The following is a 72,089-nucleotide window of genomic DNA, read 5'->3' as shown; positions in this document are numbered from 1 at the left end:
TATATAAAGGCCAGCAATCTTCACGCAGAAGGGGGCATACACACGGCCGCCAGGCTGCACAGAAGGCTGCACACGGGGAGACTCAAACACGGCTGGCCGTGAGGCTGTTACCACGCTAGATAATATACGTAGATCACATCAGGTCTTGCCTCAGTCCACCACCGGATGCATAGCATGCGCATGTTAGTTTCGACCGGTGGCCCGTTGACATGTCCAGATCATTGATGGGTTCACACCGATCGATTTTGTGCGAGTCCTCGGAATTGCAGACTGATTTGGCAATCAAAGTGGCCAGATGACTTGGGATTCGGATCGCTCTCGTAGTAGATTGTTTCCATTCAGGTTTTGGCTTGATGCATGCTTGCGCCTGGCAGAAGAAGCAAACAGTTTATATTCTTGCCCAAAGAACAAGCAAGTAGAAAATAGTTGTTGTGCTAAAGAAGATGAAATTTCGCATGCACGTGCATGATGTTTGAGACAGAAAATACAGGCAGCTTTTGTACATGATAGTTTTAATAATAGAAGCTCAGTCCGAGATTTATTCCGGACAGCAAGCATGCATGTAGCTTTCAGCTGCAAATTTCATGAGAGATAGAAGATATGCCAGGGGAGGACTTGTGAATGTTTTTAGCCCGTTTGGCGCACGGGAGGGCCCTCTGAAAATTTGAGATCCTCGTGATCCACGATAGCCGCGCCTGCCCGGATCGGCGTCGGCGGATGCGGCTGCGTATCCTCGGGAGAGGAGGAGCGGATCGGAGGGTGGCGGCAGCGAGATCACACGAGAGGACGGCGGCTCTGTGTCGTCGAGGAGATCGATAGGTATGGTTTTTTGCGGGTTGGTTTTTTGGCTGCGTAGGTGGGAGAAGGGGTGGTGGGAGGGGGACGAAAAAACCAGCGAAAAAAAACCGGACGAAAATAAACCCGGAACGGAGACTACCAACTCAGACATTAGGAGTAGAGATACGAAGCGACATGTTCCCACATGGGAACGAGTTGCTGTTGTTCTGCTCTTGTCCGCATATAAGAGAGACGAGGAACTGAGAGGAGGGGTTCTTTACGCATTCTTCTCCCTTGCATACGCCTTTTGAGATCTGGTTTGGATTGCATAAGGTTCTCGTGCCTTTTTCCCAAGGAGTGATCCTGAGTTATCGAATTCATGACATGATGTGCATTATGATAAGGTTCTCGTGCCTTTTCCCCAAAAAGTGTTTGCTAGCAACTTAAATTTCGGTTTTTTAACCGGAACTTTAACAACCTTTAAAAGTGAAAACACTAGGATTTAAATAGGTGTGGGTATGAGGTTTTACTCTCATAGCCTTATATTTGTGTGCGAAGTCTTATCTAGATAGTCAACATGGCTCTAGAAGACAACCGTTATGATGTGCTTATGACGTGATAGGAGGGGATGTGTCCAAAGTTGTCAATTGTCTTCTCCATGAAACTGTGCCATACAGTAGGTTTGTGCACTTCATGTCAAGAGAGAGACGCACATGGTGGTGAAAATTGACATTCTCCACACGCATGACATGGAACGCAAGGAACCAGGGGGCGCAATCTGAAGAGGAAGAAGCTGGTTGTTGGTGATTGGCAAGGAGGCCGGTGGAGAGGAAGAGACCAGAAGAGCGTAGGAGGCTGACGGAGAAGAAGGAGAGGTGCTTGCCAAGCATAGGAGTAGGATTAAGAATATGATACCATGCTGGAATGTAAACTAGGGATCAAAAATGCATTGTCATTGTATCAAAGACGTGAATCAGTGTTGGAATTTGCTAGTGGGCCTTTGGCCCAAAGCCCAACTAAAATTCTGAAATTCTCTTGGCCCATTCATCCACACATGTGAGTGGTGTGAGTGAGACTAAAATTTAGTCCCACATCAGAAGTTGAGTGAGATTTGCACCTCTTTATAAGGTGAGCTCTTCTACCACTTGTATGAGCATCAGAAGAGGAGACATACATGCGCGATCCTCCTCCTCGCTCGCCTCGCCACGCCACGCCTCGTCACGACGCGCCGCAGGTTGCGGGATTGAGCCGAGGATAGAGCTATGCACTTTGTCTATATTTTTGCTGCTCGGGAAAATTAATGAGATTAATAATTAACGGACGTGTTAATTAATAAACCGTTTCTGATTATTTTGGATCGCGACTCGGACGTGGGGTTTACTCCCACGACCTACCCGCCCCGCACTATATAGTCAGGCAGACGTCTACCCTAGTCGCCTCCGCATCGTATGGCTTCACACCACCGTTCCAGATCATTGCATCGCCACGCAAGTCTTCTCCATCCCTCCTTTCGGCGTGCACCGTAAGAAGGGACAGCAGGCCTCCGGTACATCGCCTCTCATGATCCTGTACGGGAGAGTGGCGATCAGGTTTTTGGGGAGCGCACCCGCGCGACTGCTGGCAGCGACGACTTCGTCAATGACGATTCTTCCCCGACCTTAGTAACCTCTTCCTCAACGACATGGGCAACAACATCAACGCCGGCGGTTCTACTCCTGCTGCACCGTATGTGATCTTGTCCTCATTATTCGAGATCGTGCTAGAATTCTTAGTTCCAGTCTATGCCCGGCATATGATCTGTTCTTCTACTATGCTAGTCCGCGTGATTAGTTTAATCTCTGTCTTCGTCATCATGATTTATTTACTGTTTACTCGGATTAAATCTTATAGTGATTTGCTCATATATTCAACAATCCAAAAACATGATTATAGGCAATTTGCTCCGATTGGTTTTGCTGCGCATATGAAGCCGCCTACCCTTAAGGGTGTGCAATATAAGAGGTGGCGCACGAGAGCAGTTTACTGGTTTTAGACCATGTACTGCTATGACGCCACCAAGGGAAAGCCTGAGGGCAATCTTGAACCTGCACATCAGGAAGCTTTTGAGAAGATCGATACCCTCTTTAAAGGTGCCCTTCTGAGTGTTCTGGATGATTCCATTGTGGATTCATATATGTAGGTTGACAACGGCAAGGACATGTGCGTTGCGCTCAAGGCCAAGTTTGGGGCCTCAGACGTTGGCAGCGAGTTGTATGTCATGGAGCAATTCTATGACTACAAGATCACTAATGAGCACTCTGTTGTCCAGCGGGCTCATGAGATACAGTCGCTCGCAAAAGAACTTGAGTAGTTCAAGTGTGTGTTGCCAGAAAAATTTATTGCCGGAGGCATCATTGCCAAGCTTCCACCTTCGTGGAACAACTTTGCTACTTCCCTGAAACACAAGAGATAGGAGTTTTCCGTTTCGGATCTCATTGGTACTCTTGATGTTGAAGAGAAGGCGAGAGCAAAGGACACACATGCTCGAGTTGCTGAGGGAGCTTCTAGTGCCCACATGGTACAGAAGATGAAGTTCCAGCCCAACAAGTTCAAAAATAAAAGAGCAAAACTCAGGGCAAAGGCAGGTTTGATACAAAGAACAAGCCATCACATTATACCAACTTCAAGAAGAATTCTCATAAGAAGGGGAAGGGACTTTGCCATGTCTGTGGTGATCCTAAGCACTGGGCTCCGAAATGTCCTAACCGCTTTGAGGAGCGCGAACATGAGAAGAGCGGCATGTCCGCTAATGTTGTCATCGGTGACACTGATATGAAGGAATCGGGGTATGGTATTTTTCCTACCATCTTTCAGTATTCCAATCTCCTGATTAGTTAATTGACACCGGTGCGAATGTACATGTTTGTGCTGACACCTCCATGTTTTCTTCTTACCAGGTCACAGGGACTTCTCCCGTGCTGATGGGGAACGGGTTACATGCCGTTGTTCGAGGTGTCGGTATGATCGATCTGATGTTTACTTCGGGGAAGATCGTGCGCCTAAAGAACGTTCATCATATGCCCTTCATCAATAAAAATCTCATTAGCGGTTCCCGGTTATGTCGAGATGGTTTTAAGTTGGTTTCTGAGTCCAATAAAGTAGAGGACGGAGGCTTGTTCCACCTGTCTTCGTTAGATATTTGCACTAAAGTTATTAATAATGTTTGCCACGATAGTGAGTCCAACATTTGGCCTTCACGACTTTGTCATATTAATTTTGGTTGCATGACGTGACTAGCAAACATGAGTTTAATTTCGAAATTCAATATTGTCAAAGGCTCCAAGTGCCAAGTGTGTGTGCAAGCTAAGCAACCTCGCAAGTCCCATAAGACTGCAGAGCCAAGAGATTTGGCACCACTAGAGCTTATACATTCTGATCTTTGTGAGATGAATGGCGTGTTGACAAAATGTGAAAAGAAATACTTCATGACGTTGATTGATGACTCCACTAGATATTGTTATGTGTATCTTCTGAAATCAAAAGATGAGGCTTTAAATTTCTTCAAAAACTATAAAGCTGAAGCAGAGAACCAACTTCATCGAAAAATTAAACGGCTTAGGTCTGATCGTGGTGGAGAGTATTTTTCCAATGAATTTGATTTTTTGTGCGGAACATGGCATAATCTATGAGAGGACTCCTCCCTACTCATCTCAGTCAAATGGGGTAGCCGAAAAAAAGAACCAAACTCTAACCGATATGGTTAACACCATGTTAGACACATCATCGGGTCTCTCCAAGGCATGGTGGGGGGAGGCACTAATGACGGCATGTCATGTCCTAAACCGAGTTCCCACAAAGCATAAGACCATCACTCCTTTTGAGGAATGGTAAAGGAAAAGATTGAAACTCTCCTACCTACGTACTTGGGGTTGTTTGGAGAATGTCAATATACCAATTCCCAAGAAGCGCAAGCTTGGACCAAAAACCGTGGATTGTGTTCTTCTAGGCTATGCTTTTCATAGCATTGGTTATAGATTTTTGATAATAAAATCTGAGGTATCCGACATGCATGTTGGTACAATTATGGAGTCAAATGATGCAACTTTCTTTGAGGATCAGCCAGATGGTTTTGTAATACCTGGTCCGGAAGGAAATGTGTGCAAGTTATTAAAGTCTTTATATGGCCTTAAACAAGCTCCTAAGGAGTGGCATGAGAAGTTCGAAAGAACATTAACTGCTGCAGGCTTTGTAGTAAACGATGGTGAGAAGTGTGTGTACTATCGCCATGGTGGGTGCGAAGGAGTTATTCTTTGTCTGTATGTTGATGACATACTGATGTTTGGAACCAAACCTGATTTAATCAAGGAGGTTAAGGATTTCTTATCCTGTTACTTTGAGATGAAGGATCTAGGAGTAACTGATGTTATCTTAAACATCAAGCTGTTGAGAGATGAGAATGGTGGGATTACACTGCTTCAGTTTCACTATGTGAAAAAGGTCTTGAGTCGTTTTAGGTATAGCGACTGCCAGCCTTCTCCAACTCCATATGATGCTAGTGTGTTGCTTCCAAAAAATCAATAGATTGCTAAGGATCAACTGAGGTATTCTCAGCTTATTGGCTCGCTTATGTATTTGGCGAGTGCCACGAGGCCTGACATCACTTTTGCTGTGAGCAAACTGAGTCGGTTTGTGTCAAAACCAGGAGATGATCATTGGCATGCGCTTGAGAGAGTTATGCGCTATTTGAGCATTGCGAGCTATGGGATTCACTACACCGGGTATCCAAGGGTACTAGAGGGCTATAGTGACTCAAACTGGATATCTGACGCTGATGAGATTAAGGCCACAAAGTGGCTATGTTTTTACACCTGGTGGTGGCGCTGTTTCCTGGAAGTCTTGCAAGCAGACCACCTTAACGAGGTCAACTATGGAAGCAGAACTCACAACATTAGACACTGCCACTGTTGAAGGAGAGTGGCTTCGTGAGCTTTTGATGGACTTACCTATGGTTGAAAAACCAATACCTCCTATCCCGATGAACTGTGATAACCAAACCGTGATCGTCAAGAAAACAGTTCGAAGGACAATATGAAGTCCTCAAGGCATGTGAAGAGGAGACTAAAATCTGTCAGAAAATTGAGGAATTCTGGAGTTATTACGTTGGATTATATCCAAACATCGAAAAACTTGGCACATCCCTTCACAAAGGGTCTATCACGTAATGTGATAGATAATGCATCGATGGAGATGGGTTTGAGACCCACCGCATGAGTTGTCCATAGTGGTAACCCACTCTATGTGATCGGAGATCCCGTGAAGTAGAAGTGGGAGACAAGATGTTGGTCAGCTGAGAAGAGAGTATCCCTATTCTTATTATCCCACTACGTGAAGATGCAATACTCTCCTGATCTGCATGGCAGGTTGATATTTATGTTAATGTGTTCCAAGTGGCTTATTTGAGTAAGCAGAGATGTTGTCCTGCAGAGCATCTCCTGAGTAACACATCTATATGAATTTGACTGTTAACGTCGCAGTCTATGAGAATTGGGTGTTCTCTAATAAATTCATGAAAGGCCCTAGAGTATGACGTATACGCTCCACCAGCGGGGAAGCCTTGCGACAGCCCAGTATCGGTCAAGAATTTGTGTGAAACTAGTCTCGCAGAAAACTTGTGTTCAAGGCATAGTCCACTATTCAAGTTGTGATCTAGTGTAGCATAAAACTCTAAGTGGAAGTTCAACTTCACAGTCTCCACTAAGCACCAGTATATAAACAATATTTTGGAACTAAATGATGAGATGTGCCAATGAGACTTTGTTGGGGATTGTTGGAATTTGCTAGTGGGCCTTTGGCCCAACACCAACTAAAATTCTGAAATTCTCTTGGCCCATTCATGCACACATGTGAGTGAGGCTAAAATTTAGTCCCACCCCAAAAGTTCAGTGAGATTTGCACCTTTTATAAGGTGAGCTCTTCTACCACTTGTATGAGCATGAGAAGAGGAGACCTACACGCGCGCTCCTCCTCCTCGCTCCCTTAGCCACGCCACGCCACGCCACGCCTCGTCACGATGCACCGCGCCGCGCTGCGGGTTGCGGGATTGAGCCGAGCCAAGGACAGAGCTATGCACGTTGTGTATATTACTGAACCGTGTCCAATTCTTTTGGATCGCGACTCGGACATGGAATTTACACCCACGACCTACCCTAGCCGTCACCGTATCGTATGGTTTCACACCACCATTCCAGATCATTGCGCCGCCATGCAAGTCTTCTCCATCCCTCCTTTTGGTGTGCACCGCAAGAAGGGACAGCAGGCCTCCGGAACCCCGCCTCTCGTGATCCTCTACGGGAGAGGGGCGATCAGGTTTTTGGGAGCGCACCCGCCGACTGCTGGCAGCGACGACTTCTTCCCCAACCTCGGCAACCTCTTCCTCAATGACATGGGTGACAACATGAATGCCGGCGGTTCTGTTCCCGCTGCACCGTATGTGATCCTGTCCTCTTTGTTCAAGGTCATGCTAGAATTCTTAGTTCTAGTCTATGCCCTAGATATGACCTGTCCTTCTACTATGCTAGTCCACATGATTAGTTTAATCTCTGTCTTCATCGTCATGATTTATTTACTGTTTACTCGGGTTAAATCTCGTAGTGATTTGCTCATATATTCAACAATCAGGAGAGAGAGTACACTTGACAGAAAGAGGAACACACGCATACACGCACGCACACAAGTACATAACACACAAAGAACCGTGAGTGGTGCGGCGCCATGCATGTGATCCTATGTCTCATGAGTGGTGCGGCGCCATGCATGTGCATGCACGCAGGAGCCTAAGAGCATCTCCAGCCGTTGGCCCCCTAGGACGCATAAAAATCGCCCCCTGGGGGCGAGCCGGCGATACAATCGGCGCTTGGGGCGGTTTTGCGCCCAGTCGTCGCCCCCAGCTCGCCCCCAGGCGTCGATATTGGCCCACTTTTCAGCCCTCTTTGGGCGAATAAAGGGCCCATATGGACGAGAATAGGCCCATATTCGGCGTGGTTCGCCGTGGCTCAGCGTTCAATTATCAAGATAAATATTTTTTTATCACATATTTCATCATAGAAAAATCAAATACTTCAACAAAATAGTACAGCAACAAATAGTTCAATACAAATTATATAGTTCAACAAATAAAAACTCATATTTCATCACACGTCGCGCCCGGCGTCGCCCTTGAGCCTCCATAGGTGCTCCACCAGATCATGCTGCAGCTGATGATGCACCTGTGGGTCTCGGATCTCCTGACGCATACTGAGGTAGGCAGTCCAGGTTGCCGGTAGCTGGTGATCAACTTCGGCTAGAGGACCCTGCCTGTAGTATGGTTCAGTGTCAAACACTGGGTCACTACAAGAGATCGGGCCTACCATGACGAGCTCAAAAATGTCACGTAATAGCTAAAAACGTCACAAATACTCATGTGTGACGTTTTTCGAGCGTCACCAGCATCGTCATAGAATCCCCGTCACAGATTATTCATAGTGACGCAGCGCGCAAGAAAACGTCACACTATATGGGACCTTCGGTGACGAAGCTGTCGTCACTAGATATTTGGTGGGCTAATCTGCACTGGATTTCCAAATGGACCAAACCCAATAGTTAATTTCATTTTCTAATTTTGGATCTAATTTTTGGTGGGCCATTGCCAATTTGCAACCCAATAGTTGTTGATCGAGCCCATTCCTTTTTATGGAGCATTTCCTGCTAGCCTTTTCAAGTATTATTTTCTTTGTACTTTTTCCTCAAAGTTTTGTTTACATGGTCAGAAAACGCATCGTGGGCTTGTCGTCTTTTTAAGACCATCTTTCCATTGACCAATTTTCACATAATATTACAAGCCAACAGTTTCTATACGGCGTTGATATTACACATCACACTTACATGCTCAATCCAAAATAACCCAAGCTACATAATCATTGAATACAACATCTTTTTTTAATTTTGGAGGTCATCAATAGAAACTTTGTTGGTGTGACTCTTAGCTCCCACCTTCATCAAAACTCGAAACCTTTGTTGGATACCTCTTCTTGCGACTTCTTGAAGTCAACTAGAGTTGGTCAAATCCTCCTTTCTCCATATCAACTTGAAAGATGACTTACGAATCAACCTATTAGAAACAAAGGCATAAATATAGCAGTATGAATGAGTTACAGAAAATGATCTACGAAAATGATCTACCATTGCAACAGAGAACAAAAAATGTTATTACTCGAAGCTCTAGGTTGGAATCTTAACAAAAAAAGACATGTTAGTACTTGTCCAATAAGTGATATGAAAAAAACATGTATGTGTGAGCATAAAAGGTCATCTGAAATATTATATTAGAATAAACACCTATTAATACATCAGAAAGTAAGCGAACTATTAGAATTAAGAAGACACACGTAAATAAGATCTCAACTCAAAGTTTCAAATCCCGAGAGGAACAAATTTGCATTTGTAGTAGTTACTCCTTCACAAATTAAAATGTTGCCAAAAAAATATCAACAAAGCCTCGGAGGATGAAACATTCAATCAGCCTAGAACAGTAAAGAAAGCATGAACATCTTCCACATAGCTTAGTTGTTGTCCTTGGCACACATTTGATTCGAAGTGTGATCAATAAGACAATTCCATCCGAAAATAAATCACTAACAATTACGCTATGGTCATAGGCCGAATAAAAAGCTTGTTTAGGATTTGATCATTAGTTGTAGTATCTGCTTGCTTCGACAGTAATGTGCATTAGCCAGTATCACTTCTGATTACCACAAACGAGTTCAATGAATTAGTTCTCCATTAGTAATTTTCCAAAATCATGTCGAATCGCTCATAAAACTCCCACTGCACTACAACAGCAATTCACTTGCAAATCTATTCGCACTCCCTCAAACAGAGTTGTCTCGAGTTCAGAACTACAAATTAACATAACAAAAATGGGGGAGCATCAGCATAATGAAAATATTTTATTGCAGCTACTACTTAATTACTAACCCATTTCACATGTACGATCTTGGTTCTCATAATAATTTCTCTTAAACCTGAACCGGTACAATTTAGTTTACAAATTTCAACTAAAGTGACATGTAAAAACTAACTTCCATACTATTTGAGCTAGCAAATACTTTGGGAGTACTATACAAGCATCTCACAGTTGACCAATAAGAACTCACTAACATGGAGGAACAGAACAAAACTAATATCTGAACCAATCCCGACATGTAAGCAGTTCATCTAAACTGAGAGCAGAGAGTTGAGCGTCGTACACATGTTAACCCAGGTTGATGGTCGAGCTTGAGATTTTTTGTCCAAAAAAACCATTTGATGAGTCAAATTGCCAAAAAAGACCACCTTTAAAACAAATTGACAAAATGGACCGGCTGCACCGTGGCGGCAGCCAACACGTGTCACCTGCCGCCACAGGAGCAGGCGGCATCCCGGACTCAACAGGTTTTTTCATCCGCGCCCATGCTACAACGGAACGGACGGAAGTGATGGGCCCTGCCACGACAGCTACTGCAGCTGCGTGCGCACCGCGACAGGCCAGGTGAGACCTGCCGCCACGGTTCAATACAGATGGCCGGATGGACGGATGCTGTAGTGCATCTGAGCTGACTCTTCCATCCGCCCATATGCGTGCATGCATGGCGCCCTCAAGGAATGAATCCCAAGGGAGAGGGAGGAGAGGGCAGCCGTCGTCACGCTTGGTAGCGTCCGATCTACCGCCGCCGCCACACGAGCGAAAGAAAACGAGATCGGATAGATAGGGTTTCCCTCCGGGAAGAGAAGGTGGACGTAGAAAAGTTAAAAGAAAGGGTGTTTGCTGGGCTTGACGGGCTATGGTCTATGCTGCGCCCGTCACATACCAAGTTAAGAATCCCTATAAAAAAAACATAGCAAGTTAAGAACAGCCGGAACCAAGACGTACAAATCGATCACATAGGCGCCGGGTAATAAATAACTAACCTAATTTTTTTAGGATCGGTAATAAACAAATAACCTGCTAAGTGTTACTAGTAGTATTTTTTTTGGGGTAAGTGTTACTAGTAGTATATGCGTGTATATATATAGTCCAGCACCATAATAAATATTTTTAGCACAAATTACATCAGTATCTTTTTTTTTTGCAGAAAAAACATTACATTTGTATCTCAACTCTAGCCTATTAGCAACGTCGTTAGTTCAGACCATAATGGTCCTGGGTTCAAACTCCCTGTACCAAAAAATTTCCCATTAACTTCTATTTCCATTCATTTTTGTGATAGAACCAAATAACATCACCCCACGAAAATGCATGGATTCAAGGTTTTTCTTTTTTGCCCGGACACTATCTATTTACATTATATGGAATAAAATAAGTTCTCCTCGGGCCATTATCTATCTATCTTAAATGGAACTAAAATAATTACAGCGCTCAGTAGACTGTGAAAAAACTATGGTTGGTCCTTATGCCAACACTCGTAATATTCGGTGACTCTAGTAGGCTTGTCATGGAAATTACCAAACCATCATAGAAATTGGTAGCCAGGTGCGCTCATAGGCTAAAGCGATCCAGTGACGTCTACGACACCGATTTGCGGTAATCGGTGACGCCACCTACGAAAACATCACACATTAGGTATTTGTCCATCTCCATCACGAGGATTTTCGTCACAGTATCTCAGTTTTCTTGTAGTTGGTCTTCTTGCTCGCTATCGATGATCATGTTGTGCAAGATGACACAGCAAGTCATGATCTCCCACATTTGATCTTTCGACCAGGTCTGAGCGAGGTACCGGACAATAACAAATCGAGATTGGAGCACACCAAACGCCCGCTCGACATCCTTCCTGCAAGCCTCCTGAATCTTCGCAAACCAGACGTTCTTGCCTCCTGGCACAGGGTTTGAGATCGTCTACATAAATGTCGACCATCTCAGATAGATGCCATCAGCTAGATAGTACCCCTTGTTGTAGTGCCGTCCATTGATCTCGAAGTTCACCGGAGGAGAATGACCTTCAACAAGCTTGGCAAAGACAGGAGAGCACTGCAGCACGTTGATGTCATTGTGAGTTCTTGGCATACCAAAGAAGGAGTGCCAAATCCAGAGGTCCTGTGTGGCCACTGCCTCAAGTACCATACTGCAACCGCCTTTGGCGCCTTTGTACATCCCCTGCCAAGCAAATGGGCAATTCTTCCATTTCCAATGCATGCAGTCGATGCTTCCAAGCATCCCAGGAAATCCTCTTGCTGCATTCTGTGCTAGGATCCGAGCAGTGTCTTCCGCATTGGGTGTTCTCAAGTATTGCGGTCCAAACACTGCCACCACTGCCCGACAGAACTTGTAGAAACACTCTATGCTGGTGGACTCGGCCATGCGCCCATAGTCATCCAGTGAATCACCGGGAGCTCCGTATGCAAGCATCCTCATCGCTGTCGTGCACTTCTGGATCGAGGTGAATCCATGTTTGCCGGTGCAATCCATCTTGCACTTGAAGTAGTTGTCGAACTTCCGGATGGAATTCACAATCTTGAGGAAGAGCTTTCGGCTCATCCGATAACGGCGCCGAAATGTTTTGTCGCCGTGAAGTGGAGCATCGGCGAAGTAGTCGGAGTAGAGCATGCAGTAGCCTTCGAGACGATGCCGGTTCTTTGCTTTCACCCGCCCCGGCGCCGAGCCACCTCGCCGCGGCTTTTCATTGCTCGCCAGCAGCTTGGCGAGGGCGGCGAGCACCATGAGATGCTCTTCTTCCTGGACGTCGGCCTCGGCTTCCTCCTCCAGCAGCGCGGCGAGCGCTTCCTCATCATCCGAGTCCATCGCCGACGCAGGCAAATCGCCGAACACTTTGCGCCCGATGGGCGTGCACCCGCCGCTAAACTGCCCCTCCGCGGCCAGAAATGGCCAGCTGCTGTTGGAGGGGTTGCCGCGGCGAACCTCTGCTATTTTTCTGGCGGGGAATGGCTATCTAGCGGTGAAGGAAGGCGGGCGGCGCCGGGATATAGCTAGTGGCGACCGAGGGCGCGGGGGGTGGGAGGCGAGTCGGGGACTTTTCACCTGATGGTGTGGGCCAGCCGCGCTTTTCCCTTGCGCCGGAGCCCCCGATCGCCCCCCAGTGCGCCGGGTTCGGCCTGCGACCGCCGGGCGGAAAAAGGGCCGAACCGGCGCTTTTCGTCGTCCTGGGGGCGTGACTGGGCGTTTTTTGGCGCCGACGCCGAAAAAGTGGCGTGGGGGCCTCACTAGTAGAATACAGGGTTTTGTTTCGGCCAGAAAAGAGCATTAATCCCGGTTGCATTACGAACCGGGACTAATGCACATTAGTCCCGGTTCGAGCGGCTAGGGCACCGTACAGGCATTAGTCCCGGTTCAAATGGGACCTTTAGTCCCGGTTGGTGCCACGAACCGGGACTAAAGGGTGCGATGCCCATTAGTATCGGTTCGTGGCATCAACCGGTACTAAAGGTTAGACCTTTAGTCCCGGTTCAAGCCACCAACCGGTACTAATGGGGTTTGAGGCATTAGTACCGGTTCGTGGCACGAACCGGTTGTTGGGAACGTAGTAATTTCAAAAATTTGCCTACGCACACGCAAGATCATGGTGATGCATAGCAACGAGAGGGGAGAGTGTTGTCCACGTACCCTCGTAGACCGACAGCGGAAGCGTTATCACAACGCGGTTGATGTAGTCGTACGTCTTCACGATCCGACCGATCAAATACCGAACGCACGGCACCTCCGAGTTCTACACACGTTCAGCTCGATGACGTCCCTCGAACTCCGATCCAGCCGAGTGTTGAGGGAGAGTTTCGTCAGCACGACAGCGTGGTGACGATGATGATGTTCCACCAACGCAGGGCTTCGCCTAAGCTCCGCAACGGTATTCTCGAGGTGTAATATGGTGGAGGGGGGCACCGCACACGGCTAAGAGATCTCAAGGATCAATTGTTGTGTCTATGGGGTGCCCCCCTGCCCCCGTATATAAAGGAGCAAGGGAGGAGGAGGCCGGCCCTAGGAGGGGGCGCACCAAGTGTGGAGTCCTACTAGGACTCCCTAGTCCTAGTAGGATTCCACCTCCCATATGGAATAAGAAAAGAGGAAGGGAAAAAGAGAAGGAAGGAAGGGGGCGCCCCCCTTCCCTAGTCCAATTCGGACCAGACCAAGGGGAGGGGTGCGGCCACCCTTGAGGCCCTTTTCCTTCTTTCCCGTATGGCCCAATAAGGCCCAATACGTATTCCCATAACTCTCCGGTACTCCGAAAAATACCCGAATCACTCGGAACCTTTCCGAAGTCCGAATATAGTCGTCCAATATATCGATCTTTACATCTCGACCATTTCGAGACTCCTCGTCATGTCCCCGATCTCATCCGGGACTCCGAACTCCTTCGGTACATCAACATACATAAACTCATAATAAAACTGTCATCGTAACTTTAAGCGTACGGACCCTACGGGTTCGAGAACTATGTAGACATGACCGAGACACGTCTCGGTCAATAACCAATAGCGGGACCTGGATGCCCATATCGGCTCCCACATATTCTACGAAGATCTTTATCGGTCAGACCGCATAACAACATACGTTGTTCCCTTTGTCACCGGTATGTTACTTGCCCGAGATTTGATCGTCGGTATCTCGATACCTAGTTCAATCTCGTTACCGGCAAGCCTCTTTACTCGTTCCGTAACACATCATCCCGCAACTAACTCATTAGTCACAATGCTTGCAAGGCTTATAGTGATGTGCATTACCGAGTGGGCCCAGAGATACCTCTCCGACAATCGGAGTGACAAATCCTAATCTCGAAATACGCCAACCCAACAAGTACCTTTGGAGACACCTGTAGAGCACCTTTATAATCACCCATTTACGTTGTGACGTTTGGTAGCACACAAAGTGTTCCTCCGGTAAACGGGAGTTGCATAATCTCATAGTCATAGGAACATGTATAAGTCATGAAGAAAGCAATAGCAACATACTAAACGATCGAGTGCTAAGCTAACGGATGGGTGAAGTCAATCACGTCATTCTCCTAATGAGGTGATCTCGTTAATCAAATGACAACTTATGTCTATGGCTAGGAAACATAACCATCTTTGATTAACGAGCTAGTCAAGTAGAGGCATACTAGTGACACTCTGTTTGTCTATGTATTCACACATGTATTATGTTTCCGGTTAATACAATTCTAGCATGAACAATAAACATTTATCATGATATAGGGAAATAAATAATAACTTTATTATTGCCTCTAGGGCATATTTCCTTCAGTCTCCCACTTGCACTAGAGTCAATAATCTAGTTCACATCGCCATGTGATTTAACATGAATAGTTCACATCACCATGTGATTAACACCCATGGTTCACATCGTCATGTGACCATCACCCAAAGGGTTTACTAGAGTCAGTAATCTAGTTCACATCGCTATGTGATTAACACCCAAAGAGTACTAAGGTGTGATCATGTTTTGCTTGTGAGATAATTTTAGTCAACGGGTCTGTCACATTCAGATCCGTAAGTATTTTGCAAATTTCTATGTCTACAATGCTCTGCATGGAGCTACTCTAGCTAATTGCTCCCACTTTCAATATGTATCTAGACCGAGACTTAGAGTCATCTAGATTAGTGTCAAAACTTGCATCGACGTAACCTTTTACGACGAGCCTTTTGTTACCTCCATAATCGAGAAACATATCCTTATTCCAGTAAGGATAATTTTGACCGCTGTCCAGTGATCTACTCCTAGATCAGTATTGTACTCCCTTGCCAAAATCAGTGTAGGGTATACAATAGATCTGGTACACAGCATGACATACTTTATAGAACCTATGGCCGAGGCATAGGGAATGACTTTCATTCTTTTTCTATCTTCTGCCGTGGTCGGGTTTTGAGTCTTACTCAATTTTACACCTTGTAACACAGGCAAGAAACTCTTTCTTTGACTGTTCCATTTTGAACCACTTCAAAATCTTGTTAAGGTATGTACTCATTGAAAAACTTATCAAGCGTCTTGATCTATCTCTATAGATCTTGATGCTCAATATGTAAGCAGCTTCACCGAGGTCTTTCTTTGAAAAACTCTTTTCAAACACTCCTTTATGCTTTGCAGAATAATTCTACATTATTTCCGATCAACAATATGTCATTCACATATACTTATCAGAAATGCTGTAGTGCTCCCACTCACTTTCTTGTAAATACAGGCTTCATCGCAAGTCTGTATAAAACTATATCCTTTGATCAACTTATCAAAGCGTATATTCCAACTCCGAGATGCTTGCACCAGTCCATAGATGGATCGCTGGAGCTTGCATATTTTGTTAGCACCTTTAGGATTGACAAAACCTTCTGGTTGCATCATATACAACTCTTCTTTAATAAATACATTAAGGAATGCAGTTTTGTTTATCCCTTTGCCATATTTCATAAAATGCGGCAATTGCTAACATGATTCGGACAGACTTAAGCATAGATACGAGTGAGAAACTCTCATCGTAGTCAACATCTTGAACTTGTCGAAAACCTTTTTCCGACAAGTCTAGCTTTGTAGATAGGAACACTACTATTAGCGTCCGTCTTCCTCTTGAAGATCCATTTATTTTCAATTGCTTGCCGATCATCAGGCAAGTCAACCAAAGTCCACACTTTGTTCTCATACATGGATCTCATCTCAGATTTCATGGCCTCAAGCCATTTTGCGGAATCTGGGCTCACCATCGCTTCTTCATAGTTCGTAGGTTCGTCATGGTCAAATAACATAACCTCCAGAACAGGATTACCGTACCACTCTGGTGCGGATCTTACTCTGGTTTACCTACGAGGTTTGGTAGTAACTTGATCTGAAGTTACATGATCATCATCATTAACTTCCTCACTAATTGGTGTAGGTGTCTCAGAAACAGGTTTCTGTGATGAACTACTTTCCAATAAGGGAGCTGGTATAGTTACCTCATCAAGTTCTACTTTCCTCCCACTCACTTCTTTCGGGAGAAACTCCTTCTCTAGAAAGGATCCATACTTAGCAACGAATGTCTTGCCTTCGGATCTGTGATAGAAGGTGTACCCAACTGTCTCCTTTGGGTATCCTATGAAGACACATTTCTCCGATTTGGGTTTGAGCTTATCAGGATGAAACTTTTTCACATAAGCATCGCAACCCCAAAATTTTAAGAAACGACAACTTTGGTTTCTTGCCAAACCACAGTTCATAAGGCGTCGTCTCAACGGATTTTGATGGTGCCCTATTTAACGTGAATGCAGCTATCTCTAATGCATAACCCCCAAAACGATTAGTGGTAAATTGGTAAGAGACATCATAGATTGCACTATATCCAATAAAGTACGGTTATGACGTTCGGACACACCATTATGCTGTGGTGTTCCAGGTGGCATGAATTTGTGAAACTATTCCACATTGTTTTAACTGAAGGCCAAACTCGTAACTTAAATACTCTTCTCCACGATCAGATCGTAGAAACTTTATTTTCTTGTTACGATGATTTTCTGCTTCACTCTGAAATTATATGAACTTTTCAAATGTTTCGGACTCTTGTTTCATTAAGTAGATATACCCATATATGCTCAAATCATCTGTGAAGGTCAGAAAATAATGATACCTGCTACGAGCCTCAATATTCATCGGGCCACATACATCTGTATGTATGATTTCCAACAAATCTGTTGCTCTCTCCATAGTACCGGAGAACGGCGTTTTAGTCATCTTGCCCCCATGAGGCACGGTTCGCAAGCATCAAGTGATTCATAATCAAGTGATTCCAAAATCCCATCAGTATGGAGTTTCTTCATGCGCTTTACACCAATATGACCTAAACTGCAGTGCCACAAATAAGTTGCACTATCATTATTAACTTTGCATCTTTTGGCTTCAATATTATGATTATGTGTATCACTACGATCGAGATCCAACAAACCATTTTCGTTGGTGTGTATGACCATAGAAGGTTTTATTCATGTAAACAGAACAACAATTGTTCTCTAATTTAAATGAATAACCGTAGTGCAATAAACATGATCAAATCATATTCATGCTCAACGCAAACACCAAATAACACTTATTTAGTTTCAACACTAATCCCGAAAGTACAGGGAGTGTGTGATGATGATCATATCAATCTTGGAACTACTTCCAACATACATCGTCACCTCGTCTTTTACTAGTCTCTGTTTATTCTGCAACTTCCGTTTCGAGTTACTACTCTTTAGCAACTGAACCAGTATCAATTACCGAGGGGTTGCTATAAACACTAGTAAAGTACACATCAATAATCTGTATATCAAATATACCTTTGTTCACTTTGCCATCCTTCTTATCCACCAAATAGTTGGGGTAGTTCCGCTTCCAGTGACCAGTCCTTTTGCAGTAGAAGCACTTAGTCTCAGGCTTAGGACCAGACTTAGGCTTCTTCACTTGAGCAGCAACTTGCTTGCCGTTCTTTTTGAAGTTCCCCTTCTTCCCTTTGCCCTTTTCTTGAAACTAGTGGTCTCGTCAACCATCAACACTTGATGTTTTTCTTGATTTCTACCTTCGTCGATTTCAGCATCACGAAGAGCTCAGGAATTACTTTCGTCATCCCTTGCATACTATAGTTCATCACGAAGTTCTACTAACTTGGTGATGGTGACTAGAGAATTCTGTCAATCACTATTTTATCTGGAAGATAAACTCCCACTTGATTCAAGCGATTGTAGTACCCAGACAATCTGAGCACATGCTCACTAGTTGAGCGATTCTCCTCCATCTTTTAGCTATAGAACTTGTAGGAGACTTCATATCTCTCAACTCGGGTATTTGCTTGAAATATTAACTTCAACTCCTGGAACATCTCATATGGTCCATGACGTTCAAAACGTCTTTGAAGTCCCGATTCTAAGCCATTAAGCATGGTGCACTAAACTATCAAGTAGTCATCATATTGAGCTAGCCAAACGTTCATAACGTCTGCATCTGCTCCTGCAATAGGTCTGTCACCTAGCGGTGCATCAAGGACATAATTTTTCTATGCAGCAATGAGGATAATCCTCAGATCACGGATCCAATCCGCATCTTTGCTACTAACATTTTTCAACATAATATTTCTCTAGGAACATATCAAAAATAAAACAGGGAAGCAACAACGCGAGCTATTGATCTACAACATAATTTGCAAAATACTATCAGGACTAAGTTCATGATAAATTTAAGTTCAATTAATCATATTACTTAAGAACTCCCACTTAGACATCCCTCTAATCCTCTAAGTGATCACGTGATCCATATCAACTAAACCATGTCCGATCATCACGTGAGATGGAGTAGTTTCAACGGTGAACATCACTATGTTGATCATATCTACTATATGATTCACGCTCGACCTTTCGGTCTCCGTGTTCCGAGGCCATATCTGTTATATGCTAGGCTCGTCAAGTTTAACCTGAGTATTCCGTGTGTGCAACTGTTTTGCACCCGTTGTATTTGAACGTAGAGCCTATCACACCCGATCATCACGTGGTGTCTCAGCACGAAGAACTTTCGCAACGGTGCATATTCAGGGAGAACACTTATACTTCGATAATTTAGTGAAGGATCATCTCATAATGCTACCGTCAAACAAAGCAAGATAAGATGCATAAAGGATTAACATCACATGCAATCAATATAAGTGATATGATATGGCCATCATCATCCTGTGCTTGTGATCTCCATCTCCGAAGCACCGTGCTCGTGATCTCCATCTCCGAAGCACCGTCATGATCACCATCGTCACCGGCGCGACACCTTGATCTCCATCGTAGTATCGTTGTCGTCTCGCCAAATAATTGCTTTTACGACTATCGCTACCGCTTAGTGATAAAGTAAAACTATTACATGGTGATAGCATCTCATACAATAAAGCGACAACCATATGGCTCCTGCCAGTTGCCGATAACTCAGTTACAAAACATGATCATCTCATACAACAAATTATATCACATCATGTCTTGACCATATCACATCACAACATGCCCTGCAAAAACAAGTTAGACGTCCTCTACTTTGTTGTTGCAAGTTTTACGTGGCTGCTACGGGCTTAGCAAGAACCGTTCTTACCTACGCATCAAAACCACAAGGATAGTTTGTCAAGTTGGTGCTGTTTTAACCTTCGCAAGGACCGGCGTAGCCACACTCGGTTCAACTAAAGTGAGAGAGACAGACACCCGCCAGTCACCTTTAAGCAACGAGTGCTTGCAACGGTGAAACCAGTCTCGCGTAAGCGTACGCGTAATGTCGGTCCGGGCCGCTTCATCTCACAATACCACTGAACCAAAGTATGACATGCTGGTAAGCAGTATGACTTATATCGCCCACAACTCACTTGTGTTCTACTCGTGCATAGCATCAACGCATAAAACCAGGCCCGGATGCCACTGTTGGGAACGTAGTAATTTCAAAAATTTGCCTACGCACACGCAAGATCATGGTGATGCATAGCAACGAGAGGGGAGAGTGTTGTCCACGTACCCTCGTAGACCGACAGCGGAAGCGTTATCACAACGCGGTTGATGTAGTCGTACGTCTTGACGATCCGACCGATCAAGTACCAAACGCACGGCACCTCCGAGTTCTACACACGTTCAGCTCGATGACGTCCCTCGAACTCCGATCCAGCCGAGTGTTGAGGGAGAGTTTCGTCAGCACGACGGCGTGGTGACGATGATGATGTTCCACCGACGCAGGGCTTCGCCTAAGCTCCGCAACGGTATTCTCGAGGTGTAATATGGTGGAGGGGGGCACCGCACACGGCTAAGAGATCTCAAGGATCAATTGTTGTGTCTGTGGGGTGCCCCCTGCTCCCGTATATAAAGGAGCAAGGGAGGAGGAGGCCGGCCCTAGGAGGGGGCGCACCAAGTGTGGAGTCCTACTAGGACTCCCTAGTCCTAGTAGGATTCCACCTCCCATATGGAATAGGAAAAGAGGAAGGGAAAAAGAGAAGGAAGGAAGGGGGGCCCCCTTCCCTAGTCCAATTCGGACCAGACCAAGGGGAGGGGTGCGGCCACCCTTGAGGCCCTTTTCCATCTTTCCCGTATGGCCCAATAAGGCCCAATATGTATTCCCGTAACTCTCCGGTACTCCGAAAAATACCCGAATCACTCGGAACCTTTCCGAAGTCCGAATATAGTCGTCCAATATATCGATCTTTACGTCTCGACCATTTCAAGACTCCTCGTCATGTCCCCGATCTCATCCGGGACTCCGAACTCCTTCGGTACATCAACATACATAAACTCATAATAAAACTGTCATCGTAACTTTAAGCGTACGGACCCTACGGGTTCGAGAACTATGTAGACATGACCGAGACACGTCTCGGTCAATAACCAATAGCGGGACCTGGATGCCCATATCGGCTCCCACATATTCTACGAAGATCTTTATCGGTCAGACCGCATAACAACATACGTTGTTCCCTTTGTCACCGGTATGTTACTTGCCCGAGATTTGATCGTCGGTATCTCGATACCTAGTTCAATCTCGTTACCGGCAAGCCTCTTTACTCGTTCCGTAACACATCATCCCGCAACTAACTCATTAGTCACAATGCTTGCAAGGCTTATAGTGATGTGCATTACCGAGTGGGCCCAGAGATACCTCTCCGACAATCAGAGTGACAAATCCTAATCTCGAAATACGCCAACCCAACAAGTACCTTTGGAGACACCTGTAGAGCACCTTTATAATCACCCATTTACGTTGTGACGTTTGGTAGCACACAAAGTGTTCCTCCGGTAAACGGGAGTTGCATAATCTCATAGTCATAGGAACATGTATAAGTCATGAAGAAAGCAATAACAACATACTAAACGATCGAGTGCTAAGCTAACGGATGGGTGAAGTCAATCACGTCATTCTCCTAATGAGGTGATCTCGTTAATCAAATGACAACTTATGTCTATGGCTAGGAAACATAACCATCTTTGATTAACGAGCTAGTCAAGTAGAGGCATACTAGTGACACTCTGTTTGTCTATGTATTCACACATGTATTATGTTTCCGGTTAATACAATTCTAGCATGAATAATAAACATTTATCATGATATAAGGAAATAAATAATAACTTTATTATTGCCTCTAGGGCATATTTCCTTCACCGGTACTAAAGGTCCCATTTTCAAACTCTACCCCCCCCGGTGGATCGCCTTTTCAGTTTTGTAAAAAGCAAAAGAAAATGATAAAAACTTCAAAAATTAAAATCTTTCCAGATGTACTTATGTTACTACATGTACTAGTTAGGAAAATTTAAAAACTTAAATTTGGACATGTTTTGCAAAAAGTGTAGGGAAAATGTAAAACGGCTATAACTTTTGCATACGATGTCAGAAAAAAACGTATAATATATCAAAATGTTCAGCACGAAAATCCGCATCCGATTTTAACAGCCTACGGCCTGTTTGCAAATTTTTAGAATCCTCAAATTCTAAAAGAAAAAAAGTTATGCTCAAATTTCAGTTTTTTTGAATTTTTGTTAAATCTGGTCAAACTATGGTCAAACTACTTATTCAAGAAGTATTAGTGTTACTAAATAATTATTCAAGAATATTAGTGTTGCTAAATAATTATTTCAGTTTTTTTGAATTATGGTCAAATTGTGGTCAAACTGTGGTCAAACAATGGTCAAACTAATTATTCAAGAAATATTAGTGTTACGAAATAATTATTTCAGTTTTTTGAATTTTGGTCAAATCTGGTCAAACTGTGGTCAAACTATGGTCAAACTATGGTCAAACTACTTATTCAAGAAATATTAGTGTTACTAAATAATTATTGTTTTTTAGAATAATAGTTTCAAACTCAAACAGTGAAATGTGTGACTTCATGCTCAAGCTAAATTCCTGAGGGTTAATAGGATTGACATCTTACTATTGGTAGGAAAACAACAAGTGCAGACTTGGAAACGAGGGAGAATAGAACCCGGAAGTTAAGAGTGCTCAGGTTGGAGTAGTGAGAGGATGGGTGACCGTCCGGGAAGTTAGATTATTCGGAATGATGAGGGGTGATTAGAGATTAGAGGTTAAAATAATTCAGAAAATTTGAAAATCAAAAAAAAATTCAAATTTTTTTTTCAAAAAAAAATCATAAAATTTTCTTTAGTACCGGTTCGTGTTACCAACCGGGAGTAAAGGTGGACCTCCAGGCAGCGGCCACGTGGAGGGCTTTTAGTCCCGGTTCATGTACCGAGACTAAAGGGGGAGGCTTTAGTAACGACCCTTTAGTCCCGGTTTCCCTTTTTCTACTAGTGCCTGTTGGGGCGTGGCTGGAGATGCTCTAACAGTATTACATGCATGTAACCTAGCTATTTGTATGCGCTGCTGTGTAGTTCACGTTAGACTCCAATATCATGGCACGTCAAATCTCACCTTACTCTTCTAGTCCTCGTCTATCGTAGCTAAATTTGAAGGTGAAGAGAAGGGACCATGCCACGGTCACCTGCATCTCACAGGAGCCAACCTTAAGCGTCCCCCGACTTGTACCTGCTTTCTGGGGTGTAAAAGCTACGGCATGTCTCCACACATCATTTTCCCTGTTGATACGCATAGCTTGTGCTGAAATCTTGAGCTTTGGCTTCTTAACCTTTGCCATCTTGGACCGACGGAGTTGGACACAGACGACACGGCGCGAAAGCTTGACCACATTGCTACGACCGTCCATCTTCAAACGCAAGCAACGTGACTTTCATGTGATCTATGCTGGCGGTGTTGGCGGTGAAAACTCCTCGAAATCCGCGTGGCCAATCCCCATGAACGACTTCCACACTGATCGTGGCCTCCACAGAGTTGACGATGTGGGCGAATGCTAGCTCTAGCTCCACAGAGTTACTTGATGGTACATCATGTATGATTTAGATGCACCCTGGTTTCTGTAACAGAGCGCTAGAGAGCTTAAAGCTTTGTCCTCGGGTTGGGTTGGACGACACCTTTCACCTTGAGATCAACCTCGACGGACGTATGTAGGATCGACAGATAGCAAAACAGCTCGAGTGGGGCCTGTTAGTGCAAGATATATATGGTTCCTGCATGCATGCATGCGCATGACATATACGTACTATATAAGGTTAGCTCGCGATTAAGCAGGCCAAATATATAGTATCGTCGCAGAACAAAGTAGGCGGCCAGGGAATGTGCGTACAAACCTGCTTCGTGATTCTTTGGCAGTTGTCTCTTTCGCGATGGAAGATGATATTACGCTTGTGATCCACCATACACGTCGAGTGGCCACTGTAGGCCCCCTGCTATTGCCTCGACTTTGATCGAAAAGATCTGCAGAGTATCCTGCTCGTGGACAAAGTCATGGTGGCTACCGTCGGTGAAACACATGGGAGGGATAGACGCTGCAAACGACGATCACAATGCACGTAACGTAGTCAGCGATTGGAGAGATTGATTAAAATTGCGGCACAGAAGAACCAGTAAAGCAGTAAAGGTAGAAGAAATTAAGGGATTAAAAAAAAAGGTTATGGTAGTAATAAGGAGAGGCATGAAACGATCCAAGGCTGCATGCATGCTGGCTTACTCGTGTCCTCGTAGGAGCCGCATTTCTTCAGCGAAAGAAAAAGAAAACAGATCTCGTATTTCCGTGTCCACCGTATCTCCTCTTTCCCAGCATGTATCTGCTTCTCTTCCTCATTCCCTTCAACATCAGAGACGACACTACGGCAGTGAACTGGGCTGCCACAGCCGCCCGTCTGTAGCACGAGGTCGCGGCATCGAGCATAGCCTCATGGACGTCGTCAGGCTGGGCGATGGTGACCGGCTGGCGGAAGAGGTGGACGAGGACGACCACGGCGAACGGAAGGTCGACCCGGCGCCGACCTTCGCCCATGCTGGAGTTAGATGCATGCCAGCTTCGGCGCTTCGCTGTCGCTGCACGCCAACATGGAGGAGCGCGGCGTGATTGAGGTCGACGCAGTTGTTGGGGCTCTGAGAGTACGATTTGAGATATGCCGCTCATCGCCTAGTTGTGAGGTAGCATCAATATCCAAAAGCTTAATCCAGGTTCCATTTACAGCACGCTTTGCAGTTATACGTCGCTTGCAAGACCTCACTGCCATTAGAAAAGGAACGGTATTAGCGATATCTGTACTTATAAAAGCTTTCATCTGACATCTGAGGACAACTTGCGAGTTCTTAATCCACCCATCTACACTGATTATTGCACCGTTGAGATATGCAAGTCTACCTAAAGGTTGTCAGGCTTCCCATCGGCATGAGGATACAATTCCTAATGATTTTAGTAAGGGGTTTGGTTCAGTAATTTTTCCTGATGCAAAGTAAGCCTAACCACACCTTGGTTCACACTTCATATAGGTTGTTTAACACTTTGGTTCACACTTCATATAGGTACATCCTAATGATATAGGATGTACTACTACAAATCACAATATTGGCCGAGATTGCAACTGAGATAACTTGAGGGCTATCTTGATTTTTCAACTTGTCTGGAGAGCAATTAAATGGCATCATACAATGGCGATGCCTCGGGGAGGTCGAGGCCGAGGTAGAGTAGCAGCGTGGCGCCTTGTAGGCACGCGCACAACGGCATGGACGAGTCCGACGGCTTCCTCTCGGCGGAGGTGGTCTTGCGGCGGGAGAGGCCCGGCGTCTGGACCTGGGTTGCGCCACCGCGCCGGTGCTGACGAACCAGCGGACTGAAGTTTCTCAACGCCGACGTCCCACTTGCTAGGCAACCTCCCGGTCCGGGCCATGACTCAGGGGACGAAAGGAAAAAGAGACGGGGCGGCCACAGGAAGAGAAGAGAAGCGGACGACACGGCCGCATGGGAGGAGATCGATTGAGAAGATGGGGTTGCTCGTGCATCTGCCTCCGCCGTCCGGACTCCGGTGTCGTCTCTGATGTTGAAGGGAATGAGGAAGAGAAGCAGATACATGCTGGGAAAGAGGAGATAAGGTGGACACGGAAATAAAAGATCTATTTTCTTTTTCTTTCGCTGAAGAAAGGAACGGAGGAGGATATGTGGCAACCGTTGGATAGAAAATGGTGTGAGGGAAGCACGGATGGGAGCACCGAACGGGAGGAGGCAAGCCCCATCCATTACTGGATCGACTCATCTCTCTCTACTACATTTTTTTTTCTTTTTTTGGAAAATGTTTGTTTTAAACCGGATGATAATAGCGAGACACAAGCCGCTTCCAGCGACTGACACGCGTCCCTGGCTGGCCCACGCACCGCTCCCATCTGTACCTTATCCCACGCAGGGAAGCCACAGCCACGCAATTTTCTCGCGCTCGCGTCGTCTTCCTCGTTCACATCCCTCTCTCTCTCCTGTCGCCACTACCATGGCCGCGCTTTGCTCTACTCCGTCCCTAGAGTTCCCCTCTCTTCCTTCCCTTTCTCACCCCTGGGGCAATGGAGTGCTGCTGCTGCACATGGCACCGCTTGGCTACGACTGGAGCTGCCATGAATGGACCGAAGCCTCGACACGCGACCACTGCCTGCCATGGCCCTCGGAGCTACTGCTGTTGCGATGAGGAGCATCCGCACATGGTCGTCGGAGCTTCGTTTTAAGCAACATGCGTGGCTTCCTGAGCTGCAACAATGAAGTGCGCACCGGCTGCGACGGTGACCGCGGAGAGTTGCCGACGGGGCCGGCGCTGCAACTCGATGTGGATTTGAAGCTGTTGGGAGCACGCGGAGTTGAAATGGAGCAACGCCATGCCGCCGGAAGCATAGCCGGGGCTGCAATGGAGCTTTGCCGGAGTTGTAATGGAGCTTTGCCGGACGCGGTCGGTGCTGCGTTGGAGCTGCAATGGAGCTTTGCCGGACGCCTGGCCATTGGTGCTCCGGTCGAGCTATGGTCGCGCTCGTACTATGCTGCAGTGGAGCTTTGTCGAGGAAAGCAGCGCTGCATTGAAGCTGGTAGCGCTGCTGCCGTGGCATGCTGCATCGGAGGACCACCAGCGCGCATATCCGACGTTTGTCCAGGCGGATGATTTCACCAGGAAATCATTCGGCTGATTCGTAGCAGCCACCTTTTATTTTTTTTCTTAGGTTTTGTTTTTATTTTATTCAAGTTCATGAACGTTTTCAAGCACACGAACATTTTCAAATTCCGGAACTTTTTCAAATTCACGACATTTAGTAGCACGTAGCAGCTCCTGCTCCGCCACTGGCTGTCTTGTTGCACGGACATACCTCAACACCGGCCCCTTCCTCCACGGCCTGCTCGCCGGCATCTTCATGTTAAGGTCCATAATGTGGGCAACGACGAGATCGCCGACATCGTTTACGTCAAGGCCTCCGTGAGACTTCCTGGAGAGCAACTAGTTAACGAGCATTTTTTCGGGAGCCTTGCAACGATCAGCGCCACTTGGCGTGCTCTCATCGATTCCCCACGTGTCGCGCTCTGGGCGCTCCCTTCGGATTTTTTTATTTGTCCGCACGCGTTTTTGGCTTTTTAAACGGTTTTTTTAACGTTTTGGTTTTCCACCGGTCTACCTTAGCTTTTGGATCAATTTTTTTTGAAAACGTTTTCTTTCACGAGAGTCACGGTTTTGCTTTCGCGAGAGGCACGGTTGTGCTTTCGCGAGAGTCACGGACGTGTCTCTCGGAAACGGAAATAAACGCGTTTTCTGTTTTTTTCCTTTCACGAGAGTCACGGTTTTGCTTCCGCGAGAGGCACGGTTGTGCTTTAGCGAGAGTCACGGCCGTGCCTCTCGAAAACGGGAAAAAACACATTTTCTATTTTTTTTCTTTCGCGAGAGTCACGGTTTTGCTTCCGCGAGAGGCACGGTTGTGCTTTCGCGAGAATCACAGTCGTGCCTCTCGGAAAGGGAAAAAACGTGTTTTCTATTTTTTTTCTTTCGCGAGAGTCATGATTTTACTTCGGCGAGAGGCACGGTTGTGCTTTCGCGAGAGTCACGGCCGTGCCTCCTCGGAAACGGAAAAAACGCGTTTTTTTCCTTCCGCGAGAGTCACGGTTTTGCTTCCGCGAGAGGCACGGTTGTGATTTCGTGAGAGGCACGGGCATGCCTCTTTCGGAAAGGAAAAAAACCCGTGCTCTCGGTTCGGTTTTTTTGCATGGTTATTTTCGTCCGGTTTTTTCGTGAAAAAAAGTTCGTCAAAAATCTATCAACATGGGATCTAGTTTTGAAGATCTCGACGCGAGGAATTCAACGATGAAAGCGGTTCGAGATTTGGACGCATGGTTTGGGAGATAAAACGTTTTGAATAAACAGATCTATGGAAAAAGAGAAAACTCCTAGGTTGCGACAAGTGGCGCGCTCCATGTGCGCCACTTGTCGCAACCTGGGAAGTTGGGGTGATCTTTACAACGGGGCAATGCTACACACACAGGCATCAATTTTACGGGGTTCACGGAGAGGCTGAGGTGGGGTTTTTTAATTGGGTGCAAATCAGGATTGGGGGGGGGGGGGGGGGGGGGAGGGGGGGGGGGGGGGGCCCAAGTTTAATTAGGAGGAAAGAGCCCATGTTAGCCTGTAAGAGTCCATGAGTACTCCACAACTAGTAATTTCGGACCTCATGTTGGTAAATTTGTCCAGGCGTATAGGCCGCATGGGCTTGCTTCCATGCAGTATAGGCCAAGCTGGGCCGTTGAAGGCCAGCGCCGATAAAAGGTCCCAGATCCGCATCTAATAGAGGAGATCGGGGCACGTACGGATCCAGACTTCGAGAGATGTCGACGGCGCGGGCGAATGCGGGCTACGGCAACACCAAGTCGTCGTCTCGGTCGGCGGCGGGATGGCACAACCTTCCCGACGACCTCATCGGCTTGGTTGGCCGCAGGATCTCCTCCCTGCGCGACCGCGCGCGCCTCGCCGCCGTCTGCAGGCCGTGGCACGACGCGGCGTCACGGCTCCCGGCGCAGCCCGCCGTGCTAGCTCTCACACTCTCGCCGTATGGACGTAGCAAGAAGAAGCACATGTGCGGCCCCTGCGGCAGTTGGGTCCTACGTGTCCTTGGCAAGGCTCGTCGCCACGGATGACCACCAGCTCGTGATTGTGAATCTCTTCTCCGGCGCCGAGGTGCCGCTCACCGCCAACCAGAAGATGATCGCTTCTATACCCACGGTCAAAGGCCCACACAACATCAAGAAAATCATCTTCTGCCAAGACCCAGCATCCTCGCTGCATCCTCCGATAGCTGCATCCTCGCTGCCATTACACACGAAGATAATAGTATTGCCGTGTGCAGAGTAGGTTGCCAGGACGGTGGATGGTCTGCACATCTTTGACGTGGGAACTCGTTTTGGGACATTGCCTTCTACAACGTGACCTCACCATGCAACTCCACGATGTAAGCGTCGTAGTACATGGGGTTGTAACAGCTCCAGTCACGCGACTGGATGGGTAAAGGGTGGGTAGCCATGATCTCGGGCATTTTGTCTTCCTTAATAATGATTTCAACCTTAATGAGTATTTCAGAGAGCATTGTGAGGCCATTGAGTTGTTGATTGCGGTGAGGGAACGATGGTTGAGCGACGATAAGTATTTCTTCTGGGTATTCAAGCTCGTCGATGCTGACAATGGCAAAGCTAACAAGCAGAAGTGGACACACGTGACGAATTTCGGCGAGTATGCATTATCCTTGGGGTTGTCAAAAGCAGTATATGTGCAGGTTGGTGGGCATCATGGTATAAAGAGAAAAAAACGTCTACTATTATAGCCCTAAAATTGAAGAAGAGTTGCCTGATGACAATGTGTACTCTATAAGGACAGGCGATGGTGATCAAGTGTACTGCAGGGAAGACCATAGTAATGACGATGGTGTAGGAATAACAGGATATTATTTAATGCACTAGGTAATTGCCCGTGCGTTGCAACGGGAGAACAATAGTCATTTATGCATTGGTGATGTATTTTAGGTCATGCTTTCAAAAATAAATCAACCAAGAGCTCTTTACCTTCCTATTGGTACAGTACAAAACATGTGCAATACATGTATTAGTTGATGAAATAGACATATATAGATTGTATATCGTTAAACCCACGCATGCTATGGAGAGAAAGAAATAGGATCACCAAAATGCAACTTTCTCATTTCCTAATTAATCTGGGGCACCTTGTTCCACCATCAACTATCTTTTCACTCAAGAACCAACAAAACCTAGTTTAGTGTTCCAATCAAATGGCATAAAATAGTCCTTCATATCTACTTTCGTATGCATTGTCGGTGGACAGATTATGATAAAAAAACCAGCACCTATTCAATTCCTTGCGCATATCTGAGTCAAAAGATGAAACCACGGTAATTATCCAATTCAAGGGCGAAGAAGATACATAATTTAGTTCATACCATATCTGAATGAAAAGAATAGTCATGGTTAAACTGAATAAAACATTGAATCGCTGCTTCTGCAGTTGTGTCCACTGTGATCTTTTCTCTAACCAAAAAAACATTAAATAGCAACTTTTCAGTAAAGTCTATGTAGGGGCACCATTCGCTCTCCAAGGTCACTGCTAATCAAAGTATATTCCATCGGCTTCCTTTCATCTTCACACAACTCATCAAATTCATCTCCATAGCTTACAAAAAGAATGAGCTTACCAATATTCTGACTTTGGTCTATAGTACATTTAGAATAGTTATTAAAAGAACATTTAGAATAGTTATTTTTGAACTACCAAAACAACAAAATATAGACGTGGCGTGTGACGTGATTTGTGACTAACATGCATTCAGAAGTTCTTTTGCATGCTCAAGGCGGCATGAAATGTTCAGCAAACAACTTACGGAAAGAACAAGAACTTGCTAAATTGCAAAATATGCATATAATAGATATGGGCCTGCCCTGATTACTGACATAAGTGCAGCACATCTCTCCCCTTGCAATCACTACAAACAAATGTCACAAATTAGGATTCGGCTATGGTACTGTACAAGATCACCTATGAACATAAATTACGAATATAGTTTACCACCTGTGAACTTGCTCTTGCGCGGCCAATATAGTGTGTTACCCATGCGTACGCGCACAGGTATGTGAAGCTCGCCATCCGACCAGTCGCAAATCAGCCGGCCGTGCTGTCACCGATGACCGAGCTCTGCTTCGACACAACCACTGACGCCCGAGCTCTCCACACAGAAGTATTTTGATTGGGAAAAAGGGCAGCATGTCCATGTTGTTTCCTATATAACAAAAATTAGCATGATCAATGGTAGATTGAATTAGCTAAACAGACAGCTCCCATCTTTCCGAATCAACAAAGATTGCATGGCGGGGAACGAAGTGCTCATGGAACCAGACTAAATTCGCACCATTAGACATGGATGCTCACCTTGGCCTATGGAAAATAGCCTCTACCGGCGGCGGCAGGGACAAGGCAGGGCTATTTCGTCCCGACGAGATAAAGCGCAACCGCGGCTGGATCGTCATCTGCACATCTAGAGTAGCTATTTTGCTGATAAGAGAGCCCCTGTGATCTAGGGTTGGACACAAGAAGACATGAACCTCTGTCACGATATCTTTTTCTCCGTCATCATTCACCAGAGCTTGGCTGAAAGACTACAGTGCAGTGATGAGGACAGAGGAAGCTTCTTCTGTGTCCATTGTATCATCATCTTCAGTTTCTGATTCATCCTGTGACAAAGAGGGATTTCAGTGCGAGCAAGGAATTGAAGTGTATGTATAGACAAAAAAACTGAGCCAGGCTACAGATTCTGATGATACAACATCAATTTACTTAAGCTCTTTCACGGGCAGTGAAGGTCAAGGTGAACCTAAGGAAATATCATAGTCACCAAAAATAAGATGGAAGAAGACGATCAAATTAAAATCATGTAACTAAATACACAGAAGAATTTTCTTATAAATAAATCAGGCAACAAATATTTTGTCCGATATTGAAAGAGCTTTGTTTGATTGACTCTTCTATATTATACGATGCTCTAAGGCAACAGATAAATGAGAGCCAAAAGAGTATTATTAAAATTGCATGCATGCCTTATATATACCAAGGGTCATTCTTGAGAAAATTTGTGGCTCATGCCTCATGACATTTAGAAGAAAAATTTGGATAATATGTAGGTGCTAGCACTTTGCATAAGGTACAAACCTTACAGGTTCACTCAAGCAAATACCACAAATCATATAATCGCACAACAATGGTTCACAGAATTACAGAAAAAATTGAGAGAGAGAAGCAGCAACAACGCTAGGAGAGATGGGACAGCCGCAGGTTGGAGTTCAGAGAAGAACTTAAGCAACGGGGTTGAGAAGAGCTTCAGAAGAAGTGCAGCAGCAGCGCTAGGAGAGATGGGACAGCCGCAGGCAGCAAGGAGCAGAGAGGAGAGGCAGCAGTTTGTCGTATTATTAGGCTGGGTCAGTATATTAGTAAATTTGTCACATATACACAGTTTGTCGAACCAATTCCAATAATAATCAATAGACGCCAAACAGTGGAAGTGTCTCGAGGGCCAAACTATTCTGGAAACTATCATAGCAGAAATCACCAAATTTGTTTCAGAGGTAGAGGGTAGAACAATTAGAAAGTGTACAAAGTGCTAGATGAATCTGATTGGAGAACAAAAGACAACAGAATATCTTGTGCATAATTTCCCAATTATATGTCCAATTAGTACTGTCCAGTTAAAGGTCGAAGCTAGAATCAAAGATCTTACAACTGTACTTCAGAAAAGAACCATCCAATGTCAGAGTTTTATTATTGCTAAACGTCCTGATCTCATATCATACAGTGATAATCCTCCTAGGTTAGGATTATACCAAATTAGTGAATGAATAAAATAACTACAATTTGGAGCTTCAAGTAAATCAAACAGTTAACTTAATTCTCTAGTCGACGACTATGTTGGTACCTGAAGAATCATTCTGCCCGTGCCGTTAGTTCATCACCTTGGTCCCTTGTTATTGGCGCATCCGATCCCAAATCTCCAACCTGGTAGCGAATTAGCATGGTTCAGTTTACCCCTTATCTATACACTTGAATCAAATAAACATGCAAACATGGCATTCAAGCTTGCCGCTGCAGGCAATGGCATATCTGATAGCAATATGCAGTATGAACACCATTGAATAACTGAAAGCAATAGTCTTGGGTCACCAGACCTGGCACCTAGTGTCCTGAAAAAAAGCAAAGAAACGCAAAGGCCCACTTGCGGGAGAGGCAGGGAAGCGACCATGGCACGTCGTTCTAGAGGGAGGCGACCATGGCACGGGATGGCGGCGGCTGAGCGCAGCGCCGGCGCTCGGGAAGACGGCGGACCATGGAGGCGCGCGGAGCGAGGTGGAGACGCACGGATCTGGTCGCGTGGCGCCGGCGCTCGGGAAGACGGCGGACCATGGAGGCACGCGGAGCGAGGCGGAGACGCACGGATCTGGTCGCTCCCAGGTCAGATCGGGCTGCAGTGGAGCTCCACATCGGGATCCATGGTGCTGTTGTTTCTGAAACAGAGAGAGACAAGATTTGTGAGAGAGAGAAAAGGAAGGGAGAAGGGAGAAGAAGCGAGATAGGGCGCGCGGGAGAGGTTACTGGACGACGGCTGGAGGTTGGTAGCGGTGGCGCCGGACGCCGGCATGAGGAGCAGGCCAGAGGGGGAAAGAAAATCGAGTGGGTCGTACGAGAGGTGGGACTGGGACGGGGGAAAGAAAATCGGGGGGTGAGGGGGTCGTACGAGAGGCTTGACGAAGCGGGGAACGTAAGAGGGGAAACGGAACGCTAAGTTTCTTTTAGATAGTAGAGACTGTGATAGTTATCCCACATGGCGGGAACATTGTAATTCTACCAGGTGGCCTTACCCTCCGGACTTCTAGCTCAGGTACTCCCTGCTCTCTTCGCCATCTTGCTAACAAGCTCATATGTAACTCTTTGTCAGCGTTTGTAAAATCTTATTATACATCGTTTTGTCGAATTTTACTCATCCATTGTATGATACTAGCTTAGCCCGTGCTGCGACACGCCACGCCCGTCGATCAGTAACGACTATGTAAACCATGGTACAAGCAATAGAGAGTAATAAATAGTCACTTGCTATCAATTAACGAGAGGCATAACAATACATAAAAAGGTTGAAGATGACAAAGAAGTAGAAGTGTGAAGCCAAGTGAAGTGTTGATAACCCACAAGTATAGGGGATTGCAACAGTTTTCGAGGGTAAAGTATTTAACCCAAATTTATTGATTTGACACAAGGGGAGCCAAAGAATATTCTCAAGTATTAGCAGTTGAGTTGTCAATTCAACAACACCTGGATAACTTAGTATCTGCAGCAAAGAATTTAGTAGCAAAGTAATATGGAAGTAACGGTAACGATAGCAAAAGTAATATTTTTGGGTTTTGTAGTGATTGTAACAGTAGCAACGGAAAAGTAAATAAGCGGAGAACAATATGTGAAAAGCTCGTAGGCATTGGATCGGTGATGGAGAATTATGCCGGATGCGGTTCATCATGTAACAATCATAACATAGGGTGACACAGAACTAGCTCCAATTCATCAATGTAATGTAGGCATGTATTCCGAATATAGTCATACGTGCTTATGGAAAAGAACTTGCATGACATCTTTTGTCCTACCCTCCCGTGGAAGCGGGGTCCTAATGAAAACTAAGGGATATTAAGGCCTCCTTTTAATAGAATACCGGAACAAAGCATTAACACATAGTGAATACATGGACTCCTCAAACTATGGTCATTACCGGCAGTGGTCCCGATTATTGTCACTTCGGGGTTGCCGGATCATAACACATAGTAGGTGACTATAGACTTGCAAAATAGGATCAAGAACTCACATATATTCATGAAAACATAATAGGTTCAGATCTGAAATCATGGCACTCAGGCCCTAATGACAAGCATTAAGCATAGCAAAGTCATAGCAACATCAATCTCAGAACATAGTAGATACTAGGGATCAAACCCTAACAAAACTAACTCGATTACATGATAGATCTCATCCAACCCATCACCGTCCAGCAAGCCTACGATGGAATTACCCACGCACGACGGTGAGCATCATGAAATTGGTGATGGAGGATGGTTGATGATGACGACGGCGACGAATTCCCCTCTCCGGAGCCCCGAACGGATTCCAGATCAGCCCTCCCGAGAGGTTTTAGGGCTTGGCGGCGGCTCCGTATCGTAAAACGCGATGAATCCTTCTCTCTGATTTTTTTCTCCCCGAAATTGAATATATGGAGTTGGAGTTGAGGTCGGTGGAGCGTCAGGGGGCCCACGAGGCAGGGGGGCGCGCCCAGGGGGGCAGGCGCACCCCACCCTCGTGGACAGGGTGTGGGCCCCCTGACGTGGATTTTTCTTCCAGTATTTTTAATATTTTCCAAAAAGATGTTCCTGGAGTTTCAGGTCATTCCGAGAACTTTTGTTTCTGCACATAAATAACACCATGGAAAGTCTGCTGAAAACAGCGTCAGTCCGGGTTAGTTCCATTCAAATCATGCAAGTTAGAGTCCAAAACAAGGGCAAAAGTGTTTGGAAAGTAGATACGACGGAGACGTATCAAGTGTGAAGCCAAATGTGAAGCCGTGAAGTCCAACTCAGTGAAGAGTAGCATATTGTAGTATAACTCAGTGAAGAGTAGCATATTGTAGTATATCTATGTTGTAAAGATTGTAATAGATTTATTTAGTGCTATATTTGATGAATTTTATGTGTTCTTTGTTCTATTTAAAGTATTGATTATATATGTGATTTGAAAACTTGTGAAATGGAAACCTGACCAGTGGGGCCACTTATGAAAATAATCTGTCAAATTTGTACATTCTAATATGTGGGACCAATTTGAGAGATGAACATGACAAGTGGGACCCATCTGACTAGTGGGACCAACTTGAATATATAAGGGCTGAAAATAGAAGATCAATAGACTAAAAGGCCACGACCAAGAAAATAAAAAGGCTGAATTGTTGGGCTAGGCCCATGTAGCTAACCGAAGTTAACACGAAAAATATACATTAAATGGGCTGAATTAATGGCTCGGCCCATATACACACCGAATTGGAACGGGCTGATTCTTATCAATGACCAATTCAATTGGTCGCAATTTTGCCACGTCAGCTTGCCACGTTGGATCCGACGTGGCCTAGGAAGGCAACCAGCGACCAAAACAAAAGGTCATAGGACCAACGACCTTTTGTTTTCGTCGTTGCCTTCTACGACCATATCACAAAGAAGGTCGTTAAAATTCATTAAAGACGGTCAACTTTTGACCAATTGTTTTTGGTCGCAAAAAGGTCGCAAATGAAAAACAATGACCATTCGGTGACCAATAGTGATGGTTGAAGTTAACATATTTCTTATAGTGACAGTCCGGCGTTGGAGCTCAGATAAAGTCCGGCGTTGGAGCTTGGATACAGCCTGGCATTGGAGATTAGACGCCAGAGGACAACGCCACACGGGAAGCACTTCAAACCTGAGGTGTGGCGTAGAAATAGAAAGGCATTGATAAAGGCCGAAGACTTAGAGGGGCTCCTCGGTACCCAACGTGTAAACTCTTCGAACTCACTTCGGCGATCCTCAAGATCGAAGATGGGAAGATTTGTTGAACCAGTTTTCAAGACCGATGACCGAAGATGAAGAACAGTTCAGAAGGATCAAGGAGCGTCCCCAACTTGAAGACTGGTTTAGGGGGCTACTGATGGTGTCCTAGACTAGGGGGTACTCACCACGTCGTCTCCCGACCAGCAGGATCAGGACGAGGACCCCCGTGGCAGTTCACTCATGGGCCCCTTCAGGCAGCCCATGCCGCATACAAGGGAGATTCCACAAGACTTGGCGCCCAAGCCGAGGACTCTTCTAAACTCTAGGCCTCCGGTGTATTATATAAACCAAGGCCAGGCTAATCAATAGGGGATCTGATATTCATTAGAACAATCTCGTGGCAGAGACATGTACCATGTACTACACCCATATCAAATAAAATCAAAAGCAAGACATAGGGTATTATCTCTTCGAGAGAGCCCGAACCTGGGTAAAATCTGGTGTCCATGTTACCATCACTCCAGGACGCCTAGCTTAGGAACCCTACTATGAGATATGCTGGATATAGAACCGACAACATTAGCATGAAACAGGAGCGTACGAACGCAGTCATTAAGAGTGCGAAGGACACGTTTAGCTCGACTATAAATGGTGGGAGAGTAAGCTGCGGATAGCGTGGTTGTCGAACTCTTTTCAATTGTCGGTTTCAAGAGCATGAATGGGATGCCCAAACTAAGTGGTGACATAGGAATAAAAAGCCGTCAGAGTGGGTAGGACATCCGATTTCCGCCGTAGGGGGAAAGACCACACATAGTGAGAGTAATCGTCTAGGATGACAAGTTAACGTTAGAACTTGGAAACTCATACCATGTAGAATATTGGAATTGCACAATGTATTGATTATGTGCAGTGTGCACGGTATATATGATGTACATGGTGGGCTTGTACCTCAATCTTTACAAGAAAACTAGAGAGGTGAGCCTGGTGTACAAGAAACAATATACATGCACAATAACATGCTCAAGAGCCCCTATTCATAGCAGAATGCCACAATTTCTTCGCACCCGCTTAAATCCATGTTGAGCTTTGTTGTGGACTTTGGTAGCCGCATCCAAGAGGCTGGACTATAAATTGCCGAAGACTCTTGAAAGTACAATTTTCAGCTCCTTTGCCTATGCAGAACGCAGAATCTTGGCATTTTTTTTGCAAATTAAATGATGTGAACTATGCCATCCATAATTTTTATGGAAAAATCCAAAGGCATCAAATGCAAGAGTCCCTCACATTTACTCTCATTTTGCCATCAATACTTGTTATGCAAAGAGCCAAACACATCAAATGGAGAGTCCCTTACTTTTGCTCTCATTTTTCCTTGGCTACTATACTTATCTGTTCTGACTTCAAAGTCATTTGCAACATTAATGTAAAAAATACAGTGAACTACCCATGTGGTTAAAATAAATTAGGGATTGGTTTGATCCTATTGGAGCATCTACCATGTAAGTGAACGGCAACGGAAGGTATGAAATTTTTGGCAACGCTACCAATATGTTTTCCCCCACCACCAAAACTTAAATACAATAATGGATCTTAAGTTATTCCTTACAAGCATATTCACCGCAAATATTTGTATTATGATTGTACACAATTGAGATGGGCTTACAAATAAATTTTGCAAATATACAGGAAGCGAAATCACATGACATACTCTCGTCTAAAGAGATGTATTTATCATAATATGATTCCATGGAAAAGTAATGGTAATTCTGATAAATACTAGGAAGGACGCAATTTTGGTAGGCGCATATATACTTAGCGTGGCAAAGTTACTGAGGATGAAAGTTCTTGCTCTAGACTGTAGCAACTCGAGATGCCTTCAGATGTTAAATTACCAGGATTTTCAACGTTCACCTGTGCATTGGAATTGCTAATCTCTGGGCATAACAAATGCTCAATTTCTTGATCACTAGCTGGGAGAACTTTGCATTTCCTTAACCTCTTGGTTCTCAGGAATTGCAACCTCATATCTACTTCTTTCATAGTAGGTCTGTCTCTTCCTTTGAGTCTCAAGCATGCTTCTGTAAGTGAGCAAATATCATCGATCTCTTCTGGGTTTGCCTCTTTAACAACCTGAGGATCCAATATTTCCATGATATCCCCCTCTTGCAATCCTTCCATGAAATAATGGGACAGGTTTTGTTTTGCACCTTGATCATTGATAAAAATTGGCTTTTTCCTCGTGAAAAGTTCCACAAGTATTACCCCAAAACTATACACATCACTCTTTTCAGTTAGTTGTCCAGTATGGTAATAGTCAGGATCTAGGTAACCAAATGTTCCTTGGACAATAGTGACCACATGAGTTTCATCGAGTGAAACAGACCTTGAAGCACCAAAGTCAGAAATCTTTGTAGTGAAGCTGCCATCCAATAGTATGTTAGAAGATTTCACGTCTCTATGGAAAATTGGTATTGCAGCAGCCGAGTGCAGATAAGCAAGTGCCCCTGCTGCTTCAACTGCAATCCTAATGCGATCATCCCATTACAGCAAGCATTTAACACCAACATCAACGTGAAGAAGGTCATGCAGTGTACCATTTGATATGAACTCATACACGAGCAATGGCACCTCAGATTCGAGGCAACAACCGAATAGCTTTACCACATTACGATGAATGATTTGAGACAAGATAGCAACCTCATTGATAAACTGGTTTATCTCAGTTTGCTCCACAATTTTGGACTTTTTAATAGCCACCACTCGTTGGTCAGATAGAATCCCTTTATAAACCGTACCGTGTCCTCCACGACCAAGAACACGAGTGGCATCGAAGTTGTTGGTTGCCTTCTCTAGCTCCTCCAAGGAGAATATTTTTGTTTTGTTTGTGGCGCTGTCATCTGAGATGAGCTGCTCCAGGAGTAGACCTTGATTTTTCTTGAAGTGTGTTCGTCGGATTCTCTTTTGGATGCCTTTCTTCCACTTGTTGGTGAATACAACTACAAAGACTGCAATAATTATGGAGCCAAGGCCACATCCAGTTCCAGTTGCAATACCTACATTTAATCATCGCTCTTTGAGTTACGCTGCATTTGGTTAATTGTAATAGCAATGAGGATATTTAGCTAGCTACAACTTACCCAAAAGAAGATGGTGTTGCTTCGCCGATGTAACACACTGCCTTTTTATGGGATCAAACTCTTTTCTACGAGGGCAACTTGTGCATATGTAGCCTCTAGGGAAATTTTGACATGGCCCATTGCAGGAATTCGGTAGTGCGCATTCATTGATATCTGTAGAAAGCTCTCATTGGTTATATATTGGTATCATCTCCAAGTATCAATTGAAACACCTACAGGTTTGCGTGATGTTTTCATAAACTAGCAAGGTGGCCCTTGCAAATGCAAGGGCATCATCCTTAGTTTGTCGAAAGTGTGAAGTATTTATATTATCACATGTAGAATGTTTTTACTCGTATTTACCCCCTCTATTGTATAATACAATACGTTTATATGTTAATAGAATTCTAAAGGTATATGTTTGAACTTTTTGGTATATAAATATATGATTATATTGCTAATAGAACCAAAAAGAACTTCACAATGTTACTTGCGGAAATCTAATATTGTTGATTCTTCTTAATAGTATACTTGTTTTTATTTGTTTAGTCTGTAGTTGAGTAATGAGGAAACCAACTAAACTAAGCCACAATCTGCACGCCTGCTAGGTCAACTGTCGTATGCTCTGTAGCGTACGAGTCCAATTCTACGCCCCGTGTTGTCATTTCGTGTACGGCTATATAGAGTAATCGAATTTTGTTCCTATCCACACCTCCCAAGGTTATTGGTTCTTATACAATTATATTAATCTTTTATTAAAAAAATTAACACCCATTTACGTAGTCCTCCGTTGATGCCCATGTTGGTGCCTATCACACCCTCAGCTATTTTATTTTACATATCGCCGCTAAGGAATTATTTACATTGTTGATAGTACTAACTGTCATATGTTGTATGTGGCAAGGCCTAACATCATTTAAATCAGCCATAACATCAACTTGCCCTTTATAGTTCAACTAATAATTTACTCATACATTTTTAGAAATTGTGTGGGATCTGTATAAATGTAATTATGATGATCTATCGGCTATGACTATTTTTGGGGATACAAAGATGTATTGGTAATGGCATGTTTAGATACGGTTATGAATGTCCAATGGATGTGATTTGTTAAGGTGTGACTAGGTGGATCTAACGGATTTATTTTATTAGGTACAGTTGTGAATATCTAACGGATGTGATTTTTTTTCTCGAATATGCACGAGTGTGCATATCATATATTAAAGAAGGAAAGGCATAGAAAACCTCGACCAGTCAATTACAAGTGTGGTGATTACTCACACATATGGACAACACCACTCCACCTAGTCCAGAGCATGGCTCGTCGTTTGCATGCCTTGAAGAACCCCGCTGTCCTTTTGAAGCTCGACATTTGAAAAGCTTTTGACTCGGTTCAATGGCCTTTTCTCTTGGAAGTTCTGGAGCGGTTTGGTTTTGGCTCTAGGTGGAGGTCATGGGTGTGTGGGATATTAGCGACGTCCACCACCAGGATAATGTTGAATGGAGACCCGGGGCGCACAATTTACAACTGCAAGGGGCTGCGGCAGGGAGACCCTATCTCACCGATGCTATTTATCCTCACCATGGAACCACTACAAAGACTATTTGAGTGGGCAGCAAGCAGGGGTTTTTTGCAGCCGTTGGCGACAACGGGTATGAAGAAAAGGCTCTCGTTTTTTGCGGATGACGTAGTCCTGTTTACCAAGCCAGAACTAATGGATCTTGCAATCTGCAAAAGCATCTTTGATATCTTTGGTGAGGCGTCGGGCTTGTGCATAAACATGAGGAAGTCCGTTGCACTTCCGATACGGTGCTCGGAACAATGCATCGCTATGGCGAGTGAGGAGCTTGGCTTTCCAGTGGGATCTTTCCCGGTGCGTTACCTTGGACTGTCTTTGTCCATAAGAAAGCAATCATCGACACAGTTGCAGTATCTGGTGGATCAGATGGCGAATCAGCTGCCAAAGTGGAAGGCTTCCCTCATGCCTAAAAGTGGTAGGCTTACATTGGTGCAATCTGTTCTATGTGCGATGCCCACACATGCGATGATGGCATTGGATCTTCCTATCAAAACGGTGACAGCCATGAATAAGGTGTGTCGAGGTTTCTTGTGGTGTGGAAAAGGGGAAGCAAACGGTGGAAACTGTGCAGTTGCTTGGGATGCGGTGTGTGCCCCCAAATGGGCAGGAGGCCTAGGGCTGCCCAACCTGAGATGGATGAATGTGGCAATGCAAGTGAGATGGCCGTGGCTGCAAAGGACGGACAAGGATAGGCCATGGAGTGAGTTCCAAATCAAATTGCATGATGACTCGATGCGAATCTTTCAATGGCACGGTGTACCGGGCGCCCGTTTGGTGTCTCGGGAACCCTGCACACATCGTTTGGGGCTGTGAGCGAAACCCCGGCCGGATCTCCTCGCGGATGGAACCCGAATAGGCGATAAACATGGACTAGAGACTTGTGTGGTTAGTCAGGTCGTGGCCGACTCCCTCGCCAGGCTTCCGCTTGAAGGTTGCCGAGGTACACGACGTGTACGTGGTGGTAAGTGGCGAGAGCGTGTGTGAAGAAGTACACCCCTGCAGGGTTATAAATGATCTATTCGAATAGCCGTGTCCGCGGTGAAGGACTTCTGGGTTGCCTGTACAGTTCATAGATAACTTGAAGTGGATACTCTAAAACTCGCAAGATAAGCGTGAGTGCTATGGATGGCCTTCTCGTCGGGAGACGGAAGCAGATCCATAGTGGTGTATTGATATGGTGAATATGTGGACTCGTGTGCGCCACCTCAAAAGAGTTACTTGCAGTCGTAGTTCAGGTTAGCCATTGAGTCAAAGTTGGCTTGCAGCAGTTAAACTCCACCACCCTCTTTTGATACTGATGCATATGTAGATAGTTCTGATGTAAGTCTTGCTGAGTACATTTGTACTCACGTTTGCTTATTTTATGTTTTGCAGAGAGACCTCAGTCTCACTAGTAGTTCCGCGTGGACTTCGACGTTTAGCTTGTTACCTCAGCTACGATCTTGTGCCCTCGGCAGGATCTGGTAGATAGTCAGGCTTCCTAGCCTTTTTCATTTGTAGATGTCTGTACTCAGACATGTTAAGCTTTCGCGTGTGCTTGAATTGTATGCTCTGAATGTTGGGTCATGAGACCCATGTTTGTAATATCTGGCTCTTCGGAGCCTAATGAATAATTACTCTGAGTCGTAGAGTCTTGCTGTGATGCCATGTTGTATTTGCGCATATCGAGCATATTGTGTGTATGATTGAAATGCTTGGTATGCGTGGGATCCGACAATCTAGTTGTTTATCCTTGTCAGCCTCTCCTATGGGGAAATGCAGTCTAAGTGCTTCCGAGAGCGATAGTAGTCCGCTACAGCCCGGTTCACCGGAGTCCTGCTAGCCCAGCACTACTGCTCTGAACACTTGACTGACCGGCATGTGTTTCACTTCGTTCCTGTGTCTGTCTCTTCGGGGAAATGTCACGCGGTGACATCCAGAGTCCTACCTAGCCTGCTACAGCCCGGGTTCCCGGAGTCCTGTTAGCCCAGTGCTACAGCCCGGATTCACACGCTGCTGACCGACATGCTCGATGTTGATTCATGTATGCCTATCCCCATAGGTTAGTGCCGCTTTGGGTTCACGACTAGCCATGTCGGCCCGGGTTCTCTGTCATATGGATGCTAGCGACACCGTCATATACGTGAGCCAAAAGGCGCAAACGGTCCCGGGCCATGGTAAGGCGACACCCGTGGGAATACCGTGCGTGAGGCCACAAAGTGATATGAGGTGTTACCGGCTAGATCGATGTGGCTTGGAATCGGGGTCCTGACAGACATCCTGCACAGTCTGAGTCAGCGAAAGCACTGATAAGTGCAGAGGATGACTTGCTAAAATTTAGGCCAATTCTCAAGGTATTTTTCACATATCTTACTATGCGTTTTGCAGCAGTTAAGTGAACTGTAGTAGGTGCATGGAGGAACTGACATACTTTGTTAACAACAAATGAAACATCTGGTCTAGTGAGTGTCAAGTACTGAAGTGCACCTACTAGGCTTCTGTATTTTGTACTATCTTCTGATTCCAGAAGTTCTCCTTCAGCAAGAACTAAATTTTCTGTGCTAGATAAAGGAGTGGGTGCAGGCTTACAACTTTGCAAACCAGCCTTTTTTACTAGATCTGCTGCATACTTTTCTTGAGAGAGGTGAAGCCCATCCTTCTGCTGCTTGACCTCAATACCAAGAAAATAGTGTAGATCCCCTAGATCCTTGAGAGCAATCTCTGCACACAAATCCTTCAACAGTCATGTTATTGCTTCATCAGATGAGCTTGTCACAATGATATCATCGACATATATGAGAACAAATATGGATGTATTTGACTTGTTATAAATAAATAACGAGGTGTCAGACTTTGAAGGAACAAAGCTAAGTGCTTGCTGAAGGAAATATGCCCTAGAGGCAATAATAAAGTTGTTATTTATATTTCCTTATATCATGATAAATGTTTCTTATTCATGCTAGAATTGTATTAACCGGAAACTTAGTACATGTGTGAATAGAGAGACAAAACAGAGTGTCCCTAGTATGCCTCTACTTGACTAGCTCGTTAATCGAAGATGGTTATGTTTACTGACCATAGACATGTGTTGTCATTTGATGAACGGGATCACATCAATAGAGAATGATGTGATGGACAAGACCCATCCGTTAGCTTAGCATGATGATCGTTTAGTTTTATTGCCACTTCTTTCTTCATGACTTATACATGTTCCTCAGACTATGAGATGATGCAACTCCCGAATACCGGAGGAACACCTTGTGTGCTATCAAACATCACAACGTATCTGGGTGATTTTAAAGATGCTCTACAAGTGTCTCCGAAGGTGTTTGTTGAGTTGGCATAGATCGAGACTAGGATTTGTCACTCTGAGTATCAAAGAGGTATCTCTGGGTCCTCTCGGTAATGCACATCACTATAAGCCTTGCATGTAATGTGACTAATGATTTAGTTGCGGGTTGATGTATTACGGAACGAGTAAAGAGACTTGCCGGTAACGAGATTGAACTAGGTATGATGATACCGATGATCGTATCTCGGGCAAGTAAACATACCGATGACAAAGGGAACAACGTATGTTGTTATGCTGGTTGACCGATAAAGATCTTCGTAGAATATGTAGGAGCCAATATGAGCATCCAGGTTCCGCTATTGGTTATCGACCAGAGATGTGTCTCGGTCATGTCTACATAGTTCTCGAACCCGTAGGGTCCGCACGCTTAACGTTGGATGACGATTTGTATTATGAGTTATGTGTTTTGGTGACCGAAGTTTGTTCAAAGTCCCCGATGAGATCACAGACATGACGAGGAGTCTCGAAATGGTCGAGAGGTAAAGTTTTATATATTGGAAGGTTATATTCGGACACCGGAATGGTTCCGGAGTGATTAGGTTATTTTTTGGACACCGGAATGGTACGCGGTCCGATGTGTGGTGCCCCCCTCCACAGTTTACTCCTCCGATCATAGCGTCGTAGTGCTTAGGCGAAGCCCTGCGTGGATCACATCACCAACACGGTCACCACGCCGTCGTGCGGACGGAACTCTCCCTTGACCCTCTACTGGATCAAGAGTTTGAGGGATCTCATCGAGCTGAATGTGTGCTGAACACGGAGGTGTCGTACGTTCGGTACTTGGATCGGTTGGATCGTGAAGACGTTCGACTACATCAACCACTTCAACATAATGCTTCCACTTTCGGTCTATGAGGGTACATGGACACTGTTCCATCTCGTTGCTATGCATCTCCTAGATAGATCTTGCGTGATCATAGGACATTTTCTGAAATTCCATGCTACGTTGCCCAACAGTGGCATCCTTGCCAGGTCTATGCGTAGATGATATGCACGTGTAGAACACAAAGAGTTATGGGCGATAATAGCCATACTGCTTACCACCAACGTCTTACTTTGATTCGGCGGTATTGTTGGATGAAGCGTCCCAGACCGACATTACATGACCGCGTTCATGAGACTGGTTCTACCGACGTGCTTCGCACACAGGTGGCTGGCGGGTGTCTGTTGTTCCAACTTTAGTTGAATCGAGTTTGACTATGGCTGGTCCTTGTTGAAGGTTAAAACATCACACTTGATGAAAAATCGTTGTGGTTTTGATGCGTAGGTAAGAACGGTTCTTGCTAGAATCCTATAGTGTCCACGTAAAACTTGCAACAATAAAGTAGAGAGCGTCTAACTTGTTTTTGCAGGACATGTTGTGATGTGAAATGGTCAAGACATCATGCGATATAATTTATTGTATGAGATGATCATATTTTGTAAATGTTATCGGCAACTGGCAGGAGCCTTATGGTTGTCTCTTTATTATATGAAATGCAATTGCCATGTAATTGCTTTACTTTATTACTATGTGGTAGCGATAGTCGTGTAGGAGATATGCCCTAGAGGCAATAATAAATGATATTATTTATCTCCGAGTTCATAATTATGTTTATGTTCCATGCTATAACTGCTATGGTTCTCTAGTCTGCAATAACCACGAGGCTCGGAGGAAGACTCATATGCACGTGTGGAATAATAAACGGTAAAATGTATTCCTAGTCTGGCCTCTAAGACTAGCTCAAGTGTTGCATGATGGTTATGTTTTCCTGATCATGGGCATGTCTATGTCAGCAACCTTGAGGGCATAATGTTAAGAGAACATTTGTGTTGAATCGACCCGGCATGATGTTATGCTATGAGATTCATTCGTCACAAGTTTATTGGTACATAACACAGAGATGGTTAATGTTTGCATGGTTCCTTAGACCATGAGAGTATCGAGTTTCTTCATGCTTGCTTCATGAACTTTGGGGTTTGTTAAACGTCATCCGTAAATGGGTGGCTATTACGGCGGCTTACGGGTTCATGGAAAAGTGTGTCAAGTAACTTGATAGCTCAAGATTGGGATTTGCTCCTCCGACGATGGAGAGATATCTCTGGGCCCTCTCGGTGTTACGGTATCCATCGTCATCTGGCCAGACACACTGTGATTTGATCACGGGGATGCCGGAACACGATAACGAGAAAAGAGAACAATACCGGTAACGAGGTAACTAGCATAGTGGACAAGTTGTTGATCCACGGGAATGCCAACATGTCTCACCTCGGGTATTTGTAACATATCGCGAAGCAACAGGAATAGCACACGGCAACTGGAGGTTCACTCGAATATTTATTCGTGTGGGTATAGGGGTCAATATGGGTGTCCACGGCTCCGATGTTGATCATTGATCGGAAGGGGTTCCGGGTCATGTCTATACTTCACCGAACCTATAGGGTCACACACTTAAGGGTCATCTATCTGCTGAATACTAGACAGGGAGTCTGAGAGAAAATCACCGAAAAAGTTTCGGACACCGAAAAGTTTCGGACAGCGGAATCGTACCGCAGAGAGAGGTCATCGGATAAGTTTCGATGATACCGAAAAGTTGTTTCGGGATACACCATTAAGTCAAATTGGTTTCGGCACATGCCTGATAATTCTTGGAGGATGCCAGAATCATTCTGGAAGCTTTTTGGAATTTTCTGAGATAAAAACCGGAAATGTTCTGGAGCTGCCGGAGCCACTTCAGATGCGTTTCGCAGATGAAAATCACTAAAACCGGAATTGTTTCGGAACGAGTTGAAAATCATTTTAGTGGGTACTGGAAATGTTCTTAGCCCACATAAATATTTTCAGTTCGATCAGACGCTGAAAAATGTCGTCGTGAATAGTGAAAATCAGCTTTATGGTTACTTTATGGAAAGCCACCTTTTGGGGCTTTGCTCCAAAAGATCTTGGGGATGACATGGATGGATAGGAGCCATTTTTTGGGCCCCTCATGAGGGTGTGGCCGGCCACATGGGGTATCCCCCCTTGGGGACCCTCTTGTTCCTTGGTTTCACTCCTAGGTCCTTGTGGAAGGACTTCATCCATGTGCATTTTGGGTTTTTTGTGAAACTACCCTACCCCCTTGGGATTTCCTATAAATAGAGGTGGAGGGGCAGCCCTCCACACTCATCCCTTGCTCTCATACACATGCCATGCATTATCTGGCTTCTTCTCTCCCTCCCACGAAAAGAGTTTCGTAGAGCCGTAAGGCTGTCTGGGTTCCGGCAGGAACTAGTTCTGGACGGCGAAGCCCTGCCGAATAGATGACACCGTATGTGTGCAACTCTGTAGAGAGATCGTAGTTTCGGTCTTAGTTTGTGAGTGCCTCCCGAAGGGCTGTCCGTGTGACCGTCCGAGTTTCGAAGGTCCTCCCGAAGGGCTGTCCGAGTGACCGTTCGAGTTTCGAAGGTCCTCCCGAAGGGCTGTCCGCGACACCGTCCGGGGGGCTGTTCGACCGCCTCCCGGAGGGCTGTCTGAGGAGCAGATGAGGGTATACATCCTCGCGGTTGGGAGGTTGTAAATCCTAGCTGCGGGGATCTGCACCGCCGATCGTCATCGACTCTACTTCCCGCTGCGCTACGAGTCGGTAACGAAAAAGATCAAACCATATATGCAGTCTCCATAGTGGTCCTGGGCTGGTGCGTAGGTCGGAAATTTTTTGTTTTCTGCTGCGTTCCCCTACAAGTCGTAGAAGCAATAGTTGGCGTGATGACAACGACGCTACGATGGAGATCAAGGTGTCAAGCCGGTGACAATGGAGATCATGACGGTGCTTTGGAGATGGAGATCAAAGGCACAAGATGATGACGGCCATATCATGTCACATATTTTGATTGCTTGTGTTGGCTATCTTTTATGCATCTTATTTTTCTTAGTACGGCGGTAGCATTATAAGATGATCCCTCAATAAATTTCAAGGTATAAGTGTTCTCCCTGAGTATGAACCGTTGCTACAGTTCGTCGTGTCGAGACACCATGTGTTGATCGGGTGTGATAAGCTCTACGTTCACATACAACGGGTGCAAGACAGTTTTGCACATGCAGAATACTCGGGTTAAACTTGATGAGCCTAGCATATGCAGATATGGCCTCGGGACACTGAGACGGAAAGTTCGAACGTGAATCATATAGTAGATATGATCAACATAGAGATGTTCACCATTGAAAACCATTCCATCTCACGTGATGATCGGACATGGTTTAGTTGATATGGATCACGTAATCATTTAGATGACTAGAGGGGTGTCTATCTAAGTGGGAGTTCTTAAGTAATATGATTAATTGAACTTTACTTTATCATGAACTTAGTACCTGATAGTTTTTGCACGTCTATGTTGTTGTAGATCAATGGTCCATGCTACCGTTCCCTTGAATTTTAATGCGTTCCTAGAGAAAGCTAAGTTGAAAGATGATGGTAGCAACTACACGGACAGGGTCCGTAACTTGAGGATTATCCTCATTGCAGCACGGAAGAATTACGTCCTAGAAGCACCGCTAGGTGCAAGACCCGATCCAGGAGCAAATGCTGACATTATGAACATCTGGCAGAGAAAAGCTGATGACTACTTGATAGTTCAGTGTGCCATGCTTTACGGCTTAGAATCGAGACTTAAAAGACGTTTCGAACATCATGGAGCATATGAGATGTTTCAGGAGTTGAAGTTAATAGTTCAAGCAAATGCCCGAGTTGAGAATTATGAAGTCTCCAACAAGTTCTATAGTTTCAAGATGGAGGAGAATAGTTCTGTTAGTGAACACATACTCAGAATATCTGGGTACCATAACCACTTGACTTAGCTAGGAGTTAATCTTCCTGGTGATAGTGTCATTGACAGAGTTCTTCAATAACTGCCACCAAGCTATAAAGGCTTCGTGATGAACTATAATATGCAAGGGATGGAAAAGATTATTCCTGAGCTATAAAGGCTAAAGGCTGCGGAGGTAGAAATCAAGAAGGAGCATCAAGTGTTGATGGTTAACAAGACCACTAGTTTCAAGAAAAAGGGCAAAGGGAAGAAGGGGAACTTCCAGAAGAATAGAAAGAAAGTTTCTACTCCCGGAAAGAAGCCCAAGTCTGGACCTAAGCCTGAAACTGAGTGCTTCTACTGCAAAGGAATTGCTCACTAGAAGCGGAACTGCCCCAAGTATTTAGCGGATAAGAAGGATGGCAAAGTGAAAGGTATATTTGATATACATGTTATTGATGTGTACCTTACTAATGCTCGTAGTAGCGCTTGGGTATTTGATACTGGTTCTGTTGCTCATATTTACAACTCGAAACAGGGGCTACAGATTAAACGAAGATTGTCTAAGGACGAGGTGACGATGCGCGTGGGAAATGGTTCCAAAGTCGATGTGATCGCCGTCGGCACGCTACCTCTACATCTACCTTCGGGATTAGGTTTATACATGAATAATTGTTATTTGGTGCCAGCCTTGAGCACGAACATTATATCTGGATCTTGTTTCATGCGAGACGGTTATTCATTAAATCAGACAATAATGGTTGTTCTATTTATATGAGTAATATCTTTTATGGTCATGCACCCTTGATGAGTGGTCCATTTTTGTTGAATGTCGATCGTAGTGATACACATATTCATAATATTGAGGCCAAAAGATGCAAAGTTAATGATGATAGTACAACTTATTTGTGGCACTGCTGTTTAGGTCATATTGGTGTAAAGCGCATGAAGAAACTCCATGCCGATGGGCTTTTGGAATCACTTGATTACGAATCACTTGATGCTTGCGAACCATGCCTCATGAGCAAGATGACTAAGATTCCGTTCTCCGGAACGATGGAGCGAGCAACTGACTTATTGGAAATAATACATACTGACGTACGCGGTCCGATGAGTGTTGAGGCTTGCGGCGGGTATCGTTATTTTCTGACCTTCACAGATGATTTGAGCAGATATGGGTATATCTAATTAATGAAACATAAGTCTGAAACATTTGAAAAGTTAAAAAAATCAGAGTGAAGTGGAAAATCATCGTAACAAGAAAATAAAGTCTCTGCGATCTGATCGTGGAGGTGAATATTAGAGTTATGAGTTTGGTCTTCATTTGAAACCATGTGGAATAGTTTCGCAACTCATGCCACCTGGAACACCACAGCGTAATGGTGTGTCCGAATGTCATAATCCTACTTTATTAGATATATGGTGCGATCTATGATGTCTGTTACCGATTTATCACTATCATTTTGGGGTTATGCTTTAGAGACGGCTGCATTCACGTTAAATAGGGCACCATCTAAATCCGTTGAGAAGACACCATATGAACTATGGTTTGGTAAGAAACCTAAGCTGTCATTTCTTAAAGTTTGGGGTTGCGATGCTTATGTGAGAAAGCTTCGACCTGATAAGCTCCAACCCAAATAGGAGAAATGCGTCTTCATAGGATACCCAAAGGAGACTGTTGGGTACACCTTCTATCACAGATCCAAAGGCAAGATTTTTGTTGCTAAGAATGGATCCTTTCTAGAGAAGGAGTTTCTCTCGAAAGAAGTGAGTGGGAGGAAAGTAGAACTTGATGAGGTAACTGAACCTACTTCCGAATTGGAAAGTAGTTCATCACAGAAATTAGTTCCTGTGATGCCTACACCAATTAGTGAGGAAGTTAATGATGATGATCATGAAACTTCAGATCAAGTTACTACCGAACCTCGTAGGTCAAGCAGATTATGTTCCGCAGAAGGGTGGTATGGTAATCCTGTTCTGGAAGTCATGTTACTAGACCATGACGAACCTACGAACTATGAGGAAGCGATGATTAGCCTAGATTCCGTGAAATGGCTTGAGGCCATGAAATCTGAGATGGGATCCATGTATGAGAACAAAGTGTGGACTTTGGTTGACTTGCCCAATGATCGGCAAGCCATGGAGAATAAATGGATCTTCAAGAAGAAGACTGACGCTGACGGTAATGTTACTATCTACAAAGCTCGACTTGTTGCAAAAGGTTTTCGACAAGTTCAAGGAGTTGAATACGATGAGACCTTCTCACCCGTAGCGATGCTTAAGTTTGTCCGAATCATGTTAGCAATTGCCGCATTTTATGATTATGAAATTTGGCAAATGGATGTCAAAACTACATTCCTTAATGGATACGTAAAGAAGAGTTGTATATGATGCAACCAGAAGGTTTTGTCGATCCTAAAGGTGCTAACAAAGTGTGCAAGCTCCAGCGATCCATTTATGCACTGGTGCAAGCCTCTCGGAGTTGGAATATACACTTTGATAGTGTGATCAAAGCATATGGTTTTATAAAGACTTTTGGAGAAGCCTATATTTACAAGAAAGTGAGTGGGAGCTCTATAGCCTTTCAAATATTATATGTGGATGACATATTGTTGATTGGAAATGATACGGAATTTCTGGATAGCATAAAAGGATACCTGAATAAGATTTTTTCAATGAAAGACCTAGGTGAACCTGCTTATATATTAGGCATCACGATCTATAGAGATAGATCAAGATGCTTAATAGGACTTGATAAAGTTTTGAAGAAGTTCAAAATGGATCAGTCAAAGAAAGGGTTCTTGCCTGTGTTACAAGGTGTGAAGTTGAGTCAGACTCAATGCCCGACCACTGCAGAAGATAGAGAGAAAATGAAAGTTATTCCCCATGCCACAACCATAGGTTCTATCATGCATGCAATGTTGTGTACCAGACCTGATGTGTGCCTTGCTATAAGTTTAGCAGGGAGGTACAAAAGTAATCCAGGAAGTGGATCACTGGCCAGCGGTCAAGAACATCCTGAAATACCTGAAGAGGACTAAGGATATGTTTCTCGTTTATGGAGGTGAGAAAGAGCTTGTCGTAAATGGTTACGTTGATGCTAGCTTTGACACCGATCCGAATGACTCTAATTCACAAACCGGATACGTATTTATATTGAATGGTGGAGCTGTCAGTTGGTGCAGTTCCAAGCAGAGCATCGTGGCGGGATCTACATGTGAAGCAGAGTACATAGCTCCTTCGGAAGTAGCAAATGAAGGAGTCTGGATGAAGGAGTTCATATCCGATCTAGGTGTAATACCTAGTGCATTGGGTCCAATGAAAATCTTTTGTGACAATACTGGAGCAATTGCCTTGGCGAAGGAATCCAGATTTCACAAGAGAACCAAACACATCAAGAGACGCTTCAATTCAACCTACGATCAAGTCAAGAAGGGAGACATAGAGATTTGCAAAATACATACGGATCTAAATGTTGCAGACCCTTTGACTAAGCCTCTTCCACGAGCAGAACATGATCAGCACCAAGACTCCAAAGGTGTTAGAATCATTACTATGTAATCTAGAATACTGACACTAGTGCAAGTGAGGGACCGAAGGAAATATGCCCTAGAGGCAGTAATAAAGTTGTTATTTATATTTCCTTATATCATGATAAATGTTTATTATTCATGCTAGAATTGTATTAACCGGAAACTTAGTACATGTGTGAATACATAGACAAAACAGAGTGTCCCTAGTATGCCTCTACTTGACTAGCTCGTTGATCGAAGATGGTTATGTGTCCTGACCATAGACATGTGTTGTAATTTGATAAACGGGATCACATCATTAGATAATGATGTGATGGACAAGACCGATCCGCTAGCTTAGCATGATAATCATTTAGTTTTATTGCTACTTCTTTCTTCATGACTTATACATGTTCCTCTGACTATGAGATTATGCAACTCCCGAATACCGGAGGAACACCTTGTGTGCTATCAAACGTCACAACGTAACTGGGTGATTTTAAAGATACTCTACAAGTGTCTCCGAAGGTGTTTGTTGAGTTGGCATAGATATTAGGATTTGTCACTCCGAGTATCGGAGAGGTATCTGTGGGCCCTCTCGGTAATGCACATCACTATAAACCTGGCAAGCAATGTGACTAACGAGTTAGTTGCGGGATGATGTATTACAGAATGAGTAAAGAGACTTGGTGGTAACGAGATTGAACTAGGTATGATGATACCGACGATCGAATCTCGAACTAGGTATGTTGTCATGCGGTTTGACCGATAAATATCTTTGTAGAATATGTACGAGCCAACATGAGTATCCAGGATCCGCTATTACTTATTGACCGGAGATGTGTCTTGGTCATGTCTACATAGTTCTTGAACCCATAGGGTTCGCACGCTTAACGTTCGATGAAAATTTGTATTATGAGTTATGTGTTTTGGTGACCAAAGTTTGTTCAGAGTCCCGGATGAGATCACGGACATGACGAGGAGTCTCGAAATGGTCGAGAGGTAAAGATTGATATATTGCAAGGTTATATTCGGACACCGGAATGGTTCCGGAGTGATTCAGGTATTTTTCGGAGTATCGAGGGGTTACCGGAACCCCCCGGGGAAGATAATGGGCCTTATTGGCCATAGTGGAGAGAGGGAGGAAGGCCACAAGGTGGCGTGCGCTTCCCCCCTGCCCAAACCGAATTGGACAAGGTGTGGGGGAGCGGCCCCTCCTTTCCTTCTCCCTCTCCCCTCCTTCCTTTCCCTTCGGTGGAAGAAAGGATAAGCGGTGGGCAAATCCTACTTGGACTAGGATTCCAAGTAGGAATTCCCCCCTTGGTGCGCCCCTCCTGGCCACCGGCCTCTCTCCCCCCTCCTTTATATACGTGGGCAGGGGGCACCCCAAAGATACAACAGACAATCTCTTAGCCGTGTGCAGTGCCCCCCTCCACAGTTTATTCCTCCAGTCATAGCGTCGTAGTGCTTAGGCGAAGCCCTGCGCGGATCACATCACCAACACCGTCACCATGCCGTCGTGTTGATGGAACTCTTCCTCGACCCTCTACTAGAATAACAGTTCGAGGGACGTCATCGAGCTGAATGACGTGTCCTGAACACGGAGGTGCCATACGTTCGGTACATGGATCGGTTGGATCGTGAAGACGTTCCACTACATCAACTTCATTAACATAATGCTTCCGCTTTCGGTCTACGAGGGTGCGTGGACACACTCTCCCGTATCGTTACTATCCATCTCCTAGATAGATCTTGCGTGATCGTAGGAATTTTTTTGAAATTGCATGCTACGTTCCCCAACACTTGCATCTTTTTACTGAGACGAGAATACGATGCTCTTGTAGCCTGTTTCAGTCCATACAAGGCCTTGTCAAGTTTGCACACATGATAAGGTGCACGTGCATTCACAAACCCAGGAGGTTGTTTCATGTAAACCTCTTCTTCCAGAACACCATGGAGGAACGCGTTCTATACATCTAGCTGTCGTAGACTCCATCCCCTGGACACAACAATAGACAAAACAAGACGGATGGTGGCAGCTTTAACAACTGGACTAAATGTGTCCCCATAGTCAATACCATACCGTTGTTTAAAGCCCTTTGCAATAAGTCTAGCCTTGTAGCGATCAATGGTTCCATCAGCTTTCCTTTTTCTCCTGAAGACCCACTTACAGTCAATAAGATTTTTACCTTGTTGTGGGGGAACCAGGTGCCATGTTTTGTTTTTCTTAAGTGCCATGATTTCATCATGCATTGCCTTTCTCCAACTTGCATCACCAAGAGCCTCTTCAAGAGTGTTGGGTTCTCCTGGTTCATCTGTCGAACATACCAGCCCATATTTTGTAAAATGTTTGTAATCAACAGGTTTAATTACACCTTGTTGTAGCCGTGTGCGACGCGGAGTAGCAATAACAGGAGCTTCTGCAGAGACTGCCAGCACAGAAGATCCTAGGCCTGAGCTAGGCTGATCCTCTCCCGATCCCGAGGAGGATCCGTCCACCGCGCCAGAATCCGCGTCGGTTGTGGCTGACGCGTTCGCTGTCGAGGCCGGATCTTCTGCGGGCGCCGACTGTTGCGCGAAGGGTGTTTTGGCCACAGAAGATCTGGACCAGAGAGCGTCATCATGGCCCCGTGATTGCCTGGGCCCGTCATCAGCAGGATCTGGCCTCGCATCCGTCTGGCGAACCGCAGTGTGCCGCTTGTACACCCGTGGCTGGGCCTCAAGCCGCTCGCGGCCCAAGCTAGCGCGGGCCTGCCACCTGGTGAGAGGTGATTCACGCGCGCGAGGAGAGGCGCCGTGGTCCGCCAGGGTCTGTTGCGTGGCTGGCGCGGAGTCGCCCGTGTGCCCACCTGTGGCTGTCGCGCCCGCACGCCCGCGTGCGCCTGTCGCGGCAGATTCGCTGCCAGGCACGAATCCCGAAGGAGATCGGCTGCGCTGCAGCTCTTGACCAGATCCCGAGGAAGATTTGTCCCCCAGGCCAGGGCTCATGAAATATCATTCTGCTGCACTATTTTCTTCACCATTTACTGCAATTTTTACATTGCTGTTTTCTGCATCATCACAAGGATCATGAAGGCTGTTAAGAGGGTTAGTCAACATATGATCATCACAATTATTAATGCCTCCTTGATCATAGCCAGAGGGATGAGATGGTAGAAGCAAGATTTCTTTGTAGAGGAGGGCACCGGTGTTAGGATGGAGATACGCAAAGGGGAACTTGGTCTCATCGAAAACAACATCACGAGAGATGTATACCCGACCAGTAGAGATGTCAAGACACTTGACACCTTTATGTTGAGGACTATACCAAAGAAAAGCACATTTCTTTGATCTAAACATGAGCTTGTGATTGTTGTACTGATGGAGATTTGGCCAACAAGCACAGCCAAAGACACGGAGGGATGTGTAGTCTGGTTTGACAAGGAGGAGACGTTCTATGGGTGTTTCATTGTTGATGACACGGATAGGTAACATATTGACGATGTGAACGGGTGTGAGAAATGTCTCATCCCAAAATTTGAGGGGCATGGAGGCACCTGCTAGGAGAGCCAAACCGACTTCAACTATATGCCAATGCTTGCGTTCGGCTGACCTGTTTTCTTGGTGAGCGTGTGGGCAAGATACACGGTGAGATATGCCTATATTTTGGAAGAAGGAATTGAGTTTCTCGTATTCCGCCCCCGCCAATCGGATTGGAAATCTATAATCTTGCTGTCAAACTTTCTTTCAACGAGTGCTTGAAAGTTTTGAAAAACTTGAAACACATCAGACCTTTTCTTAAGAAGCTTGATCCATAATTTTTTTTTGTAGTCATCGATAAAACTCACATAATTTATGTGTCTGCCGACAGAGGAGGGAGCAGGGCCCCACACATCAGAAAGAATCAATTGCAAAGGTTTGGTGGAGACACTAGTAGATATGGGATAAGGTAATTGGTGACTCTTAGCACACTGACATGAATCACAAATATTTTCAATATTGCACTCACCAACAAACGGGAGCTTATTTTTGCTAAGCAATTTTTAACCAAAGAAAAAAGAGGCATGTCCTAAACGATCGTGCCATCGTGTGGATGAAAGCTTGATAGCACCACAAGCTTGTTTATTGAAACTTCTAAACTCCGAAATCAACGGGTAGAGCCCTCGAACACATCTACCTCGATAGAGGACTTTCTTTGTTGCCTAATCCTTGATGAAAAAGAAATAAGGATGAAACTCGAGGAAAACATGATTGTCAATGGCAATTCTATGAATGGAAAGAAGATTTTTGTTGGCACTAGGAACATGCAAGATTCTTTTGAGATGAATTTTTCGACTAGGGGTATTAAAAACTGAATGGCTAATGTGACGTATACCCATAACTTCACCACTGGTCATGTGGATTTGATTCTTTCCATGATATTTCTCCATCATGGTGACCTTCTTGAGCTCGTTGGTGATGTGGTTGGTGGCGCCACTGTCGATGTACCAATTTGTGTCAACTCCATAGGAGCCATCGGCCGCCGCGGCAACCTTTTCTTCATCTTGTGAGGAGTCATCATCTTCCTCGTAGCGGTACCAGTAGTCCTTCACTGTATGACCAGGCTTGCCGCAAATTTGGCAGCGAGGCAAGTCCGCACAGGATCTGTTTGAGCCGCCACCGCGACGTCCTTTGGAGCTGCCGGAGCATCCGCCGCCACGAGGGTTGTTGGAGTAGCCACCACCGCTGGATCCGGACCTCCCCTTTCCACTGGGAGAGCCATGCGAACGAGGGCCGCCACCGCGGCCCCTGGAAGCAGAGTTGGCCGATGACTTGAAGCCGCCACCGGAGCCATGGTACTGTGCCATGCGCTGGTCAAAGTTACTAAGCATGGCAATAAGCTCGTCAAGGGTTACCGGAGTAGTGCGGGCGTCCAAAGCAGAGACCAGGGGCAGGTAATCTTGGTCCAGCCCGTGAATGATGTAGGACATGAGCTCGTCATCCTAGATGGCCTTGCCGGCTGCGGCGAGTTCATCGGCAAGGCCTCGCATGGCGGTGAATTAGGAGGCCACCGATTGATTTCCCTTCTGCGCGTTGTTCGCGCTGTGCAGATGTTGTTGACGCGGCTGAGTGACTGCGACGAGAACATGCTCGCCAGTGCCACCTAGAGTTCCCGTGCCGTGGTGATCGTAGTCACCGTGACGAGCACCTCCTTGGAGAGGTTTTGGAGCAGGTATCCAAGAACCTGCTGGTCCTCCCTCACCCAGATCGGATGAAGAGGATTCGGCCCAGAGGTCTCCTTTCCGGCGGCGTCCTTGGTGACAAGGACTTTGACCGGTTCGGTAGCCGTGCCGCCGATGTAGTGGAAGATGTCGGTGCCCCGCAGCTACGGCGTGATCTGCGTTCGCCACAGAACGTTGTTGGTGCGGGAGAGCTTCTCCGGGACTCCACTGCTGAGCGTCGGTTGGAAGTAGGCGGAGGAAGACATGGCTGCTGCGCACTTTTGGTGGAGTTGAACTAGCTAGATTGATGGAAGAAGATTGCTCTGTATACCATGTGCGACTATGTGGGAAACGTCTTGCCTATCCTGGCAGACGTGGTACGTGTTATATAGATGGGGTGCGAGCCCAGATACGCGTACAGGTTGTTGAGGAGAGAATCTAGGAGTACATCTTGGTGGAGAAAATACAAGAGATAAGAGAAGATAAAGATTACATGAGTGTCCTGCCTAACTACTACTCCTTCGGCTGACATAGCAGTGATCCTCCTTGCCGTACACACCAAGGGCATGCGCACAACATTATGTCACGTTTGATACCAATCACTTCTTGCAGTACTGTAGGATTGGAAAGGTGACAAAGTGAAAACAGTGATGATTTTGCGGCTTCACAACCCTTGCAGCTGCCATTTACACCCTACTCATCGTTGGACAGAGCCGAGCCCCTGGAGAACTTTACTTATGATATCAACAATGATCTCTTCTTAATTCAGCAGGGCAACAACAATGACCTGCTGGTCAATGCGGTGGGACAAAATCTCAGCCACAATTTCCCTCCAGGTGGACTTGTGGATCCCATCCAGGACCCTAATCCGACAAATGACAGAGAATTTCAGGAAGCCAATGATCTCATCACGGAGGAAGAATTAAACGAGCTGCTGAACCAGTTCAGATGAGTGTAATTACAATATTAGACAACACAAATCATATTTGATGCTCCTGTGGGTTACAATGAAGATGAAGAACATGATGATACTGAAGCAGCGTGTACGGGCAGTTCAAGATGAAAAGCAGATGCATGCTATGGCTAATCTCTGCTTCATTATATATTTTTGTTTCTACTTGGAATTCAGGCCTCCTCTAACTTGTTGGGAATCATATATTGTCATTTACTCCACCTGTCTGTGATCTGGTTGTGCCTATCATCTTTATATGAAGTACATAATTTGTTAGTGTATTTCCACACAAGTAATGTTGTTGTAGTGTACACACTGGGGTTTCCAAGGTTTGTGTTGGGTACGTGCTGCCATAAAATTGTATGTATCGAGGAGCCACATATTTATGTTGGTAGGAGTTTCAATTATCTGACCCCAATAAGAAAATCTGGAGCAACATGACATACAAAGAGGGGCATGGTGATGGCAAAGGGGGTGATGAGTTTGCTATGCTCATTTCTGGCCATCCTGTCGATCGACATGGTAACCACCAGCGACAAGGCCACGTTGCTTGCTTTCAAAGCTCAGGCCAGTGATGGTGTCTCACTGGCCTGAGAAGGCGTCACGTGCAGCCACCGGAGGCCAACACGGGTGGTGGCGCTGAGATTGAAGTAGCACCGGGCTCGCTGGAGCAATCTCCCCAACCATCGGGAACCTGACATTCCTGCGGACGCTCGACCTGCGCTCCAACTTGCTCCACGGGGACATTCCAATGTTTTAAATAGCGGGCTATGGAAAATAGCGGCGGACCTCCAAATCAGCTATAGCGGGCTATAGCGGGTTATTTGTGAAGGCGACCATTTAACGGCACCCTGCTGAAAAGGCTATAGCCGGCTATTTAAAACTACGAGACATTCCCGCAAGTCTCGGCCGCCTCCATCACGACAACTCCTCCGGCGCAATCCTGATAAATCTAAGCTCCTGCACTAGCTTGACCACAATGGGATTGTGCAACAACACACTTGATGGGGGCATTCCAGCTGAGCTCGGTGAGATGCTCATGTCCCTGGAAGTGATCGAGGTGAGTAGCAATACCTTCAGAGGGACTATCCCTGCATCACTGGCCAATCTGTCCTATCTACAATTCCTCCTCCAATAACGAGCTTACTGGCTAAATCCCACCGGCTCTGGGAAGCTTCCAGAGCATGGGGCAATTCAGTCTCTTCGGAAACCTTCTTGTTAGACAATAGGTTTGGGGGAATCGGCACAACCTTCTAGGGGTGACCTATCACATATATCTTATATCTTATATCTTATATTTACTAATTGGAGGCACCATACGAGGCACCACATTAATCCTTAGAATTAAATAATATTGACCATTGGATTAATTTATAATGTATCTGTTGCCTTCAGATGAAAGATAAGACATGTTGTCTCATATTACTCCACGTACGGGATTCTTAGTCCCATGGGACTCTCTCCGTTTCATTAAAAAAAGAAAATCTTTCTTTAAATAACAAAAATCTGAGTGTCCTATGCTACCACGTATGGGAGACTTCTTCCCTTGAGTCGCTCTTGGTTTCCTGGAAAAAAATTAAGTAATACGTAAAAAAACATAAACCAGGAATTTTATTACAAGAATCACTTAAGGTAATAAAAAAGTAGAAAAATATACATTAATTTTCAGGCTCCAAAAGATCGTAATTAATCATAAACGTATTATATTCAAATTTAATGGTCAAGCTTAGTTAGGCGGCCATGCCATATACAATTTTAATGGAAAAAACGACACGTACCAAAAGTATGAAAAAGGATTAAACCCACATGCACGGAAAATTGTCCTGCATGCCCACGTTCAAGTACCAACCAAAGAAAAATCCATTTGCCTTCTCCGTTCATAAAGAAAAAAGAAGATATGTTATGAAATAAAGATACACATTAATGAAACGTCCTTAGGCCCAATGCTAGAAAAAGAGTCCATGTTCTAAATATCACCAAAATAAAAACCACGTGTATGCTCTCTTGACAAAAAACAAATTGAAGTCCCGTACAAATAATTGCTCGCCAAAACCTCACGCTTAGAAAAAGTATGCCTAAATGTTTTTCGACCACATGCATGTTCCCATGAGAAAAATGAAATTAAAAAAACCACGTCCAGTTATTCCTTTTAAAAACGTGAATGATTTTTTTTCATTCCTTTTGAAAGAAAAGAAACATGACCGACATAAAATAAATCAAAAATGAAAAGAATATCTGTCCCTTGTAGTTGATTTATAATTTTTGTAAGATTTGACCAGGTATATGTACCAATTATTTCAAAACTCAATAGCTCATCAAGTCAAGAAAGGTACAACCGATAGAAACATATTAGGGTGTCTCTACACTTCTCATCATCTACTATAGGACACATGATGTGTTTGACCAACAAGTATAGCTATCCAAAAGTGTTGATATGACAAATGAATTTATACAACAATGTTAGATAGAGAAATTTCTAGCCCGTGCAGCCGCACGGGTAGATGACTAGTATATATAATGGGTGGAATACAACGTTCCAATATACACGTGTAAATACAGAGGGTATACGGTCTAACACCCTCCCTCAATCTTAGCCACTTCCTAAAGAATCTAGAATGGTAAGATTGCGCCGACAAGCCTCAAACTGTGGTAGAGGCAATGGCTTGGTGAAGATGTCTGCAAGTTGATCCTTGGAAGAGATGAACTTGATCTGTAGTTGCTTCTGTGCGACACGTTCACGCACAAAGTGATAGTCAACTTCGATGTGTTTCGTTCGGGCATGGAATACCGGATTTGCAGAGAGGTATGTAGCACCGATGTTATCACACCAAAGAACAGGAGACTGTGATTGGGATATACCCAATTCCCGAAGCAACGACTGTACCCAGATAATCTCCGCAGTCGCATTGGCCACAGCCTTATACTCAGCTTCAGTGCTGCTACGTGAGATAGTGGCCTGTTTCCGACTCCAGGCGATCAAATTAGAGCCAAAGAACACAGCATAACCCCCCGTAGATCGCCTGTCATCCGGACTGCCAGCCCAATCCGCATCAGAATACGCCGAGAGACATCCAGAGGAGGTCGGCCGAATATGCAAGCCATGAGACACCATTAACCGAATGTAGCGCAAAATGCGCTTAATAGCAGACCAATGAGTGTCACGGGGTGACTGCAGATACTGGCAAACTCGGTTGACAGCAAAAGAGATGTCCGGTCGTGTGATCGTCAAGTACTGAAGACCACCGACAATACTCCTGTACTCCATTGCATCAGCAGAAGACAGAAGCTCACCATCAACAGCAGTTATCTTATCAGTGGTAGACATGGGTGTAGTCGTCGGTTTGCACTTAAGCATACCAGCTCGCTGCAGCAAATCCAACGAGTACTTCTTCTGCATCATAACAAGACCATCAGCCTGAGAAGTAACCTCCACACCAAGGAAGTAGTGAAGTTTCCCAAGATCCTTGACCGCAAAATCAGTACCAAGCGAGCGAACAAGAGCTGTAGCAGCCGACTGAGAGCAGCTGACAAGAATAATATCATCCACATAGACCAACAAGTACATAGTAACCTCAGGCCTCTATAGAAGAAACAGTGAAGAGTCAGCAGTCGACGATGCAAAACCAGGAGCACGTAGAGCCATGCCAAGACGAGCATGCCAAGCACGGGGAGCTTGCTTCAGACCATAAAGCATCTTGGACAGACGACAGAGATGATGAGGACAATCTGGATCAGATAAACCCGTAGGCTGGCGCATATAAACCTCTTCCTCCAACACACCATGGAGAAAGGCATTTTGTACATCCAGTTGACGAAGAAACCAACCTCGAGTAACTGCAAGAGAGAGAAGAAGCCTGATGGTATTAGGTTTGACCACTGGACTGAAGGTGTCTTCATAGTCAAAACCATAGCGCTGTCGAAAACCACGAGCAACAAGACGAGCTTTGTAGCGCTCAATGGACCCATCAGAATGCTTCTTCACTTTGAAAATCCACTTAGAATCAATGACATTAACCCGTGACGGTGGAGGGACAAGGGTCCATGTCTTATTGCGAAGAACAGCTTGATACTCTTGCTCCATGGCCTCTCTCCAATGAGGAATGCGCATAGCAGCTTGATACGTGCGCGGCTCGGAGGAGGGATCCGCAAGCGCTGCAGTCATGCATGCAGCCAACCACGCAACAGTGCCATCATGACACTACTTAGGCTGAACAATACTACTGCGACTGCATGTATGAGGGCGCAGAGCAGCAACAGGAGCCAGCAAAGTCGAGGATGATGATGGAGCAGCGCCAGAGGAGCCAGCAGTAGCAGAACCGGGCGAAGGCGATGAAGGCATCCCAGTGCCAGGAGACCCCGGGTGACATGGTGTTGAAGACAGCCCAGGAGAGGCCGACCCGGGTGACAGAGGCCCATACGCCGTAGGCGAAGCAAGGGCGGGCGAGGCCGGCCCAGTCGCCGTGGACGACGAGGCGAGGATGGGCGAGGCCGGCCCAGTCGCCGTGGGCGGCGAATCGAGGACGGGTGAGGCCGGCCCAGTCATTGTTGGCGACGAGGCAGGGACGGGCGAGACCGGCTCAGGTGTTGTTGGCATGGCCGGCATCGCGGGCCGAATAGGCGGCGAAGTGGGAGAGAGCACCGGGGCATCAACCGGTCCTGCATGGGCACGGGTACCGAGGCCATGCAAGGACGCCATAGGATCATCGTGCACGACTTGTGGTGCCGACGAGGAAGGCGATGACGACGAGAGAGGCGATGGCACCTCTAAAATTTCCAAATGAGCCCCACGTCCAGTGCCTGCACCATGGTTAGGCAGCAATATAGGAGAGTATGCAACATCATCAAATTGGTCAGAAGCAATAGAGGATGAATGCATGGATGGTGGTTCAGCGGTGGACACAGGAAGGTTGGCAAAGGGAAAAACATGCTCATCAAACACGACGTCCCGAGATATATAGACACGATTGGTGGGAATATGAAGACATTTGTAACCTTTATGAACAGAGCTATAGCCAAGAAAGACACACTTCTTGGAACGAAACTCAAGGTTGCGCTTGTTATATGGACGGAGATGCGGCCAGCAAGCGCACCCAAAAACCTTGAAGATGGTGTAATCGGGTTGTCCATTAAGGAGAACCTCAATGGGAGTCTTCATGTTCAAAACACGAGTGGGAGTACAGTTTATGAGAAAACATGCAGTGGTGAAAGCATCACTCCAAAACCGAAACGGAACAGATGCATGGGCCAAGAGTAAGACCAGCTTCAACAATGTGACGATGCTTACATTCTATTGAACCATTCTGCTGATGTGTATGTGGACATGCTAAACGGTGAGCGATTCCAAGCGACTGAAAGAAGGAGTCGAGGTTGCGATACTCGCCCCCAGTCCGACTGGACATGAACAATTTTTTGCTTGAGAAGGCGTTCAACATGTTTTTGAAACTGGACAAAAATGTCAAACACATCAGATTTACGTTTAATAAGATAAAGCCAGGTAAAGCGACTATAAGCATCAAGAAACTGATATAATAACTGTGACCACTGACAGAAGTCTGAGCAGGACCCCATATATCTGAAAACACAAGTTCTAAAGGATGTTTCACCTCACGACTGGACTCTGAAAAAGGAAGTTGGTGACTCTTCCCCTGCTGATAAGCATCACACACTGCTACATCTTTATTACTAGACAAGCTAGGAAGCTCATGACGACGCAAAACATGACGGACAATAGGTGTGGCCGGGTGACCAAGACGAGCATGCCACTGTGACGGAGATACCCGAACTCCACTGAAAACGCGAGCGACGCCATGATGCTCCAGATGGTAGAGGCCCTGGCACAGCCGCCCACTAAGAAGAATGTCCCTCGTGCCCCGATCCTTAATAAAAAGATCAAAAGGATGGAATTCACAAAGCACATTATTATCACGTGTGAGTTTAGGAACTGAAAGAAGATTACGTGTCACAGATGGAACTCTAAGAACATTGCGAAGCTAAAGACTCCTATTGGCATGTCTAGTGAGAAGAGATGCTTGACCAATATGAGACTTGTGCATACCTGCTCCATTGGCGGTGTGGATCTTGTCGGAGCCATGATAGGGTTCACGAGTGTGAAGCTTCCCCATCTCGCTCGTCAGGTGCTCCGTCGCCCCAGAGTCGATGTACCAGTGAGGATCGATGGAGTAGGACTGGGTGTGTCCTTGTTGTCCTTGTTGCTTCGGCGGCGCCGGACGATCAGCCATGGCAACCTGCCGGGCAAAGTTGCGTGTGTCCTTGCCGTCATTGCCAAGACCAAGAAAACTCCACTGAAAATGTTTTTGACACTTGGAGGACCAATTCCCCTCAATGCCACACAACTGACACACGCGTCGACCACCGGCCCCTGGTAGGGTTGCGGACGTGGGGGGAGCCGAAGATGACGAAGCCGGGGGTGGCCCCTTGGACGAGCTGCGGCCACCCTTAGTGGCGGCGTTCGTGGAGAGGGAGCCGTGACTGGCTTTGGAGCGGCGCGCCTCGACACGCTGCTCGATGAGAAGGCGGGAGTAGACCTCATGTGCCAGCATGGGAGTCGAGTTGCCCCGCTCGTTGATGATCTCAACCAAAGCATCATACTCCTCGTTGAGCCCGTTGACGATGAAGGAGTTGAACTCGGAGTCGGTGAGCGGCTGTCCAATGGAGGCCAACGTGTCAGCAAGGCCCTTGACCTTGTTGTAGAACTCCGTGGCCGTGGAGTCAAGCTTCTCGCACTCGCCAAGCTGACGACGGAGCGTAGAGACACGAGCCTGAGACTGCGCCGCAAACGAGCGCTCAAGGATGGTCTAGGCCTCATGAGACGTCTTGGAGAAGACAACAAGCCCGGCGACAGCCGGAGAGAGCGACCCCTGGATGGAGGAGAGGTTCGCCTGGTCCTGCCCCGTCCAAACACGGTGGGCCGGATTGTAGACCGGACCGTGCACGCTGTCCACTAGCGGGGGGGGGGGGGGGCAAGGGAGAGAGCCGTCGACGTAGCCAAGCAGGTAATGGCTCCCAAGGAGCGGAAGAACCTGCGCACGCCAGAAGATGTAGTTGTCCGACGACAACTTGATGGTGATGAGTTGGCCGAAGTGAAACGGCGGCGGCGGCGATCCCATCGAGGAGACGGCCTGGGGTGAGGGCACCATAGAGGCCGTCAGCGTGACCAGGGATGCGGCCGGAGGAACTAAGGGCGCGGGGGCAGATGGCGCTGCAGCCGGGCCCGATGCCGCCAGCCCTGCCATCATGGCGGACTCGGGCGTCACCGGCGGTAGCGACGGGATAGCACCCGTAGCAGAAGAGGCGGACGACGCAGCAGCAGTGTGCACCGCGAGCTCGCGCCCGAACGACGAGGACGCTGGAGGAGTCGAGAAGAAGGAGCCAACACTCCGGGTCCCGAGCGGGGGCGGCACAGCGGCGGTGTCCAGCGGGAGGGACAGCAGCGCTGCGAGGGGGGCCGGCAGGAACCCCGCGGTGGTGGAGCCAGACGTGGCGGCACTCGACATGGCGGCAGCGCGATCAGGAGCGGTGGCGGTGATGACGGCGACGACGGTGCAGGTTTTAGGGTTTAGCGGAAGCGAACGTAACCTAGCGTGATACCATGTAAGACAATAGGTTTGAGGGAACCGGCACAACCCTCTAGGGATGGCCTATCATATATATATATATATATAATGGGTGGAATACAATCGTTAGAATATACACGTGTAAATACAAAGGGTATACAGTCTAACACTCCTCACTGGTATGCTCTCACCTTCTCTCTACAACTGGTTGTCATCGCTGGAATTATTTGATGTAGGGTATAATATGTTGCACGGAAGCATTCCAAATGATATTGGAAACAAGTTCCCCAAGTTGGGAAGTCTAAGCTTATCTTCTAATCACTTCACTGGAGTTCTCCCTTCATCACTATCCAATATGTCTGAGCTCACAGAAGTACGACTCTTTGAAAATAGATTTAGTGGGTATGTGCCACCCACTTTGGGGAGGCTCAGAGCTCTCCAACTTCTGAACGTGGCTCACAATAAGCTTGAAGCAAATGAAAACAAAGGCTGGGAATTCATTACTTCTTTGGCAAACTGCAGCCAACTAAGGCGATTGGTACTAGGCAAAAATTCTTTTGGGGGTCAACTACCGGGTTCAATTGTGAACCTCTCAACGACTCTCCAGCAGTTATACTTAGTGGACAATAGGGTCCCCGGGAGTATTCCTACCAACATCGGTAATCTTGTTGGTCTGGAAGTACTCGCAATAGTAAATACTTCCATATACGGAGTGATTATAGAGAGCATTGGCAAGCTGGAAAACATGATAGAGCTATCATTGTATAATAATAGCTTGTCTGGTCTCATACCTCCATCACTAGGGAACCTTTCACAGTTAAATAGGCTTGATGCATACTATGGCAAATTGGAGGGACCGATTCCGGCAAGCCCTGGGGAGTTGAAAAACCTCTTTGTGCTTGATTTGTCAAGGAACTAAGCTTATCAGTTCAATACCCAGAGAGATTTTCAAATTATCTAGCCTTAATTGGTATTTGGACTTGTCATACAATTCCCTTTCTGGACCCATTCCCGATAAAGTCAGTAGTTTGGTAAATCTTAACCGACTGATTCTATCAGGAAACCGGTTGTCTGGCAAGATACCCAACGGTATTAAAAATTGTATAGTTTTGGAGCGACTATTCTTGGACAGCAATTCCTTTGAGGGAAGCGTACCTCAGTCACTGGCAAATATAAAGGGTCTCGATATACTGAACCTGGCCATGAATAAGGTCTCTGGTAATATTCCAGAAGCCCTTGGTAGCATTCGAAACCTGCAGGGATTGTACCTAGCACACAACAATTTGCCAGCGTCAATCCCATTAGTTCTATAGAATTTGACATCATTATCTGAATTGGATATATCCTAAAATAATTTGCAAGGCGAGATGCCACATGAAGGTGTTTTCAGAAACATTACTTACTTAGCGGTTGCTGGGAATGTCAATTTGTGTGGTGGTACACCTCAACTTCATTTGGCTGCATGCCCCACAAGTGACTTAATCAAGAACAAAAGAAAGCTTCCAAAGTCTCTTGTAATTTCTCTAGCAATAGCTGGAGCAATCGTGCTCTCACTTTCAGTTATTCTTCTTGGTTGGATATCTTGCAAGAAGCTGAAACCAATCCAGAAGACATGAGCCCAATATTCGATTGATGGTGACCATTACAAGAGAATCCACTATCATGCATTATTGAGAGGAACTAACGAGTTTTCAGAAGCCAACTTGCTTGGGAGAGGAAGTTATGGTGCAGTTTATAAGTGTGTTTTGGACACTGAAGAAACAACATTGGCTGTCAAGGTGTTTAATCTCGGTAAATCAAGGTATGCCAAGAGTTTTGAGGCTGAATGTGAGGCCATGAGAAGGATACGACACCGTTCTCTCATTAAGATCATTACTTCTTGTTCGAGCATGAACCACCAAGGTCAAGAATACAAGGCGTTGTTCCTTAAGTTCATGCCCAATGGTAACTTGGATGGTTGGCTTCATCCAAAATCATAACAACCAACAATAAACAACACACCCAGCCTTGCCCAGAGGCTTGACATTGCTGTCGATATTGTGGACGCAGTAGAATATTTGCACAACTACTGTCAACCATTCGTAATCACTGTGATCTTAAGCCAAGCAACATTCTTCTTGCTGAAGACATGAGCGCATGAGTTGGAGACTTTGGCATATCAAGGATCCTTCAAGAAAATACAAGTGAGGGGAGGCAGACTTCATATGGCTCAACTGGACTTAGAGGTTCCATAGGCTATGTTGCTCCAGGTGACTAAAACTCTTCTAATTTTATTTTTTTACTTTCCGCTCGTATATGCCATGCTAAGAACAAAACTGTGCATAATTGCAGAGTATCGGGGAGTCATTCCTGTCTCAACAGCTCGTGATATTAATAGTCTTAACATATTACTGCTTGAGATGTTTAGGGGAAGAAGCCAAACAGAAGGCACGTTCGGAGATTCATTGGATCTGCACAAGTGTGTCGAGTATGCTCTTCCAGATAGAGCCTTGGAGATAGCTGACATGACAATGTGGTTGCACAGCGGACAACACAATAACACTAAAAGTGTTAGAATTCAGGAGTTCTTGGTTTCAGTCTTGGGCCTTGGCATATCCTGCTCAAAGCAACATCTTCGTGACCGAGAACTGACAAGTGATGCAACTGCGGAGATGCACACAATCAGAGATGTATACCTCAAGTTCATAGGGGAGCATGGAGCAGAACGAGAAGCCTCGACTCAAAATATTCAGAGCAGCATTGCATAAACAATGTGGCATACTAAAAAAAATATGTGTCATTTCAGTGAGTAATTGTTCTCAGAGCTATGTATGTTGCTTTACAACTGTATCAAATAAATACAAAACCATGGTGTTGTGCAATAATAGCACAACAACAAGTTGTAGGTTGATTCATAAATCAGGCAGAGTAATTGTTTTGCCATTATCAAAACTGTACACATGGAGGCAACATTATGACTTCATTCTTCAGTAGACCTGAAGTTGCAGAGAGTTTCATTTTTTTTCTTATTTCTATTAATTATTCCTCACTTTTGTAAGCAAAACAATCCGATTTTATTTGTTTATATCCGAAACAAAGTGCATCGGATCAGATTAATAACACTAGAATAATCACAGACATGTTTTCCTTTGTGAACAAGCTTTCTTCCTTCATTAATTAAGTAGTAATAATGTAGTACAATCTGGAGTCCTATGAAGACACCATGTCATGCTTTATCCATTTCCGAGCTCGTTTGCACGTTCTATCAATACAGAGGTAGATATTATTTTTACTTTCGAAGATTCTTGCCTTCGCTCCGCTTCTACTCTGGTGCTCCAATAATCTATGTAATCTACGTTTGTATTTCTAAAATAAACATAAATTCAAAAAAAATTATGCATTTTCAAATTTATATGTTTCAAAAATTAAATGCCCTCCAGCCAACCATTACAATAGCACTCCTGTCATGTGCACACAACATTTAAGCATTTTGGTAATAGGCAGCATTTGCCATGCATATGCCCCTTCATTGACATAGCTGTAGGTCCTGGCATTTTCTATGGTAATAATAATAATAATCACGATGATGATCATCATTACAGAAACAAGAATTAGAAACGGAAAAATCACTAGCTTTATAATTTACGAGATAAATAGTTTTAATCAACATGTAATTAACAGAAGATTAAGATTTGTTCCACGCACATGTGAGTGGGCCACTTTACTAGTTTAATATTAATACTGTAAAGTAAACTATGACATCTATGCAAGAAAATGAAACTTAGTGGCATCAAGGCTCAAGATATTTTATCTTCATTATCAATTATTCTGGATAGGCTAGATTGATTGGGTCCAACTTCGTGTCTTTTGTTAGTCTAGGAAAGAGTTTTTTTATAATAGCGCGCATCTACTATCTTTCAGAAGAAAAAATGTGATAAGGTTATTATGTACTTCCTCTGTAAAAAATATATGATAGTTTATATCACTGCTATTTTACTGATCTAAGCGAACTTATATTTCATTGCAGAGCGAGTATGTGACATGTACTTGAATGGTGCCCAAGCATTCGCTCCAGGGAGCAAACATGCCGAACGTAGATTTTTCATTCCTTTCACCATCAGCATAACCCTGCTTCCACATCATTTTGCTGTCCATATCGAATACATACATCTTGACCAAAAAAAGAATAAATACAAGTCTACTTGACCCGCTCTAACAAATACATATCTATGAAACACAAAAGTCAGCATATGTCCGCACAATACAAGTCTACTTGGCACGGCCATCACAAAAAAACCATACACGGTTGAAGGACTCGAGCTCTTTGCTCCATCGGCGGTCAAGCTTGAGATAAGGTTGGCGTGGGAATATTTGATGAGATGATTATTGTCGGCCGGTGACGTAAAAGTATTTTTTTTTAGCCTTTTGCATGTAGCTCTGTACTGATAGGGAAAGGGGTGGGAGTACCAATTAAAACTTGTCAACTATTTTAAGGGCTATCTTAGTCATTAAAAGAGATTTAATCCTTAATCTTGCATATCTAATCTAGTTAACTAACATGACGACGTCAACCATAGTTGACACTGTCGTGTGATACGAGTCGAAGAAATGCATACAATTTTACTTGAGCGACTAATATGTCCAAGAAAAGCAAGAAATGAATCGTTACTCCAGAAAACGTTCTCACAACACGGTATTATCTCCACAAGTTCAAGCGCATTTGGAAAGGAGCATATTGGACAAGTAAACCGTTGTGTAAAAGATGGTTGAAGCGTATGCTTTCGCAGGGACGCGTTGCGTGTTATTTATAGATCATAGATACAAGAGAGGTAGTTCAGGTTGTTATGAGATTGATCCTCAAGCTAAGATCTATACAAGATAGAGATCAATCTCAACTAACCTAAACTACCTAGAGTACAACACACGCAACACTTCTATACGTGTACATGGTTTATACTGCACCACCACGTACACATTTACATTGTCTAACACTCCCCCTTAATCATAACTTACCAAGTTGAGATTGCTCTTGAAATCATCCAATTTGCGCCATGATAGGGCTTTGGTAAAGCCATCTGCAACTTGATCATTGGTGGGAATGAAACGAATGTCCAGCAGCTTCTTGGCTACTCTTTCTCGTACAAAGTGATAGTCAACTTCAATATGTTTTGTTCTTGCATGGAACACTGGATTTGCTAAAAGGTAAGTGGCACCAATATTATCACACCAAAGACATGCAACTGGTGAGTGTATCACACCTAACTCTTTCAACAGAGTTTGAACACATATAATTTCAGCCATGGCATTTGCTAAAGCCTTGTGTTCTGCCTCAGTACTGGACCTTGACACTGTTGCTTGTTTACGTGGACTCCAAGATATCAAGTTTGGTCCAAAGAAAACAGCAAAGCCACCTGTGGACCTTCTGTCATCTGGACACCCTGCCCAATCTGCATCTAAAAAGGCACTTACTAGTGTAGAACTTGACTTGGAAAACTTGAGTCCAGTGTTCAAGTGTAGGAGAGTGCAAGAATTGACGTACTTTGTTGACAGAGAAGGATATATCAGGCCTTGTTAAAGTCAAGTACTGTAATGCACCTACCACACTTCTATAATTTGTAGAATCATGAGCTCCCAAGAATTCACCTTTTTCCTTAGAGAGCTTCTCGGATGTGGACAGGGGCATATTTGACACTTTGCAATTCATCATGCCAGCACGTTTTAATACATCTGATACATATTTTTCTTGAGTTAGAAGTAAACCATCCTTGACCTTCTTCACCTCTATTCCCAAGAAATAATGCAAGTCACCAAGATCTTTCAAAGCAAAATCCCTTCTGAGATCTTCCAACAATGTTGTAGTTCCCTCCTGTGAAGAGCTGGCCACAATAATGT

General features: G+C 45.2%; 1 long non-coding RNA gene and 2 pseudogenes across 1 annotated transcript; 1 reads left to right on the top strand and 2 right to left on the bottom strand.

Moving 5' to 3' along the window:
• Positions 1 to 31,127: 31,127 nt before the first annotated feature.
• On the bottom strand, positions 31,128 to 33,386 carry LOC123140648 (uncharacterized). The gene is made up of 4 exons (XR_006470049.1): positions 33,253 to 33,386; positions 32,829 to 33,164; positions 32,579 to 32,658; positions 31,128 to 31,343 (listed from the first exon to the last, which is right to left on the bottom strand). It is a non-coding gene; the product is annotated as an uncharacterized lncRNA (long non-coding RNA).
• Positions 33,387 to 38,024: 4,638 nt separating this feature from the next.
• On the bottom strand, positions 38,025 to 57,461 carry LOC123146413 (putative wall-associated receptor kinase-like 16; annotated as a pseudogene).
• Positions 57,462 to 57,839: 378 nt separating this feature from the next.
• On the top strand, positions 57,840 to 69,010 carry LOC123146412 (receptor kinase-like protein Xa21; annotated as a pseudogene).
• Positions 69,011 to 72,089: the final 3,079 nt, after the last annotated feature.

The sequence above is a fragment of the Triticum aestivum genome, chromosome 6D (genome assembly GCF_018294505.1).
Source record: "Triticum aestivum cultivar Chinese Spring chromosome 6D, IWGSC CS RefSeq v2.1, whole genome shotgun sequence".
NCBI classification, from domain to species: domain Eukaryota; kingdom Viridiplantae; phylum Streptophyta; class Magnoliopsida; order Poales; family Poaceae; genus Triticum; species Triticum aestivum.
The sequence above is the reverse complement of the archived record's forward strand: the minus strand, read 5'-3'. Positions and strand labels throughout refer to the sequence as shown.